The 55,421-nt window shown below is 40.3% G+C and overlaps 1 protein-coding gene across 5 annotated transcripts; it reads right to left on the bottom strand.

The window, feature by feature from the left end:
* Nucleotides 1–675: 675 nt before the first annotated feature.
* Nucleotides 676–54,956, bottom strand: RBM27 (RNA binding motif protein 27). Of its 5 annotated transcripts, XR_006292629.1 has the most exons (23): nucleotides 54,716–54,956; nucleotides 50,895–51,013; nucleotides 48,666–48,790; nucleotides 46,183–46,274; nucleotides 45,495–45,688; nucleotides 44,421–44,681; nucleotides 43,520–43,771; nucleotides 40,744–40,878; nucleotides 37,144–37,293; nucleotides 35,259–35,406; nucleotides 34,771–34,921; nucleotides 33,138–33,413; nucleotides 32,861–33,001; nucleotides 31,569–31,691; nucleotides 29,602–29,676; nucleotides 29,317–29,481; nucleotides 28,108–28,212; nucleotides 27,805–27,996; nucleotides 21,169–21,255; nucleotides 20,580–20,690; nucleotides 14,374–19,371; nucleotides 11,163–11,255; nucleotides 676–2,697 (listed from the first exon to the last, which is right to left on the bottom strand). XR_006292629.1 is itself a non-coding variant. In XM_037907932.2 (21 exons), the coding sequence occupies exons 1-21, from the start codon at nucleotides 54,772–54,774 to the stop codon at nucleotides 19,285–19,287; spliced, it is 3,048 nt and encodes a 1,015-aa protein (XP_037763860.1). In that variant the 5' UTR covers nucleotides 54,775–54,956; the 3' UTR covers nucleotides 676–19,284. The 5 variants fall into 5 exon arrangements, 2 of the variants coding, with proteins under 2 accessions (XP_037763860.1, XP_037763861.1); XR_006292628.1 differs by having other exon boundaries at nucleotides 676–11,255; XR_006292630.1 differs by having other exon boundaries at nucleotides 676–11,255; nucleotides 14,469–19,371.
* Between the last annotated feature and the right edge of the window lie 465 nt (nucleotides 54,957–55,421).

Here is a 55,421-nt window from a genome sequence, read left to right as displayed (position 1 = left end):
TGTGCCCAGGGTAAAGCAATCTGTACTCAGTCTGTGTGTGTGTGTGTGTGTTTGGGGGGGTGGGGGGGGGGGAGAGAAGAGAGAGAGAGTAGAATCTATAATTCACTGCATCACCGCATTCACTGCCACTGATGAGTGCTTGTCTGTCTGTGACTCGCAGCAATGAAATGAATCGTCAGTTCCAAATTAGTGTTGCATGCCTTTTCAAGAATCTGTACCTTGTACAAAGAGGCAAATACTGTATGTTTGTAAATATACTTAAGAGAACACCATTATTCACCAAAATTGCATTAAGATTTGGTAAGGAGAAGTTTCTCTCTGTTAGGTCAATCCTCCTGCACTCCTGTTAAAACTTCCGTTACACAATACACAAATAAAGCCAAAAAAGCCTTCAAGACCTATAACATTCAGCTTAGTATAGAAATACGATCTATGTAATAATATGAAAACAAGTTCTATCCCCCTTTAATAAAATGGATTTCAATGTTTGAGACATGTTCAGTTAAAAAGTGTTCCTCAATTTTTTCTGATCTACAGATAAGCCAAAGTCACTTTAAAATGTGAAACTGAAGAGTGGATGAAATTGTTGTTTGACATATTTTTGGCCACAAGAGACCACACAGAAGTACATTATATTGAGCTGACTCCAAATAATTTTCACATGAATTACTAAAGTGCCAGAAATGTATAATTTATTAACATTTAAATAAATCACATGGAGTAGAAGCGCTTTAAGGTTATCAGTGTGAGATGCACAGAATACCAAATTATAATTACCAAAAAAGGTTATCAAGTACAATAGACCCAACTGTGTCATAATTTTACACGAACAAGGCAAGACAAACATTGACTAGAAAAGAGGGGATCTGTCTTTTAAACACACTGAATAATGATTAATACAGTACTGGTTTAAAAAAAATGCACTAGTTAAAAAACTAATGCCAGAACTGGTCCAGTTCATTTGGATCCATTGCTCTTCCTGACACTTTCACTGGCAGTAACTTTCCCTAGGGTCTACACCACATTATTTTTCCTCTTATGCACGAACATATGTGCAGCTTCCACAGACAGCATGTTTTCTATCAATTGGCAACCAACCAGTTTACAGTGCACAGCTAAAACAACCTATTTAGGGGGAACTTCTAACAGATCATGAGTATTCAGTGTATTGCTTCATCTGTGGCGTTTCAATCTCGTATACAATAAATAAAGCTCGCAATGAATGGGCCACCACAAATTGTGTTAGGGTCATTCCATTTCGACAAGGTTCCTATTACTCACTTTCAATATAGTCAGATACTCAGAATGAAGACATCTCTGCAATTATTTCCATCAGCTACTGATTAAGCATATGTACAATGTAAATAAAGCACATAACACAGTTATTTTCTTTATAAGATCAAAATCTAAAAGCTACCTTAAAAAAAAAAAAGTACTTTCTCCAGAAGCCACAAAGAAACTGAGAAATGGTAAAGAAAAGGGGTACCTGGAAGGCAGGAGTATAGGATGAAGGATAGTGAAGAGAAACCTTAAAGGACTTTAGATAAATCTTGATGGAATGTTTGATTCCATGGTGGTAAAACAGGCCTAAGAAAATAAATGTCAATCATTAAAGTGCAGTTTTCAAAATGTTGACATTTAAAAAAGTTTGAGATATGTAAAGTTGTTACAGAGGAAACATTAACAATCTCCTCCTGGAAGACTACGTCTCAAAAGTAAGTAGGACTTAATTCAAATATCTTTTAAAGAGGTAAAATGGATTTTTATTAATGTAACAATTTCATCCCTTTATGGCAACAGGATTTGTGCTATATGAACGCTGTTACAGATTAGCTGAAGACAATGTTCTGTAAAAAACATTCCCCCATGTATATGTATTTCATGTATTTTACACACAAACATACAGCCTAGATGTGGTCACGACCACCATGGAATAAGCAACGTTCATTTTTTGCCATTTTTGATCTTCTCACCTGCTGTATGCCCTACGAATCTAGCTTCACTAGGATGGTTTATATCACTCTAATCCTGTCATTTCTTTCCCCAATCATGTTTTAACACAAAAATCACATAACCACGTTTTTCCTTCATATCTACCTAACATACATTTGATACAGGTAACTCCATGGTTTTAATCACCATACACACAATTTAAAAGATACTACTCCCATTCCACCACTGATTTAGCTGCTTCTGCAGGGTTGCTACCCAGTGGGAAGAGTTCATTTGGTGGTGGTTGGGTGAATATCTGTGAAAACACCCGTCTTGCAAGTCCGGCTTATCCTGATGTCCTGAGGAAGGAAGCTCAATGGATATGGCCTTCGGCAACAGAGGTGTGCCCCCAAAGTTGCACTGCCGGCTGTTAGCTTGAGCATTGCTACTGACTGAAGCTGTTGAAGCAAGCCTCTGGAAGAGAGGCAGACCAACAGTCATGCCTGCAGTCCAAAGGTCTAGATGAAATGTCATAACGTTGAATTGGATCCAATAGGACAGGGAAACAGTGCAGATCAGGAAGAATTAGTTTGATGTGCTCATGTGTCTTGCTTTAGACTACAGGCTGCCACGGCACCTAAGCAAAGCTTCCGTGACCCGCACCTCTCTTTCTAGAAAGTGTGCATGCCCAGCCTGAAGTTGACTGAAGAAAGCACAGATCATCCCCGCTGGCTCCACACCTAGCAAAGGGTGCTGCCTCACAACCTGGATCAGGCAAGAGCAGGGACTGAAAGTTACAGTGAGATTGGTCTGTTACGGCCAGTCCTAAACTGGTGCTGGTAAAAACACTGCTACTTTTCCAGAGCACTGCAAGCTTTACACAGTTCAGTATCTCTTGAGGTGTCAGCATTAAACACAAATGTTTCACATTACAGGTGTTCTAGGAATCCTGGCTGTTCAGAACTATAAAAGAAAATCCTGTTTTGCCCTGACCTAATAGGTTTGTCCCAATTCTAGACTATATAGGAACTAATTAGTACTAATTTTTCCATCCTGTAGTGAGTATAACACTTCAGTTACTGTATTATACAGAAGAGAACAATCACAGTTTACAGGGGAGTGATAGAGCAATAGAAACAAAACAAAATTAAAACATGGCTACTCCAAAATGTCTATATCACACCATATTTTTATGTATTGCATTTTTATTGGCATTTTGAGATGATCTGCAGAACATACAAATGGCAAAGCCATGAGTAATTGTTATCTCAAACTCTTTCCAGTTAGCTGCATATCACACATCCATCCATCTGGTATGTAATGCTAAAGCCTTTTTTGGTCATGACATTACTGAATTAAAGTGAAAAATCCAAAAGTTTAACATAGGATCGAAAGTATAATAAAAATGAATGTACCATTGTTGGAAGAATGAGGGTCAAAATGTCTTGTACATTGACAAGATGATCCAATTTATGCAAGCAATCACAAACTAAAAATACTACATCAGCTCTTTCTATCCATACAATTTTACAAGACTTGAAAACTGCAAAAAACACAGCTAAATAAGTTTATAAACTTTCATTTTAAGCTAAGGCTAAAAGAAAAGGCATCAAACTCATGAAAATATTGAAAAAAACATACTGAGGCACCATAGAAAAACTGAAAGATCATCATAATCCAGTTTGCTACTGAAAAGGCACATTTAAGATTAAATTGAAAATAAAATAAGCAGCCAAAGTGCTTCATATTTCCTGGATGAACATTGCTAGGGTCACAGAAGATATTGCTTTAAAATATGTTTATCTACAGATTAGCATAATCCTGTTCTATACGGTTTCCAATAAACTTTTCTGTGCTGCTCCTCCCAAGGGATACAATATACTCAAATACAACTTGCAGATGGGGACAGATGAAGCTAGGACAATGACACTTGACAGACACAAATAAAATGGCCTGCTGACAGTGTTACTATACTTACCTATACATAAGCCTGCAAAATAAGCCAAATGGAGGGAAAAGTCAAATGCAGCTATGCTCATTTTCTAAGACATGCTCATGCAGTGTTGTGTGATGGGTCAATACATTAACATAAGACACACATTATAAGGGAGACATTTACACAGTCTGATTTAATACCATTATGACGCTGTCAGACAAGTTGCCAGCTCATGCCAAGGCCCCTAGGCCTCAACTGGACACTGACCAATACATAGCTGGAAACCAGTATGGCTCACCTGTGTGTTAATATGGTTAAAATAGATGTTAAGTTTATACAAATGTGTTTAGGTTTTATGAAATGCTTACAGGATGCTGCATGTAGTAATCTCACTTACAACTCTGTACCCTATGTGATAAGGTAATACTGAGCGTTTGCATTGCCTGGTCCATGCTGCAAAGTTAGGTCAATGTAAAGCAGCTTACGTTGACCTAATTATGTTTTGTCTACACTTCAGCCTTGCTCCTCTCAATGTAAGGGCCCTACTACACCGACATAACTGCACCTCCACGAGAGGTGTAGCACGTACGTTGGTGTAATTAGGGTGACGCAGTGTCCATGTAGACATGGGTTACTTACATCGGCTGTTGGCTGAAATTCTTACCAATTTTATAGCTCCCCTGTGCTGTGTAGCAGGGGGCTCACAGTTGGAGCCATGAAATTGACAAGAAGGCTGGTAGGCTCCCTACTATGAAATTGAGCCAGGCACCAGGCTGACAGCTGCCCTCTCTCCCCACAGCTGTCAGCTTGGTACGGGGCTCATAGCTGGAGCCCTCACCCCCCACCCCGGGAGTGACAGCCCCAGCTGCAAGCCCTGTGCTGGGCTCAATTTCACAGGAGGAGCCTACCAGCCTTTCTTGTCAATTTCACAGCTTCAGTTGTGAGCCCCTGGCTCTGAGACTGACAGCAGCCCTGAAATGGACAAGGAAGGCTGGGTGGCTCTATGCTATGCATCCCAAGTGGGGCTCAAACTGATAGGTGTTCCAAGGGGTACATCAACTCATCTAGATATTTGCCTAGTTTTACAATAGGCTACATAAAGAGCACTAGCGAAGTCAGTACAAACTAAAATTTCATACAGACAACGACTTGTTTATATTGCTCTATATACCATAATCAGCAGTTCACAAACTGTGGGTTGAGACCCTAAAGTGGGTTGTGAGTTTATTTTAATGGGGGTGCCAGGGCCAGTGTTAGACTCTCTGTGGCCCAGGACAGAAACTGAAGCTCGAGCGCCACTGGGGATGCATAGCATAGAGCCACCTGGGGCTGAAGCCGAAGCCAAAGTCCGAGACCTGCTTCACGGAGCTGAAGCCTGAGTAGCGTAGCTTTGCGGAGCCTACGGCAATTGCCCTGCTTGCAAACCTGTAAAGCTGGCCCTGAGTACACAGATAATACACTAACTTTAGGAATGATGTTTTGGCTTTTGGGTCAACATATCTTTGTGACATCTCATTTTCTAAGACTGCCATCAAGACGAAGAGTAGGAATAGACTCAATGTGGAGAAAAATTGTGCTGCTCAATGTGCTGCTGTTGCTTCACTGCTTCCCAGAATGACAAGGCTCACAAGTGAAAAACAGGCTCAAGTATCACACTGAAAAGTAAGTACAATATTTACATTCCAATTCATTTATTTTATAATTATATGGTAAAAATGAGAAAGTAAACAATTTTTCAGTAATAGTGTGCTGTGACACTTGTATTTTTATGTCTGATGGTGTAAGCTAGTAGTTTTTAAGGGGGGTGAAACTTGGGAGGTGCTAGGCAAATCAGACTCCTGAAAAGGGTACTGCTGTACCCCTTTCAGGAGTCTGATTTGCGTAGAACCACTGCCCTAACTCACCAAACAGGAAAGAGGCATTAACTAATGTAAAATGCTGGCTTGCTACAGAAGATGTTACCTCCTGTCAACAAAAAGGCCCATTGAAACCAAATAAGCCATTCTGAAACATCAAAGAACAAAGGCTTTGTTAACTGTTCTTCCCCACCCATGATGAGTAGATGCTTGAACTCTGGAGGAAGGGAATAAAAATTCCTGACAAGAAGGAACTACCTCTATGCTGCTTTGACTTTGGGAGGGAAAGATTTTTAAGCACAAGCAAGGGATCCCTAGCTGCTTAGTCTGGATTAACCCTAGGACATATAAAGCTTGCATATCACCGCTTCTATCATCTTTTGAAACCTAAGTAACTCATTTGTATGTTTATCTGCTTTAGCCTTGTAAATAACTCGTTTCCTTTTCTTAGTTAATACATCTTTAATTTATTATAGGATTGACTACAAGCATCGTCTATGGTGTAAAACCTAAATTGCAACTGACCTGGAGTAAGTGACTGCTCCTTTGAGATTGGAAATAACCTGAATATTATTGTGATTTTTTCATGTAAGGGGCCATCAACCACAAAGGCAAGCTTGCCTCAGTGGCAAGATAGACTGGAGCACCCAAGGAGACTGTCCATGACTCCATGGTCATGCTGTTATAATGCCTGATGAATTTACACTTGATACTTGGTTGGTGAAATCTAAGTACAGAACTCACAACCAGTTTGGAGTTTGTGCCCTGCTTCTTAACAGTCTGCCCTGAGGTTGGTACTCATGCTCTTGAGTCGCTCCAGACAACCTGACAATCACAGCTGATAAACAATCCAATTCCTGAGGAGGCCTCCCAGATAATCCATAGTACCTTATTTAATAAGGTAACACACAACTAAATCACTCAGCATGACAGCATGGCTTTTTCAGTCTGAGTGTTGTGAATAGGTGTTAAGGAATCATGACTGCTCTGCCCCTCCTTTCTTGCTAATGGGGAAAAGGGGCTCCAGCTAGTTCCTGATAAAAGTCAAGCACCACTGTTCCTTTCCTAACCTGTACACTTGGTCAACTCTGATGGGCATTTTGAGAGCCACAATCCAAACAGCCATTTCAGACGAGAGAGATGAGCCCCTGTGCACAATGAGAATAGTGCTTGCCTCCCTTATTACAAGATTTGCTACAGTGTGTAAAATGCTTTGGAGATGGAGAGTTCTATATAAATGTAAAAAGTGGTACTAATAAATGCAAAGCTTGATTGCAGGTTAGAAGTTTAACCAGAAGTCAGGAAATGAAAACATGATGAACTCGCTCACATTGATGACCTCATTTTTCATTGCCTGATCGGTATGCTTAAATTCATATTGCCACAGTAAAGATTTTTACCTTTAACTTCCTTTCAGAAAAAAGGACCCGCCTTTGCTTAATAACGTTAGCATTCAAACACATGTAGGCTTTAAAGGTCACGCTTCCTTGATATGAAGAGGGAAGGACAGGAAATTTCCCTATTACTGTTATTTGTGTTCAGGTTTAGGTGCTATCAATCGCCTTTTGCTGGAGACAGGTTTTCTGCAAGGACTTGTCTACATAAAGTTTCGTATTTGAAAAAGATTTTGATTAATCGATTTGTGGTTGGCATCATGTCAGCTAACTTGATTCTTCACAGTGGTGTTCAAACATGGCAATGTTTACAAGCCCCAAAACTGATCTGGCGTATTGGGCTCTGGCACATTGGTTTACTTTTGCAAAAGGAAGTGTTAAAATTCTAAATTTTTTTTTAATTACAATGCAGCAAAAATTGCTGAGAAACTTTTAAAGTCACAAGAGACACAATTTTCACATGATCCCTGAAAAGGTTTTTTCCAAAGAAGTTTGTGTTGGTTATTTCAACAAAACATTTAATGCCAGATTTTTAAAAGTGCTTAGTGTTGGCCTATCACTGCTTCAGCTGAAGTAAATGGGAGTTTTACCATTGATTTTCACGGAAGTAAAATTAGGATAACGCTAAGCGCTTTTGAAAACTCATACTCTTAGCATTTCCTTTGTTCAAACTGTCCAAGAAAGCAGCTTGAGTGCAGAAGCCTCTATGTCTGTCAGGTTGGGCAGGGAACTGAGGTTTATTATGCTTTGCTAAAATCTCATTTCTATTGAGACTGTTCAAAAAAGTTTGTTTTTTATGGGAATTCACACCCCTTCCTCTGAAGCATGTAGTACTAGCCACTGTTGAAGACAGGATACTGACTAGATGAATTATTGATCTGACCTGGCAAATATTTTGCACTGATATTCATTTCTCATCTATTTTACCCCCAAATAAACATCCTCAAAGGACTAGCCACACATCAAGTATGGTGGGGTGTTACCAGAAACATTTTCTAGATGCAGAGATAGGCGACTCCAGTAGGTTTTTATGATGAATATTCACTATCTTTTATTCTCCAACATCCCTTCCACCAGTATTTCACCTTGTATTATTAGCGTGTCCTATTAAAATTGATGGAAAAGCCTGCAAGCACCCTATCTGTTGGGCCCTGATGGCTATTTTCTTGGACTCTTAATACTTAGGGTGACCATATGTCCCGTTTTGGCAAGGACAATCACTTTTTTAAGCCCTGTCCCGGATGGCCTGACTTTTTTGGCAAATGGGACAATTGCCCACTTTTGTGTAAAAAAAAATAAAATAAATAAAATAAAAATCCAACACCGGTGTGTGGAGGAACATGCTGGGAGGGGCGGGGGGCGCTGCGCAAGCAGCGAAGCCAGCCCTGAGTGGAGGGAGGCAGGGCTCGGGTGGGGGGCAGGCAGGGCTCAAGCAAGCAGCGACGTCACTCCAGCCTCGCAAAGGGTGTAGTGAGGGCTCTGGACACCAACCCCGCATGGGAAGGTGGCTCAGGTGAGTGGCTCAAGCCAGCCCTGTGCAGTGGGGGAGGGCTCGGGCTACACCCATGATGGGGGAGCAAGGGAGAGGGCTTGGGCTAGCCCCATGCGGTGCCCCAGTTTCCCTTTGGGAAATATAGTCACCCTAAATACCTGAAGCTAGAAATCTTTCCTCTGGAAATCAAAGCTATTCAAACTTGCCTTTTCCCTTACAAAAAAGAAAGAGTTAGAGGTACTGGAGTGTGAATGTTTAGACTGGTATCCAGCTTAAAATGCCAATTTATTTCTTAACAATGAACTGCCATGGATAAAGGTCAGTACAAACCTATGGAGCAGGAATTTCTTTACTGAGGCTACATCTACACTTCGGACCTTACAGCGGCACAGCAGTACCACTGCAGCTGTGCCGCTGTAAGGTCTCCTGTGTAGCCACTCTATGGTGGTGGGAGAGAGCTCTCCTGCAGGCATAATTAAACCACCCCTAATGAGCAGCGGTAGCTATGTCAGCAGGAGAGCATCTCCCACTGACACAGCGCTGTCCACACCAGCACTTTTGTCTGTCGGGGGCTGTGCGCTTTTTCATACCCCTGAGCGACAGAAGTTTTACCGACAAAAGTGCTCATTTAAACAAAGCCTTAATTACAATGAAGAGTTGAGATGTTGGCTGCCACAGAGAGGCAATTTGTATAACTTTGACTCTGGAAATGACAAGCTTTAGGTGTAGAGTGCTTTATCCTGAATGACAAACTTATCACACTCTAACTTCAAAATGGATGTCGGGGGACTTAACGTTCTAGACTAACATTCTCAGATAGGCACTAAGAACCAGATTTTGTAAGTAAGTACGTGCTCAGTGTGATCTTCAAAAGCACCTACATGTCTGATTCTCCACCTATTTACATCTTTAGGCACCTAAACACCTTTAAAATACTGGCAGCAAATACACAAGTATTCTTCTGACAAGCTTAAGCAACTTGTGATGCCACAGATGTGTGAAAGTGGGTTTAAGAGCAGACAGTCATAGTCAGAGTTCGCAGTGCAAGTGTAAGATCTCTGTATTCTTGTGCCCTCTACAGGATAAACTTCCGACAGCCTGAATTTTTCACCAATTCTTATTTCAACCACAAGGTTTTCAGCGGACAAAACTTAATTAAATGGAAACATGAGAAATAAAGCACTACTACAAGTTACAGATGCCAATGTAATTGTAACCAAAAAAATGCATCAAAACGTAACAAGTTTCAGAAGATCAGGTAATAACCGCCCACTTGCCAAGAGGTTTGAGCACTTTGCCTTATGTCTTATAGTGTCCAGTAATGAATTTAAGCTCCCAGGCTCACCTTTTGAAGGTGTTGTGCAGGTTTCTGTTGAGGTCTTATGGTCTCAGTAGAGACACTGGATTTATGGCTTGTTACTCCAATCTGTAAGCCACTAACCCTCCTTTTTTTCCTCTGACTGCAGAGGCGTTAACAGACCATTTCACCTTGAATGGTCTCTTAAGCAGTAGTGTGGACAAGCCCTAGGTCGATGTAACTTATGTCGCTCAGGGGTGTGAAAAAGCCACCCCCCTGAGCGACGCAAGTTACATCGACTTCAAGCAGTGTCTACACTGTGCTATGTCGGTGGGAGACGCTCTCCCGCCAGCATAGCTTCCACCTCTCGTTGAGCTGGAGTAATTATGCTGACAGGAGAGCGCTCTCCCGTCGGCATCAGTGCAGCTGTGCTGATGTTGCGTGGTAGCATAGACTAGCCCTTAGAATATGGGTTAACTATTTATGCTAAACAAATTCTTCCACCTTGTATTTAGTTGTGATACTCTCCAGTTCCAAGATTTGAAGAAAAGCTCTGTATAGCTCAAAAGCTTGTCTCTCTCAACAACAGAAGTTGGTCCAGTAAAAGATATTGCTTCACCCACCTTAAACTTTACAGTTTAATAGTAACTATTTCAATTGTGGTAGCACCTAAAACTTGCTAAACACTTTCCAAATAAGCATACTACAATTATTTGAATAGTTAGCACAATTCATTTTCTATACAGATATTTTCTTTAAATAGAAATTTTTAAAGCTGGGAATGGGCAACAAAAATGGTCGTGTAGGAGAAGACAGACAAGAGAACCAAGATGTATTGTGAGAAAGCACTGACCTAGCAGCCAGAGACGACCCAGGCCTGCTGAGAGTGGGGGAGGAGGGGCAGAGTGAGGGCAGTTGGCTTCAGCAGTGTAGACAAGCAGCAAATTTGGGGGGCATGACACCCCACATGTGCCCCTCCCCGATGCGTCGCCTCTGCTAGCAACACTACTACAAAAGGCTCCTTCAGCAGATGTTGGTCTCAGTGAAATACCTTTTATCACTTGTTTTCTAGTTCAACCCTATGCTTTACTATGCTCATTTGAAAAAACTAAACTTGTCAGCCACCAACTTACTTTTTATCTTCAGTATTTAATCATTTTAATCTTTCATAAAATAGCTACAGATAAATGGTTACTATCAAAATACCAGGCTGTGCTACCCGCAAGACCACAATAGACGTCTAACAATTACTTACCACGTCCTACCTGTATCAAGTAGCCTAACTCCAAGACCTGGATTGGTTGGTTAACCTTCAGTGGACTGCAGAAATGTGTGTCAATGGCAGATCCTGTAGAAAGAAAAAGAAAAAAAAAAAAATCTACAATTAACCCGTTTGCATTTTGTCCCAAGTGAATTGTTCCACAGCTATAGCTTTACTGTGCAAACAGTAGTACGGCAATGTGTATGTAGGCTTTAGTGAGTTAAATACAACTGACATGCACTGTTCAGTTGGCTTCCACTCCCCACTCCGGCCCCCCATTATGAAAATCTTACAACTGACAAGACCTTCAGTTAGATCCCACTTTTATGTCAATTTGAAGGACAGGCTGAAATCCTCCTCCCTTATTTGATATACCGGGATGGGTTTTTAACTACAAAAGGAATTGTCATACCAGATCAGACCCATCATGCATTAAGTGCAACATCCTAGCTCAGACAGGGGCCAACACTAGATGCTTCAGAGGAAGGTGCAAAAAAACCCCCTTCCTAATAGCTAGTATTTCAAGATTGGTTTAAATTCTGAAGCATGAAGCTTAACATCTCTTACAAAATTTGATAGTGTTATCCATTAAAACTTTGGATATTCTTGTCCATTAATATCTAATCCCTTTTTGAATCTTGCTACATTTTTGTCAATGGCATCCTGTGGCAATGAGTTCCACAGTCTAATTATACATTGTGTGAAGAGTATTTCCTTCTACAGGTTTTGAATTTACCACATTTTAATTGCCCTGACAGTCTCTTTGCTTCTATGAAATAAAGCAGAAGCTCCTGATCTAGCATCTAATACCATTCTTTTTTATATATACCTCTACCCCGATATAACGCGACCTGATATAACATGAATTCGGATATAACGCAGTAAAGCGGTGCTCTGGGGGGTGGGGCTGCACGCTCCGGCAGATCAGCGCGTCAGCCTCCGACATGTGTCTCTGAGCGGTATGTTAAGGGTGCCGGGCTGGGGCTGAGGGGTTGGATAAGGGGCAGAGGGTCTTGGGGAGCGGTCAGGGGACGGGGGGGGTTGGATGGTTCGGAGGTTCTGGGGGCAGGGTGGTCAGGGGAAATTGGATAGGGCATGGGAGTCCCAGGGGGCCTGTCAAGGGGCTGGGGTCCTGGGGATGATTAGGGATGGGGGGGGTCAGGTCTTGGGAGGGTGGTTGGGGTGGGAGGGGTTGGATGGGTTGGATGGGTTAGAGTTCTGAGAGGTCAGGCGGGGGCAGGAAGTGACTAATAATAATGGAAATGCTTGAGGCCAAAAGCAAGTTCGATATAACTCGGTTTCACCTATAACACGGTAAGATTTTTTGACTCCCGAGGACCATGTTATATTGGGGTAGAGGTGTACTTCTCTCATGCCTCCTTTCATCTAGTCTTTTCCAAGGTAAATCCCAATCCTTTCAATCTCCTCATACAAGGGTTTTCTGAAGCAGCTAATCATTTTCATCTCCCTTCTCTGACCACCCCCTAAATTCTGAAATAGCCTTTTTAAGATTGATTCCAAGACCAGAAGGGACCATTGTTATCATGTTGGCTCACCTCTTATATAATACAGACCACAGAATAATTCCTAGAGCAGCTCTTTTAGAAAAGCATTCAATCATGATTTTAAAATGGTCAGTGATGGACAATCCACCATGACCCTTGGTAAACTGTTCCAATGATTAATCGCTCTCACTGTTAATGTACGCCTTATTTCCAATCTGAATTTGTCTAGTTTCAACTTCCAGCCATTTGACTGTGTTGTACCTTTCTCTGCCAGATTGAAGAGCCCATTATCAAATATTTGTTACCCATGTAGATAGTTACAGACTGCAATTAAAATCACCCCTTATCCTTCTCTTTGTTAAGCTAAATAGATTGACCTCCTTAAGTCTATCACTATAAGACTTTTTTAATCCTCTAATTATTGTTGTGGCTCTTCTCTGAACCCTCTCCAATTTTTCAACATACTTCTTGAATTGTGGACACCAGAACTGGACACAGTAGTCCAGCAGTGGTCACACCAGTGCCAAATACAGGAGGTAAAATAACCTCCCTACTCCTACTTGAGATTCCCAATTATGCATCCAAGGTCACATTTGGCTCTTTTGGCTACAGCTTTGCACTGGGAGCTCACGTTCAACTGGATTATCTCAGATGACCCCTCAAATCTTCTTAAGAGTCATTGCTTCCAAGGACAGAGTCACCCATTCTATAAATATGGCCTACATTCTTTGTTCCTAGATGAATGACCTTACATTTGGCTGTGTTAAAATGCATATTGTGTGCTTGCGCACAGATACCCAAGTCAGCCAGATTACTCTGTATCAATGCCCTGTCCACTTCATTATTTGCCACTCCTCAATTTTGTGAGCTTCAGTGATGATTTTATGTTTTCTTCCAGGTCATTGATAATGTTAAACATGGGGCCAAGAACAAATCCCTGTGGGACATGACATGAAACAACCTGCTTTACGATGATTCCTCATTTACAATTATATTTTGAGATCTAGCAGTTAGCCTACTGTTAATCCATTTAATATGTAGCATGTTGATTTTATATCCTAGGTTTTTTTAAATCAAAACATCATGCAGTACCAAGTCAAATGCCTTAAAGAAGTTGCAATATATTACAGCAGCCATTACTGTTAGCAACCAAACTTGTCATAAAAAAAAGGTGGGGCAACGAGTCCTATGATCTAGACAAGGCCTCACCCGTGAGTTATATGACGGCATAATATCCTCCCTGTTCTCCACCCCATTCTTTATCTATCCTAACATCTTGTTGGCTAGACAAATACAAGCCTACCCAACTGAGTGAATCAATACATTTCTAAAAAAATTTTTTTTAAAGGGTGGAGAAGACGACTTTAAGAACATAATTTTAGTTTAAGGAGCTTCACGTTATCACATCACATACCTGGGTCAACAATGTTTATATGGGTAACAAGTATCAAGAATCTGACAAGTATTTCTTAGTACACATTTCATTAATTACACAAGCTACAATCCGATCTTGTATATTTCAAAAGTAAAAAAAAGGAAAATCAGTTATTAGCAAGTTCTAGTTCCACCTCTGAAGAAATTCTATGCATAGAAATGCCAATCAACTCCACAGGAGTCCTGCATATAGGACAGGCATGTTGGTCTCCTAATTAGCAATGGTTGAAGTATAATGTAAAAATCTTTGAGTTAAATGCATTTACCTTCACATTTGTTCTGTTAATAGACTCCTTAATAAGTCGTTTTTACCATAAAGGTTTAAAGAACACTTTCCACCATAAGTGTAACTGCCACATACCAGTAAAAGGGCATTTCTAAAATTGGGCAAGACAGCTATATTCCCATACAAAAGATCTGCAAAAACATGAGAGAAAAAATAAGAGCTCTAAAATACACACAGGATGATTTCTATTACCTTTTCTTGCTTAAAAAACATGTTCAATTAGTAGGTTTTGGGCAACTATTTATTCCCTATTCCAAATCGCACACCCCAAACGTCCCCATTTCAAGGCCTCTTTCCTTCAAAAGCCCTTATCTCATAAGACAGATATTGAGAACTACTCCAAGACTTTATATTTTAGGCAAAGGAAACAAGCTCCAAAAATGAAAGACTTTTTAAAATTTCCCTTATGGTACTGCTTAAGGCCTCAATTTGGGTTGGGACCCATTGTGCAGAATACTGTAAAAATACAGAAAAGCCAATTCCTGCCTTGAAGCACTTACAATCTAATGACAGATGAAGGGTAGGGTAATAGGGATACAACACACCAGTGAATGAGCATGGTGAAGAAATGACACTATTGTTACATGTAGCGTGGCTTTTTTTTTTTTTTTTTAAATTGAGACTAGAAGTAAAAAAGGGGAAGAGAAAAAGTCACAGCTTGTCACCTGCCTGGCCATGTTCGGTAAGCAAGGTTTTGTAGGCATCGTGACAGAGCAAATTCTAAGGAGTAATTTGAAGAATAAGAAGGATGAGATTGGATAATTTCCCCACCCCCGCATGCATAAGGTACAACATGGGAGAAAATGCAGAGGCATTTAAGGAAGCCGATTGGTGGGCATTAAAGGCTAGGAACAGAGGCGGAGGTAGAAGTTCTGATTAACAGATTGGATCAATAGGGTGGGGCTACACTGTGTTTTTATTTATACCATATTTTTACTCTGATACCACTCCGCCTTAGAGATCATCAGGTGATATGCATATGCTCTAATGGGCTGTAGGGTGTGTAACTCACTCCTAGTCTAAAATAATTCTCCACTCATTCCTACTTTTAAATTGAACTTTAGGAAGGAAAGAGAAACTCTAAAGATTAATATAAATATATGACCAACAATGGTTCTCACTTTGTACTAGATCACTCTTAACTTGGTTTTACAATTGGCACACTGTAGTTTTATAGGCTTGCTATATTTTCAATGGTTTCAAAAGATCGATGGATTTGAATTCATTTTGTTCAGTGCACTGGCACAAGTGCATTAAAATAATTAGTTAACCCTTTAAATAAAAAGATGTGAAATGCTTTGCAGTTTTCTGCAAAACACAAATATACTCACAGTTTGCTGACCACATTACTTCATACTGGCTCTAACAGAACTGTAATGCTCTCCACAGAGAAACTATCTTCTCTCCAGCTGCTTCAGCTATATTCCTTAACTATAAGGCAAGCAAAAGCCTGCACATACATACAGAGACACACACGCACACACGTTTTTCAGAAGAAAAGTGATATAGCTCTTTTTGTGATGGTTGTAATTTTTTGGAATGGTTCTTCAGTTTTCCAATTTTTTAAGTTAGAGTTATTTGTAGCTTTTTCTTTTTTCTTTTTTTAAATCTTGAACCATTCCATATTATATCTTTATTGCAAAAAGTCAACATGCATCTTAGAAATTCAGATTGTAATCAATAAAACAAACATTACATATATGAATTTAAATGTATAAACAGTTAGAAATTCAACAATATCTCCTATTATACTATTACACAAGTTCACAATTTTGTAAAAACTATAGTACAAGTTTACTATACATCAAGAGGAACTTATATTCCTTTTCACATGATTTTGTTAAAAACTGCTGAAACGTTTTCATCATAAATGGGCAAGTGTTTTCAAATGAATCTTCACAGCTCATGGGCTTTGTTATGCTCAAGAACTTAATTTGATGATAAAGAAATGAAGAATAATTCTTCATTCCAAAGTTTAATGTTTAGCATATACAGTTGTATGGTCTGTAAACTAGGCTTTAGTTTGGTAACATTTTATTTTAAATTTCCTATATATAAGTTGCTTGGTATGCATATACAGATATAGTACTGAGTATGAATTAAGTCAACTGTACTTTTTGAAGGTGTACATTATAATTTCATAATAAAAATAAAATGTTACCATAAAAAAGTAAAATGTGCATTCTCAGTTACCTACTTAAAAATAAACAATTTAGTATTACCTACTAAGCCGTAAAATACAACACAGGGAGATCCTCTAGCTTTGGCAAAATGAAGGTCACTTTCAAACAGCTTTCCCACTCCTTAAATACCAGAATTTAATCAATTACTGTTATGCTGCCTATCATTTATACTCCCAAATAATATAATAGCATGTTTTTAATACACAAGCTAAGTTCAGAGGCACAACTCACTTTTGTGCTTCAATGCTTAAAAATCATGTTTGGGATGTCACTTGAGGATGTACGTAAGGCTACAATGTGCATACCAACAAAAATGTTATATAAATCTCTCCAAGGCCCATTAAATAAATCTTCCACCCTTGTCTCTCACCTATCTCACCTAACTAAAAAAGCCAATACATATGAGCAAGGGCAAAAGTGTCTCTCAACAAAGTGTGCCAATAAGATGTGTCCTTTTGGAGCTAAAACCATATGAAAAGGAAACCCCATTCTGTTTAACTGTGTCAAAGGCTACTGAAATTTCTCTTACAGCTTCATTCATTCACTGTAATCTTCAGTTTCCAAATACAAAAATACAACAATTCTTATTGAAATCTATACGCTGGTAGTTTTAGTACACAAAAAGAAAAATATTTACAAAATTATACAGTTTAAGAAAAAACTCTGTACAAAAAAAATATATAAATCCTTTGTTCCCTCTATCATTTTTTTAAACTGTCAGGACTCAAACATTTGCTGTAATGGATCTTTCAAAATATACACTGAGCCACAGACATTAAGAAAATATTAGAGATGGTGGGAGAAGAGCAAGGATTATTCTTCTAGGTTCAAAGTATTAATGTTTTTTCATCATTCCTTCATACATTTAATTTAAACTCAGCATTAGTAGGAATGCAGTATTTAACTACAAAATGGAAGTCTTAATATGAAGGGGGAAAATATTGAAGGACATATTCCCTCCAACTGATACTGAAACTTAAAACGATAAAGTTTTGGCTTCTTTTACATATTACCACAGCAAAAGGATACTCAAATGGAGAGGAAGAGTACACGGGGCAACCTGAAAGAACGTGACTTCAAGTAACTAGCTATGTTCAGCCTAAATTAAAATTTCTGGTACATGCTGTATTTATTTTGAATCAGGAACCAATTGCCAAATACTCTGGTGTGCTAAATATCTGAAAGCAATATATGATTTCTAAAGCCAAGAATGTATGCATTTGGTACATGTATATAACAAAGCTGTTTAGTATCCCAGCAGTTGGTAAGAGTACGTTTGCTCTGCTCCTTCAAACTGACATTCAGAATGCAAAGATACTATTTTACATGGGTACTTACATAACAGATAACTCCTACTGTACAAAGTGTACAGTACAGATGCATACAGAGTGACGGAAAAAGCCTACTGGATAATGTAGTTATGCTCACGAACAGCAAGACCCACATAACAGAATTATGAAGATCTATAGCTCTCAAGGGTCTAAACTTATTAACCCCATTTCTACCACAATCACCATCATTTCTTTTTTGGTGCTTTTTTTTGTTTTAAAGTGGTATAAAGACCAAGGCAATTGAAAATTTCATAGTGTCTGTCTTACCTGCTTTTAAACTAAACTGCACTTTAAGATATAAATACAAATAGTTTTCCTAAAGTGAGTTTTAAACACTAGTCTTAAGAATCGTATCACTTAAAGTGCTGGTTTAGTATAGTAGGATATTGACCTTCCATGGGCCAAAAAACGACAAAACTTGCTCTGAACACTGTATGGGTTTGGCCTGAATATTAATAAAAGTGACAGACCTGGTCACATTACAGAGGTGGGAGAAGAGGGTTCTCATGGTTGATTGTTTTAGAACTCTATACAGTTTAACAGAATTGACATTTATCAATACTGACAATGCAATAAATCAACAGCCTAGATTAAGCTTGAACCTTGTATCCAAACCGTACGAAGGAACTGACACTGACAGTGAAAGAATGGAAACAATATGCTAATGACCCAGATATCAGTGTCACTGCTAATGTTTCACAGTGAAACAGGATTTAAAGCAATTTACAGTGAACTAGTATCAGGCAGTATCATACTAATACCCTGTTAAAGTATGCAAGAGGAAACAGAAGACAAAACACTTGAATGAAGAAAAGTTGGGGTCTTCTACACTGAAGTTGTGTGTGGCTCAAGACAGGTCTTGAAGCAAAAAAATGAATTCAGACACAAATATTTCCTATAATAGTTGACTTCACATGTAATAAAATGCTACCCTTTTTGAGTTCGCAAACATGAAGCAACTGACATTTAATGGAAATGCGTCTGCAGCTCTCTCCTGCAACCTTATATTACTAAATAAAACCTGCAACATCTTTTCTTTTATATCTAATAAATCAAAGCATTAAAAAACAAGATAATACAGGTGACGTGAAAAAAGGGCTTGACAATATTGATAAGTTTCTTCTTTATAGGAGGACTACCACCACTGATGATCTTTTTAACTCTGTAAAAAGTCATTGGGCAAAGCTTTGGCTGATCTAGTAGCACAGCTAAGTATCTGACACGTTCATATCACAAACTTGTTCTCACTTGAAATCTACTGTGTGTTTTGAAAAGAAAGTAAAATAAAATTTTTTGGCTCATCAACTTTCTTAAATAAATTTTTAAAAGTTGTAGTTCAAACTATATTCCTAAAACTATACAATTCCAAATAAAGTTTTATCTTCTCCAAGAACGGGATTCGTCTTCATCTTCATCATCATCGTCATCATCTTCGTGCAAAAATAAATCTGAGGTTTCAGTCTCCTGGATAAAGACAAAATTGTAGTCTGGTTTTAGAGATGACACTTCTATATGCAAGAGGCAACATACTATATAAAGCAGCAGCATATTATTTTAGGGTTGGGTTTACACAATGGATTCTAGATACTATTTGAAAGGGTTCACCATACAATGTGCATACACAATGCGTTGGCTCTAAAAGAAGGAGCTGTGTCCCCTCCTCAATGGCACCAGCATGTTGAAAAAATAGTAGCATCTTTTTCATTTAAGTGAACTAAAAAATTCTTTACTAAGGGGAGAATAATTTGCAACATTCCTATTAAGTTCTGGTTAATATGTCAATACCCCTCCATGTCAAGGGACAGGAACAATTACCCAACTTAAACACTGCTTGGTTCAGGATGGCATGTGATCTGAGGAAGCAATATATAGTTTAAACTTATATACTTCGCACATTTTTGTTGCTCTAAAGGTGTTTTGCACCATCTGGCCAGGATTAATACAAAATTTATCAACTACTAATTTCACCTTCTTACTACATTGATTCTAGTAAATATGGGATTGTTAATGTTGAATTATAGTCTCTTGCAAATATCTAGTAGTTTACAAGTCAAAGGGATAATCTTATCTTGAGATGTGAATAATTATGTCTACCAAAATTTATAAAAGAATACTATCTTGCCCCCATCATAAAGGAGGAGAAATGGTAGGAAGGAAACAACCACCAATCCACAAATCAAATACTATGCTGCTTCTGAGCGGTCTTTATTAACTGTAGTTGGTTCTCAGAAATGAGTATTTTCCTTTGCAGACCAGGCTAAGGCAAGTTTGTTTACCCATCAATCATTTATAAGTGCCCAAATCAGGGGGGGGAAAAAAATAAAAAAAATCAGGTACTAGAAATGAAGCAATTTACCCTATATCAGAACTGCTGATGTGTACCTTTAACAATCAGCACACAGAGAACTCAAATGTTTGGTCCTGATAGTTTATACAGGTATGCATATTTTACTCAAAAATACACATTTCTCTCTTAAGGATGCACGTGCAGGTACAATATCCAAGTAAGGTTTCAACATTTCTGTCTTGTAAGAATTACTGTGAACTCTGCCACAATATCTTCGGATAACTTCCACAGCAAACAGAGAAAACATTCTACACAACCAAAAATCCCTACACTACTAGGAATTCTGTGAAAACAGATAAGCCACTATTCCAATGTACTACAGTACCTCTTCCTTGGACTCCTCTTCCTCAATTTCTGTGGACACAGAAGGTACCTTAGGTTTGTGCCATGATATCTGTAGTCTTCGGTCTTTGAATCTTGATCCCTGGTTAGCAGCCTAGGTTTTATTTTAGATGTGTTTTTAAAGGGAATTAAAAACATATGGTTCATAAGAGTAAAGAAACAAGGTAACCAATAGCGAGCTAGGTACTTTAATCAGAAGAGGTTATCCCCTTAAGAAGTGTCAGCGTACACCTCCCAAATCCATGCTACACAACTACCTCCCCCAACTCCCACAAGGGTATTTCTGAGCAGCAACTTCAACGCAGCTCCTAACTGGCTGAGTCACTGTATGCACATTAGCATTCTGGGAATCGCAACAGGGCTTAAAAATTGCTTGGTTGGAAGACTCCAGCATTGAAGCTCTGTCTATATTGAGTTCACCTACCATTTAACTAATGGCAACATATATCCTCACTGTCCATTCCAGACCGGTATGGAACAAAGCACCCCAAAGAAAGTTCAACTAGTACATTGTACGAAAGAGTAAGATTCTTACCCTAAAACCACAGGAAGAGTTCTCTTACTGAACTTACATTTTCAGCTTCTGAGCGGGACTTAAAAGTCAGAACGACACTTAAAGGAGAATCTTCTTCTTGGAGGTCTTCAATATCTCCAAATTTCTGTGAAACAGATGCACCACAAGAAAAAGCATCATTAAACAGGTGTGCTAGTTGGACAAACCATCATATCGTAACCTGGGCCTATTCAAAGCTGAAATTTAAATATGGCTTTTTTGGTGGAAGGAAGAGATAGTCTGAGGCTAGAAAGGTGTCACAGCTTGTACCATTCCAGCAGTGGTGTATAGCCTCAAGCCTGTCTCCCAAGAAACAGATTTAAATTACTTGCAATTAAAATTCACTGCTCAACTAGGAACACACACCCTCCCCCGACAAAAAAGGGCCTTAACTTATCAGAGTGTTAAGAATTCTCATTTCCCCCCCCCGTTAATCCTCTCCTCCACACACATACACACCCTTCCTCATCACATAACTTCTCTAGTCCCATGAAGTAGTTCCTTTTGGAGTTCATTAATTTGCAAAAGGGAAGCTGTTCAGCAAGAGAACCACAGCACTCTGCCAGAAAACAGAAGCTTGATCAATCCACTATCACTAGATCAATCAGATGTTTGCATTTTACAACTAACCAACTCCCTTTAATCCGAGTATTAGGGTGGCAATAACACTGGACCACAATACTGGAGAACCAGATTGGCTTTAGTGTTCCATCTCGCTGAAATGAAAGCAATTTACAAACTTTCATACTGTATTTGTCTTCAATACAAAAAGGATTGGTCAGGGAAAGCATTTCTTGAATCTTAGTCTAAGTAGGAGAATGAAAATTATTTTTGTCTACCTTCATTTTATGTAAAAAACTAGTAAGCTTCTTGGAAACAATTTATTAACTTAGGTAATAGAAATGATGGTATGCCAGATCTCTTACTGCACATTTAACAGCTGATGCTGCTGAACTAGCAGGGAATATTTTCACAAGAATGTAAGTCACTCAGAAAACTGGGAGAATTCCCAGAGGATGGGCACTATAGTGCATTACTTCATGTTCAGCTAAAAAACACTAGAGCAGGTCGAAAAAATTTCCAACAAAACATTTTTCATCAGAATTGACCAATCCATTGAAATCTACAGTGTTTGGCAGATATAATCCTTATATCTTATTTCAGGAGTCCAGGAGAACCCTCTCTGGTCACATGGCAGGCAGGCGAGTTGGCAGGACTGCCTCAGAGTCCTGAACCCTAGGGTTTGCAGCTCTGGTTTAACCCACCATATGGGGCACAGCCAGGATTCCATTCCCTTCTACAGAGAACTTTGAAATTTTTGGTTTTAGTTCCAGTGTGGAATGAAAACCAAATTTTTGAACGATGAAAATTCTCTGTGAAATGAACTCTCTTTCTCTACTCAACTCTAATAAATGGTTCTTAATATTACCCAGGTTTGCCATATGACCACTTTCTCTTTGCAAAAGTTTAGGTATTCTTTGCATTAACTTGGTAAGATTCAATGTCACGTTTCACAAACACGGCATTTGTTTCGATTGCTCCGATTATAATTTATGGATTACTCAGAAAGTTAATAGGCATCTCAACTAAGAATTGCCAGAAGATATTTAGGAAAAAGACATTTAGGAAAATTTATGAAAAACTTGATATTAATTTTAGTTGTGTCCCATACTGACACTGGATGCTGGGTTGTGAACTGTTACAAAAGGGACCTGAAAGCTGCAATATGAACTTCCTAAAAAGTTAAATTTGTGAAATTGCTGCTTTGCTTGGAAAAAAGACAGACAGTTACCTCTTCCATAACTGGTGTTCTTCGAGATGTGTTGCTTACGTCCATTCCATATTAGGTGTGCGTGCTCACCACATGCACCGGTACTGGAAGCTTTCCCCTCAGCAGTATCCGTAGGGGACCGGCTCTGGCACCCTCTATAGCGGAGCCTGTATGGCGTGGTATAAGGGGTGCCGCCGGTTCCCCCCACCCTGAGTTCCTTCTTACCCAAAACTCCGATAGTGGGGAAGGAGGGTGGGTCATGGAACGGATATGAACAACACATCTCGAAGAACACCAGTTACAGAAAAGGTAACTGTCTTTTCTCCCTTGAGTGATTGCTCAGGTCCATTCCACATTAGGTGACTCCCAAGCAGTACCATCGGAGGCGGGTAGGAGTTCACGGACATGTAGATAGCAACACAGCTCTGCTGAACCCAGCATGGCCTCTGGCCTGCTGAATGATGGCACAATGCGCTGTGAGCATGTGAACAGAGGACCACGCTGCGGTGTTACAGATGTCCTGGAGAGGGATGTGCAGCAGGAAGGCCGCCAAAGACACCTGAGCTGTAGTAGAGTGGGGTCTGACAATTGGTGGTGGTGAAACCCCGCCAGGTCGTAACAGGTCCTTATGCAAGAAGTGATTTAGTTGGAAATCCTCTGTGAGGACACCGGAAGGCCCTTCATCCTATCCACTGTAGTGATAAAGAGCTGAGTTGATTTATAGAAAGGCTTGGTGCGTTCTAGGTAAAAAGCTGTTGTAGGAGCAGCATGTATGCTCTGTACGATTATGCTACGTATAACCTGTATGCTCAAAAAGTCTGTTACACTTTCCCCCCCATTTTGTCTCCTCTCCCTCTTTGAATACCTGTGAAGTGGCTTTCCTCCTCCACCTCCCTCCTGGAATACTTGTGGGATGAATGGGTTGGTTGAACAGCTGGAAGATCAGAAGAGCTCCCAGGTAGACAAGGTGTCTGGGATTCTAATTAGGCAGCGCTCACACACCCTATGCATGGACACTACCCAAGGTGGAGTGTGACCAACCAGACCCGGCCTAAGTCATCTGTAGCTGCAGGCCGTGAGGAGCAGGTCCTTAAAAGGGGAAGGGGCCATGTGCTCAGGAGTGCACTCACAAGCGTGTACCTCCCGTAAAGGCCCTTTGCCCAGACCGCCTGGCCAGTGGTTCGCCACATTGCATTCTATCGTGCCTCGGGAAGACCTACCTTCATCGCACCATCCATTGCTGCGCTGTGGGACACTTACCTTGAAGAATCCTGACATCTCCAGTGCTGTGCCTGTCCTGTGAGTGCGAGTGCGACGACCCCCCCCCCTTCTTTTCAGCTTAGCTATCAGTGTAATAAACGCGCGGCTTTCTGCCAAACTTTCTCGGTCATTAGTCCTCCCTACGCTTACTAGCTGGCTCAATTTTGGGTAACAAAAGCCAAGGCCCTTCAGATGTCCAGCATGTGAAGACACCTCTCTTTGCTGGCGTTGTGCGGTTTGGGACAGAACACTGGGAGGAAGATGTCCTGGTTCACATGGAAGGTAGATACCACCTTCGGCATGAAGGCTGAGTGGGGCCACAGCTGAACCTTGTCTTCGTAGAAGACAGTGTACAGCATTCTGAGGTCAAGGCTTTAATCTCAGAGACTAGTCTCGCTGATGTCACCGCCACCAGGAAAGCGACCTTCCATGACAGGTGGGAAAGGGATCAGGAGCCCAGCGGCTCAAAGGGCGGGCCCGTGAGCCTAGAGAGGACCAAGTTAAGATCCCACTGCAGAACAGGGGTCCCTACCCGTGGGAAGTGTCAAGACCTCTCAAGAATCTGACTGTCATGTCATAAGAAAATACCGTCTGGCCCTGGATCGGCAGATGAAAAGCAGAGATGGCCGCGAGATGCACTCTAATGGAAAAGTGTGCCAGGCCCTGGTTTCTCAAATGAAGCAGGTAGTCTAAGACAGACTGTATGGAAGAACATGAGGGAGAGATGCCTTGCTCGGATGCCCAGTGGGAAAACCTCGTCCACTTGGCCAGGTAAATCAGTCTGGTTGAGGGCTTCCTACTCCCCAGGAGAACCTGTTAGACCTCCTCCGACCACGTCCACTCCTCCGGGTTCAGCCACGCAGCATCCATGCCGAGGGGTTGCTGGGAGGATCTTCCCAAATATGGTGATCCCCATCTTGGAGACCAATGACAGCAGGCTGGTGACTTCGGTCCCTTGATCAGTCCCAGGATCTGTACCAAACTCTTAGCGATGTGAGGGATTGGTCTTGGTGCTCCTGCGGGGGCGGGATGGGGCGGAAGCCTCAGTGAGTCTGTGCCAGGCTACCAACGAAATATGCCTCGAATCCCGCTGTCAGTGCCCAAGGTCCAGGGACCAAAGAGGGCTCCACTGAGCCTGCCTATTTAGCTCTGAGGTGTGACGGCTTCGGGTGGGCAAGCGGTGGCGGGATGTCCCATGTGATGGGGAACGGTGCTGCTGAGGTCCCAAGGCGGGTTTACCCTGAGACTGGGGTACCGCTGGAGCTGGTGTGGACAGAATTAGAAACGTCAGGATCTCCTGATCTGCCTGTAGGGCTTTGGGCGTCGATGGCACCTGAAGCTGACGGAGGCCTGTACTGCTATCCAGACTCACAGGGAAGGTATGGGATGGGCTGCACCACTCGACTTGAACTGGGCCCTGACTTCCCGAAAGGGGTGTTGAGCTGCCCGGTGCAGGTCTTGGCTTGCCCCGAGCCCTTTCCTTTCCTTGCAGGAAGTAGGAGATCTTCCCCTCACTGTCTTCTTCTGCTTCTTGGCCAGAGCTCTGGAGGGGGTTTGGTGCCAGCTCATGGACGGTGCTGGCAGAGCACTGTGCACCGACACCGCAGTGCTCGGTGCCGCCTCGGACCATTATTCCCGTGCCGCATTGAGTGCCGACTCCACCAGGAGTGTTTGCAGGCAGTTGTCCTGCTCCTTTTTCGACCTGGGTTTGAAGGACTTACGAAGACGACACTTGTCGCTTACGTGCCCTTTGGCCAAGCACCTTAGGCAGCTACTATGTGGATCGCTGATTGGCAAAGGCCATTTGCAACTATTGCAGGGCTTAAAGTCTAGGGACCGGGGCATGCCCCATCCCAAGGCTGAGTCCTGTTTGGGACTAATGAAAACTAAGAACTACTACTAAGGGTAACTAATTCAACTACTAACTATATACAACTATATTACAGGTTTTATAAAGTTCGCAAGAATGGAGAACAAAACACTGCCAGCCGAAGCAGCAGACGTTCCAGCACCATCCCTGGTGGCAAGAAGGAACTGAGGGTTGGGGAAACCAGTGGCGCCCCTTATACCGCGCCATATGGGCACCACTCCAGAGGGTGCCAGAGCCGGACCCCTATGGATACTGCTGCGGGAAAAACTTCCGGCACCGGTGCATGTGGCGAGCACACACCCCTAATATGGAATGGACATGAGCAAGCACTTGAAGCAGCAGTGCTTTACTTTTTAAGCTACATAGAGAGAAAGGGTTGGCTAGGAAATGCCTTTGGTGGGTAGATAAATACACATACACGTCTCCCACAGACTGTAAAAGGCTGTTAAGTATTTTTCATACTTCTAAAGTCCACATTTCAAAAGACTTTAAAGCAATGTAGACAGTAACATACATAAGATGACAGAACAAGGGAAAAAGATTCATTTCGCCACATGGTTTTCTGTTTTGTTTTTGGTCTACATACACACTTATGCTCCTGAAACATGAAAGCAATACCCATGGTAATATACTATTTTGAAGTAAACTGTGTGCTGAAGGTATGAAAGCACACACGTGTGAAGTGTAATATGCATTTGTTTTAATGCATGCATTTCACTATACCAAAGACGTTAACTTTAGTTCAGGAATCTTAATGGTCAGAAATGTACTGACTGCTACATCCACATTACACAATGGACAGATAGGGGAGCAGTGGCCTGCTCCCATATGCACATACCCACACTCCACAGACGAGCTAGCTAGGGATCTATTTACCACAAGATGTGAATTTCAAGTGTTTGAGTAGAGACAATAGGGGGGCTGGACAAATCTATGCACCTGGACATCCATAGAGACTGCAGTGCAGATATACCAGATATGGCAAGTATTATATTCGGGCTTGCAAGGATTACATTTTTAAAATCAGTAAATGTCAATTTCACCATACACACAAACTGATGAAAAAAATATTTTCCTCAACAAAAAAAATTTACAGATTGACAATTAAGAAAAATGCTGCTTGAGAACTTTTTAGAGTAAAAATCTAGTGATGTATACTTTTGAATTAGGCTTGTTCCAAATGGACTAGCAAATGAATAAAAGTAGGTATGATTTGTTGATTTAAGGACATTCACTTCGTATATTTTGACACGGGATGTTGACAATTTCAAAAATTTAAAGCTTTATAAACCATTAAAACAGAATGTCAACTTTTAGTGTCATTAACTGTCTGCCCCTCCATAATTTCCTGCAACTGTGAAAATTAAAAATTGATAAAAAGTGAACAAAAAACCCCAACTTAAAAGTAGATATCCACTGAAATTATAAAAAATAAAAATTTAATTTTGCCAAGCCTAGTTACATTTAGTAATCCAAATCCCAATTTTGGAAAGCAAAATTATATACTTAACTTGTTCTATGATTTTGGGATAGTGATACGACTTATCTGTATTATGGAAATATGAATAAAGACACTCACATCTTCAAGATGCAAGGGGGGGAGGGGGAGGCTTGGGAGAGGAGGCTTGTGCATGAAGTTACTTTAGTGTCTTCCAATGGAGGAACTCAAAGAAACACCAAGTCTTTAATCTGCAGTACAGAATCATGACTACATTTTTTTTCCAGTTTAAGTTAACTATCCAGAGCTGACTTACAGAGAAGTGTTGTAATAATTCATCTTTCTCCTCTTCTACGAAGCCACCGACGGTTAGAGCTTTGGGACGGTGATCTACCACCATATGATTCAATGTGCCTCTTCCTCTCCCACCACGACCTCGTCCTCTTCCTCTGCCCTGAGCAGATATCACCTTTCCTCGACCTACAGGCAAGATACCTAAACGGGCAGCCTGTTAAAAAGAAAGGCACACAGTGGGCAAAGCTATCTTCAGCTTTCAGGGGAGTTGAAAGCTTCATGTAACAGACATGAAGCACTGGGGCAGCACTCCTTACAAACTCACTTCAACCTGTAGTTGACTGAGTTTTTTCCTCAACTCTGTTGTATCTTCTCCAGAAGACAATCTTTTATGAAAGTCCAGTTCTGCATCTAAAAGCTCTTTTTGTGCCTTTAAAAAAAAAATAAAATAAAAAAATGGGGATATTAATACTTATCCTCTTAACACCTTATTCCATTTTGTTTAGCCACAAACTTTAGAAGAATCCCTCAGTATCCATATTCCTCCCTAAGCCCAGTGTTCATGCCCAGTAGAAGAAAATGTTCAACCCTGAAGAGAAAACATTTGAATTCCTGTGTTGAAATACATACGATGCCAAGCTGGTAAAGTTCCTTTGGACAAGCAAACTATGATTTCAGTGATCTCTTCTCAGTTGATCATTGAACTATATGGATCAAGAATAACTTTCAAAAAGCTATTTTCTATTGGAGTTGATGCATTTGCCCATGCTTATACTTATCAGTAGGTATTTCGTTATAAAGATCACAGTGAAGCAATTTTTGATGTTTTCACAGGTATGAAAGGATTTTATTTTATACTAAACACTGCAGGAGGACAATTTTACTCCTTGTGGGAGTGCCAGTTAGTAGTCATTTATATTCCCCCACTAATCTATCTTGGCATTTAAATGCTGGTAGAACTTGCTTTGTCCTTGCACCTAAGGCTTTTGCTTATACCTTTCCAATATGGAAAGTTCAAACAATTCTTAGCAATTAAAAACAGTATCCCTAATGCTTTTAAAATATCTGTATTACTGTAAACACTGTTACAAGTTACTGAATTAGAAAAGTAATCAATACCTTACTGTCTCATTCATGCAGTACAAATCAGCATGTACTGGGTAACGTGACATAGTTCACATACAGGACCCAAAGAACAGGATTGGCAAGAAAAACTAATGATTAAATTAGTCAGTTTGAGTTCTTCTCAGAACTAGTGTGATGCATTTTACTTCAGAAAGCTGACATTCAAGCAATGTCTGTAATCAACTTAAGGTCTGAGATATGCTCAGATTACTATAACAACTAGGTATACCAGTTCCCTGAGTACCAGTGTCCTACAGCGTATTAGCTTTCCGCTTTATTCTATCCCCATGCTTCATTGTCCACTCTGAAAGATGAAGTGAGAAAGTAAACCTGAAGACAGCTATTACCCACTTGCTAAAAATCATAGTAATGATTTATTTCAAAAGTATGTATGTATGTATGCACACACCTCTGTCTTGGACTTCAGTTTTGATGGCGTGGAGGCTACAGATGAAGTTTTCAATTCATCCTTTAATTGAGAGATTTTTCCTGTTAGTTCTTTCAAGGTCTTCATTATTTCTGCCCTCTCCTCTGGTTTCGTGGCCTTATTTTTCTCCAGCTTAGATATCAACATCTATGTATGTTAAAAAAAGACAACTGAGCAAGAAGATACAATTTAGACAGCAACCAAATGGAATAAATTTGGTGCCCACTGGAATCAGAATGCAACAGCTAGAATACATTCCAGACTTACCTTTTGGCATTCTATTTGTTTTTCTAACATCTCCTGCTTCTTTTTTCTCATATCTTGTTGAAGCTTCATTGCCTCCTAAGTGAGAAGGACATATTTTCAGCTATTGGGCATATACAAGTTTCTATGATTAGGAAGAACTAGATTAAACCAGAACTAGAACCACTTTTTCTTGGCTGAGATCTAGAGTAACATTCATTTAGTGCTAGATTTGTCCTGCAGTGACACACAATGCTACACTGGATGGGGGATGGATTCAGTAAGTCTTTCATTGATAAGTTTCTGATTATCCCATATATAGCCAAGAAAGGTCAATAGCAGCAGCTTTTCTAACACTCCTCCTGCCAACTGCTCAGCTGTTATACTTTTTCTTTAAGCTCTAACGAAGATTAAAAGTGTGTGTGCTGCACAAACATAAAGAGGCTCTGATCCTGATTTACTGTATCACAGTAACACCTAAATGCCCCAAGCTAATGCTGCAACATGCACACAAAAACAAGGGATAGCACAGAACACTTAAATGAAAACATGTGTCTCTCCCAATTCCCCTTCATCTTTTTACAAACAACTTTCTCGGTCAAGTAGGGTAATTTAAGTGCCTGAGAACTTTAGAGATAGAGGAAACATTCTCTGATACAGAACACATCAGCCTCACAACAAGAGCATTTCCAGTAAAGACAAAAGAGATAATACACTTAACACCATATGCTCTCTTTACTGCAAGGGGGAACAACTATTGAAAGCCATTTGGCCCACCTAGAAGAGGAAAGTGGCCAAAAGGGCTGCTCCTGACCCTGCTTAGCCACACTGCCTCTTTGCAAGATATCCAAACAGCCCACAGGCTGTACTAAAAAAAAAAAAAAAAAAAAAAAAGTGGGATCATTTTAAGAGTCAACTTGCCCCAGAACTGCTCACTGCTCTATATGAAAAGTTGGAGTTAAAGCTATGTGATGGGGTGTTAGGCTTGGAGGCCCCCTGCTGGAGGCCTCACAGTCCTACCACAATCTAGCCAAAAAAAGAATAGTAGAGGAGAGTCCTCCAAGCTACCTAGAGAGGCTGCAAGGATCAGCCAACCAGGGCCCAGCAGACTCCTATAAAAGGAGCTACAGAGCCAGAGTGAGTTCAGTCTGCTGGCAGGGTCTGGGGGAGCAAGGAAGGTGCTCCTGGCTGGCTGCAGGAGGTGCAAGGGCCAAAGTGAGCAGTTACTGGCAGGGACTCGTGGAACAGGAAAAGTGCTCCTGGCTGGCTGCTGGGACATGAGTAAGATAAGGGCCAGAGGGAAACACAGTAGTTAAAGTGACGTGGCACGCGGCTGCTACTTAGAGGGTCCTTGGGTTGGGACATGGAGTAGTGGGCGAGCCTGGGTCCCCCCCAAACAGCCACTGGGCAAGTGGCTAAGCCCTAAGCTGAAAGAGGCCCAGGGAAGGGCTGCATCTGGAACAGTGTTACCATCACCAGAAGGGGGGCTAAACTGAGACTGATTCTGCTGGAGAGCTGCAGTCAGTGAACCGAGTTCAAGAAAAGTGGCTGAGTTGGAGAGCTGGGGTCACTGCGGACTCAAGGGAAGGCAAAAGTCGCCAGGGAGGAAGCCCTGGTGGCACTGCTCCACTCCAGAGCAGGAACCTTTGCAAGGTAGTCCAACCCCAGTTGAGGGTACCATGATGGGCCCTGTTGGATGGGCTTAGGACTGAGCCAGAGAAGGCTTGAGGGCTTTGAGATAGGCTCTGAAAAACTGTACACCTCAGAAGGCGCGTGTGTGTTTTCACGTACAGACTGTGTGTGACTTGGCCAGAGAGCTCAGTCACTGGAGACCCACCTGACAAGCACAGTGCCTGACAGCGGGCACTGCGAGTGGAGAACGTGAGAAAAAACTGCAGGCACACTGCAGGGGGCATGCTGACATAAGAGGTCATTTCTTTACAAGGATCTTGACTTTTAGAATATCCATCAAACAACATATATACAAGTACCTGTTTCTTTTTAAGGGCCTCTTGAACATCATGGGATTTAGATCCTGTGCCAGGTTTCACAGAGGTCTTTAAGTTTGGGGAATTATACACCATTTTTGTATGGCTTGTAGAAGTAGAAAATGTCTGAAATAATAGAACACTAAAATGAACGAGGTTATTATACCAGAACACAGTTATAAGCACATGAACAAGCTTTAAGAGTAATGCACCCAGTTTGCAACCAAGATAACATGCTTTCTTTTTAGACATTCGGTATTTAGGTGATGCATGACAATTTAATATACAGAGACAAGGTGGGTGAGGTAATATCTTTTATTGGACAAGCTCAAAAACTTGTCTCTTATCAACACAAGTTGGTCCAATAAAAGATACTACTTCACCCACCTTGCCTCTTTAATATCCTGGGAGCAACAAACTACAACTACACTGCAAACTTAATATACATGCATGCATACAGGAATCAACAGCATAATTCTTCCCAGAAGAGTAACACCTGAATGCTTGTCAAAGGCATTTGACAAAAGAAAACCTCTCCCTTCCCTCATCCAAAGTTCTTATTTGGAGAATAATACAGGGAAAGATAAGAGCCAGAGAAGCCATAACAAGGTGATGCTGCCAGTTACACAAACCACAGCAGGATCAAATTTCTCTGCTAACCACTATGGAGACTAAGTGTATTACTTCTGCATTATATACAGGTTAGCATTCACATGCCAACAATATTATGCCTTCTGCTCAGAATTTTAGAAACATGATTCCCTTTAAAAGAACAATAGTTGTTCAGCCTAAACCTTGCACGATTCCTCCTTTCCCACTACAAGCATATCCTTTGGTTACCAGGGCTGTTTTGCACCACAGCATCAGTGCAACTCAATCCGCATTACCCTGAACTGTATGAAGATTGCTATAGAACCATATAAAAAAGTACCTACCCATGCAGATCAGTGCACATGAAATTTACAGGAATAAGAAGTGAAATCTTGTCACTAGGGATCTGACTGACTATACTGAGGGATCAGATTTGTTAGCTAAGCAATACCTTTTGACTATTTTTCTAATCATACCTATATTTTAAACCAAGATTCAAGAATTATTTCCCACAGACATTACTCCAATTTTGCAGATAGGATATTGGAGCTACAGAGATTAAATGACTTGCTGGAGGTCACACAGAACGTTAATGGAACAACCACAAACAGAACCCACAAGTCCTATTTAGTCATCCTCTCATCTAACCAATAGTGAAAGTATTAAATTTTGAGATTCACAGGCATAATCTTTGTCAAACATACCTGAGAATCCTCTGCAGTAGCGCTGGACTGATTTAACAAATGTGCTGCATCTGTCTGGTTTCCACCTGCTGCTCCAAGGCGACGTTTAACTGAAACCTTATTAAGGACATAGGCACCCGATGCCAGTGGTTTAGTTATCACCTGCGTACGAGTACATATAAAAAGGAAAGATTATATAGTTGCATTTTTAAAGCACTATCCACTTTGAAGCATCACTGATCTTCAATGCTCTGACCAGTCTGACAAAGCAGCCTCATTTTGCATGAAGGCAGTATACCTTTGACACATTGCTATGTACCGTTGCAGCTGGAGGTTGGGCAGTCAGCGTTTGTTGTTGAAGATGAAGCTGGTGATGCAGAGATTGTGGTGGTTGCTGCTGGTGATGGTGCAGGTGTTGCTGCAGCAGTGGTGGCTGCTGCTCATTTTCCCTATGCCACAGCACCCTTATAAATCGATTGTTTAAAACTGCCTCTGTGCTGGAAATGGCCTTTCTGGCCTCATCGTTAGTTAAATATTGAATTAGGGCAGCTTCAGGATCATTCTTGAAAGCAACCTAAAACAGAAGTTCAGCATATATAAACAATTGTCACTGATCCATATTTCACAGGAAACAGCACCTGAAACGTCACAAACATTTGTCAAATACAGTTTTACACCAGAAAGGAGGGTGTGGTATTTTTCAAGTATCGATTACACAAAGATGACACTGATCAAGTCAAAGTCAAATGTCCTCTCACGTACTTTACACAGCACAGACGATAGTGTATTTTACTACATACATAAAACCTACCATTGTGCTATCTGCTATCATCACTATTAAACATTCACTATGAAGTGAAACAGGAACAACCATTGCTGCTCCTATCACAGCTGCACTCTGCATCCCCAGTTCTTCCTTTTAAGCTCCTGTGGAAGGGCAGGGTTTGAATCCATACAAGACTAAATATCCACTGTATTAGGCATTTGGGTTACAGAAGCAAGGAGAATTCTGCCCAAAAGGCCAAACAGTCACTACAATGCAAGCCACAAAGGTTTACTCCATTTTTAGGAGAAATGCCTCCTAATTCCATGTGATACATTTGAGGGAAAAAAATGTTTTATTCAATGACCGCATCAAAGACCAATTTTATTTTTCAGTATGAAAAAGGTAATTACATTTTTTAAATACACTATTTTTTAGAGGAAGGTAGATTACTACCAATAGAGCAAGTCATTCTTAACAGAGATAGCTAGATATTTTTAGACTAAAAGTGTCTTTACTCATATCAAACTCAAAACGTAGGTAGATTTTCATAGGTCCCACTTTTTATTCAGTTTTCCTATCAAAGGCCTAAAGGAAGCCAGGCTACTCTCCCAGCCAAACAGTGGGAAACAGATGAATAAGATTTTAGCCATACAACTATAAATATTTTGTTTATATAGTGTTCTTCATTCCAGATAATCCCAAGCACCATCACCTGAATTGCAGTCACTTCTGTTGTGGAAAATGGCAGTAAATTGATATGCAGAGACTTTTGGTGAAAGACGCATGGATAAAGCCCTGACCTTATAAGAAATACTATGGGATCTTCAATTCCCATACAAAAAACAGGAAGGATTTTTGTTTACCAGGTCTCTTCCAAAAATCAAGTGTAGGGTGCTCAGTGAATGTTGGGCTTTCAGACCCAATGCTTAACCCCCTTGCTTCACCCCCAGCTTTGGGAGTTTAAAATGCATCTGTGCAACTAGAAGGTACTGTAATATTTTTAACAGAGTCGAGACAGTAATGCAGAGTGGACCAGGCACAAGAGGCTTCTGATTTAGTCCTTTGCCCTCCCCACTACCTATCCTGATTTCCCAAATGATACAGTATGTTTTTTTTGACAAACTTACTGGAGAGACACATCAGAAAAAAATAATCTTGATTTTACCTGAATGTTAACAATAGTTCCAAATTTGCTGAAGTGTTCATTGAGTTGTGTAATATTATTCAACTCAGGTGGGATTTTTCGAACTTCCAGCTTGGTGTTAGTATACTGATTCTTTTTCAGAAATCCTGGTTTATTCTGGTTATTGGCTTGCCTAGAAAAAGCAGGAGTGAGATAACATTTATGGGAAACATATTGCATACTAACTACTTAATAGCCTACTGTTCATTACTTAGGTTTATCCTTCTATAATAAGGGTAGATGACAAACTCAAGATTTAATGAGACTGTAGTATATGTAGCATTTAACATCTGTATTCTCAAATGGCAAGAGCCTGTTCACTAGGCCCCAGAGTCTTTTGAGAGCCTCTGGCTCAGACAATTATATTCAGAACACTGAAAGAAATCCATTTTACATTACTGATTAGTCAGCTGCATTTAGATAATCTCATCGTCCCTTATGGCCTTATACTCTGATTTGTTAGTTCTTACTTTCCCATCCAGGGTTTCTTTACAGATGGCCCTTCCATGCTACTTGGAGGTCTTTTCCTGTTGTCTGGCTCAAGCACCACTCTGGTTACATTGCTGCTGTTATTTGCAATGGAAATGGGAGTTTCAGTCTGGATGATAATGTTGGCCGCTGGAGGAAAAAGCAGCATATTATTTAAAGTGCTCTAACCGAGACATCCCCAAAATTAGCATTTAAAGTTTAAAAAGCAGGTTTTTGTTTAAAGAAAAGCACAAGTATACACACTACAGATGGGTATGTTCAGCTGTTAATACTAAAAATCAAAGGTTTTGACAAGCTGCTCAATCTTGTTTATGGAATTACTTCAGGGAATGGAAGTAAGTAGCTTAACAATAAGATAAAGTAGTGGAGGGTAAGAGTCTCTCTTAAAAATGACTTTGGACAAGCACCATATTAAAATTAGAGAAACACCCTCAAATTAAACTTCACACTTTAACTTCCGAAGCCTATTTAACTCACTTAAGAAAGTATGGTGCTTCAGCCTATATTTGTGGATATCTGTTCAGACCACAATTCACATTGTTTAGCATGACTTGATTTCTTGGGCTGAAGATCAAGACAGAGGTAAGAGGCTGCAGAAGTGCTGGGGAACTGCAGATCAGAACTGGATGCAATTAAGAGAACTAGGGAGGTTAGGAATATTTGCCTACTGCTTGCTTGCATCCTGCTTAGATGCGGCTATTGCCATTAGTCTTTCACTTCCCACATGCCAAATATTCATTCCCCCAAAAAGAAGCTTGTGGAACTGTACATCATTTTATATGGTTTGTATAAGTACCAGAGACTTCGGTAACACCTAGTTACACTGGTGAGAATGAAGGGCACAGGATGCACAGATTTTTTCATTTTAAATATATAAAAACAGCTTCCAAAGTAAGTGCACCTCTCTTAGCCTTGGAAAACTTGAATAGAAGGGATTGAAACAAATTTGCCTGTAGTGTTCTTGATTTTTCCCATTACTGAAATGCATTCTCAGAGAGCAGTCTCTTAGAGCTTGCGATGTGTTTATGGCATCACAATCCTATGCTATGGAAATGGCATATCAGATTCCACAATAATACTTCACTACTAGATCCCCTGCCCCACCCTCCTCCACCTCCGGGAGCTTCTTTAATGCTGTTCTGGGCCTCAGTTTTTTTTTTTTTTTAAAAAAGCCTTACATGTGTTACGTGCAAGCTGAAGTTTTTTACACATGAGAATTAACCCTTCATTTAGACTACTCCATCTCAACTGAATAAATGCAATAGTTCCACATGCAAAAAAGACATAAGATTTCCATGTATGATAGTCTATTTAAATTAAGATACCTTGTTTAAAATAAGCCAGATCCCCACGTGGCTAAGACCTGCCACAGCAGCTCCTTTGCCACCACCCTCACTTCAGCTGACACAGGGAGTATATGGAGAGAAGATGGTGTGGAAGGACATTCTTGTGCCCCGTTGCCAGAATGAACCTTTGTTACATTAAAGCAGTGTTCAGGCTGCTTATGTTATAATGGGTACGATTTTAGGATTAGGTAGCTTAAAAGCTTTTTGCACTAACAGCTTGTTGCGTGCATTTGAAAATTAGAGGGAAAGTGATTTGTATTATGCACTAGTCTGCATGCTAGCAAATCAGTTTTAAGTAATAAGTTGAGTTTTTTTAAAAACTTTTAGATGATCAAGTTAGCATTCAAAATTATCTTCTACTTTAATAAGAACTTTGACATTTAAAGTGTGTGAAAGTTATGCCCGAACATTAGTTCAAAGGCTCTATTAGTTTCAGCCTGGAACAAAGAAAAACCAAGTGATGACAGACTCAACTCTGCTCATAAGAACAGTTAGAGCAGTGTCAAGATACCTTTCTTACCTCTTGGATTTGTATCCATCTCCCCAGATGTTAGGCCAATCAGATTTGGACGCTGTGTCTGTGTTCTAGTAAAGAACTGTCGGTATTGAGATCTACCAGCACTGGTAATACTAGGTGCTTCTGGGTTATAACCATCTGGGTCATACGTATCTATCAAGAGACAGAAAAAAAATAGGAGGGATTTCTAAATAATTCCAAAATTCCAGGTTAGTTGCCTTGAGGAAGATGATTTGAATGTAACACGTCTGATGTACTACACTGAGCACATAGCCCTTGTCTCAAGGAAAAGAGATTGCAAAATAGCATTCAGCTATATCACCCTGAAGGTCATCTCCCTACCCACCATGACCTGCAAAACCATGCTGAGGTCCAAGAATTAGAGCCTGGTTTGGATGGGGAGAAGAGATGGGAGTAAAATAGGGCACAGAAAATACACAGAGCCTGCAATCTAAAACAATTGAGCAATATTACTGAACTCTGTAGTAAACCCGTGTTCTACTTAGTTTGTCACTGTTGCTAGTTTGAGGTGTGTTAATACTTCAACCTTTTTCATGCTGCTCCTCAATTCAAAAATGAAAAGATTTAAGCCATGTGGGTTATTTTTAATAAATAAGCCAGGCAATAGGGTTTCCTTATGGCACTCTGCACAACAGAGTTCAGCTATATCATCCTGAAAGTCCATCTCCCTACCCACCATGCCCTGCAAAATACATGGGTATCTCCTTTCCTTCCCCTCAGGCACTGGAATATAATTTAGATTTAGTGCAATCTCTTTTCCTTGAGAAAAGGGCTATGTGCTCAGTGTAGTACATAAGACATGTTCTACATTCAAATAATTCTAACACAGCTGAAATATCAGGCAATAATTTGATCAAAAATATTTACCCCCTAAATGAGCCAACAGAATTTAGCTATCTGACTCCAAGACCTGAAAGAAGAGGTTTGTGTAAGCTTGATAGCTTGTCTCTCTCACAAACAGAAGTTGGTCCAATACAAGATATTACCTCACCCACCTTGTCTCTCCAATTAGACATTAAGGATCATAGTAATCAAAAAGGATAAAGTAGGGCTGTTGATTAATCGCAGTTAACTCAAAAAAATCAATCAGGACTAATCCCAGTTTGAATTGCACTGTTATTTAATAAATTTCAATTGGTATTTTATTGTTTATGTTGGATATTTTTCTACATGTTCATATATATTTTATTCTGTTTTGTAATTGAAATCAAAGTGTATTTATTACAAATATTTGCACTGTAAAAATGATAAACAAAAGAAACGGTATTTTTCAACTCACCTCATACAAGTACTGTAGTGCCATCTCTGTTGTGAAAATGAAACTTACAAATGTAGATTTTTTTTGTTACATAACTGTACTCAAAAACAAAACAATGTAAAACTTCAGAGCCATGCGAAACATTCATATGCCCCTTCATGCTTCAGCCACCATTCCAGAGGACATGCTTCAGTGCTGATGACGTTTGTTAAAAAAATGATGCGTTAATTAAATTTGTGATTGAACTACTTGGGAGAGAATTGTATGTCCCCTGCTCTGTTTTACCCGCCTTCTGCCATATATTTCATGAAGTTACATATCAATCTTTAGGGCATCTGGCACATAAATATCTTGCAACACTGGCTACAACTGTGCCATGAGAACACCTGTTCTCACTTTCAGGGGACATTGTAAACCAGAAGCAGGCAGCATTATTTCCTGCAAATATAAACAAACTTGTTTGTCTGAGCGATTGTCTGAACAAGAAGTAGGACTGAGTGGACTTGCAGACTCTAAAATTTCAGTTTAATTTTTGAATGCAGGTTTTTTTTTTTTTTTTTTTTTTTTTTTTACATAATTCTACATTTGTAAGTTCAACTTTCATGATAAAGAGATTGCACTACAGTACTTATATTAGGTGAACTGAAAAATACTGTCTTGTTTTTTTACAGTGCAAATTCTTGTAATCAAAAATAAACATAAAGTGAGCACTGTACACTTTGTATTGTGTTATTGAAATCAATATATTTGAAAATGTAGAAAACATCCAAAAATATTTAAATAAATGGTATTTTATTATTGTTTAACAGGGCAATTTATCTTAGGGCTGATCGCAATTAAGATCCGAGAACACAAGAGGAGCTAGGTTGGAGAAACAGAGCAAGTGTGGGTCCTTTCAAATGCCACATCATGGATGTCTCATTCTGTCAAAAGCGTAAGGAAAAAATCCCACACAAAACCAGGAGTTGGAGGGTTTCCAGAAATTTTACCAAGTAAATACTGCATGGCCTGGAAACGGAATGACTGACTAGAGAGATTCATCTGACACCAAGTATCAAAAATCCACCAAACCAGCCTTCCACATTGTCAAGAGGCCATTGAAGTTTCCCCAATACATACTGTAAGTTTTAAAATGTATTCTTTCAGAAAAAGCAAGAGTGACAAATGCTTGATCTTGGATATTTTTTAAAAGCGGTTTAGATCTGGATTCTGCTGAGGACTTCTGTTAAGCATATGTAAATTGCCCTCTAGTTGCTCCTTTGTTGTATCCCATCTGATTTCAAGGGCACAGTCAGCGAGTATTCCGATGGCAACAGTGAGAATTTAAGAGAATTTATGTAGTGTCAAAGCATCAGTAACATCTGAAGAATTAAGACTGATCAATCAATCATGAAGAAAAACCCTGCAACTGAAGGACAATCATGTGGGGACAATATGGACTGGAAGTATTTGGAGATAAATGAACAACGATTTCAGCAAGGTAACTGAGTAAGCTAAAGCAACACTGCCCTTCAGAACAAGGAAAACAGAAATGCCAATCGACTCTTCATTACAGGCAACAAGTAGTGTAGCACTAAAGATATTGTTGGATTTAAGTTAACCATTTAAGGTTATCCAGTGACCAGACAGATGAAAGCAGTAACTGAATATATTATGTTTTATATAAAACTCTTCATTTTCCATAGTAAAGAGGGACACGTTCATCTTTTGGATAATTACAATGAAGTCACAACATAAACGAAGTCTTATGTTTCTAGCTTGCTTTTCTGGTTCCAACATACTTGGAGGTGCAGTCTATTTTGGTAGCTGCATATATTTATTTTAATAGAAAATTAAAAGATGTTACCATAATCAAGAATAGAAGCCTTAAAACTGGCCAAAAATAAAAATAAGGCTGAGAGAATGACAGAGGGAAAACACCCCCCGCTATTTAGAGGTTTAAGTGTGACACTAGATTACAAGTTGCAGTGTAAATACTGAGGTTTACGCCGATAGTTTCACATTACTAGCTGAGGGATCATCATTCAAATGGAATTTCATCCAGGCATCGTCTCCTTAAAGCAGTGTGACTGTGGCATAGGATCTCTGCATCCTCAGGGAATGTGGAGGATCCTGGGGTGAACTAGATTTATTAGTCTGGTCTAAAACTCTCTCTCCCCCAGCACACGGAGCACTAACCAAGGGAAAGCCACCAGACTGAATGTTTTTGGATTTGTATGCACTGCAAGAAAGTAAAAGTAATCACCATTTATATTATACAACATTAACAGAAGAAGTTTTAACTCTACTTTATCCCAGGCAGATTAAAAGAGACATTTGCTTACGTTCTGATACTGTATACAGTAGGTTCTGGGGTAAAGGAGGAGGTAGTCTTGCTCCCACTGGTGCAAGATTGGGCACGGCACTTGTCCGAGGCTGGTCACGGTTATTCATCAAACTTGACTGTGTTAAAGGTGGTCCTATAATGACATTAAATAGATCAGTGACTTCACAGCCCTACTGACACTGAACAAGTTTGGACTGAACTGTTTGTACTTTTATACTCAACCTTTACTACAACCAAGTTTCTTGAGATTGCAATATTTTCTAGTCTGAGAGCAATAAAAACTTTCTGTATATGAAACGCCATCTGGGTCATTTACTCAATGATATTTTATCAGAAAGAATAAAGCTTTAAACTAAAAGGCACTCTCTCTTCCCCTGGAGACAATAACTGTTATTGTTAGGGCTTACATTTGCTAGAACAGATCCTCCATCACTTCCACCAGGGGAATAAAATCTTGAGAGCAAGATCACAATAGCGCTGTTTAGCCAGCATCAGCTTTCTGGGTGGTGATGGGGAGGGGAGGGGCCGCAAAGCAGTGACCCTCCCCTGGAGCCACAAACACCAGAGGAGCAGACAGCTGGTGTGAGTTCACCATCTTGCTCACGGCAGTGGGGCTCAGACTTCCAGCTTCACCCCTGGAGTGGCGGGTGGCAGGTTCCCGCCATGCGGCAGTGGGCTCTGGCCATGGGCTCTGGCCATGGGCTCTGGCCCCCAGCACTTCGTGCACCACCCCCAGTCCTCGCTGGAGCCTCCGGCCACCCACCCATATACTACATCACCTCCAGCCCCTGCTGACTCCCTACCCACCTCCCCACCCAAGGCTTAATTTGTCTTCTGGCTTGCCAGCGCTGAGTAAGTCTGCTGTGAAAAGTGATATCTGTATGTTTGTTAATATCACTTTTCATGGCCTCCCAGCTAGCTTAACAACACAAAACAAAACAGACAAGTGTATGCAAAGCACCTTATTCTGTTTAGGTCCAGTAAAGGATAGAGACAACCATATGGTATTTTTATTATTGCGCTTGCAAAAAAACCCTTGCATAAATAAATTACTATGATTTGGACAGGTACATGTGCATATATATTACTTAAACTTTAGGAAAAACTATTTTAGGAAAAACTGTCATAGTGGCCACCAGCAAGAGTTGGTGGCCACACTCTGAGGCCACCAAAAATTTTGTTGTGAGAACCTGGGGTTTAGACTACAGGTCTAAAAGAACTGCAAGGATAAGAATTAACCCTTTTGTGGACAGAAGCATTTGTGTGTTCAAGCTCAGAGTTATTTTATTATGTTCTTTTCTACTTACTTAAGTCCAGTACAAAAACTGAGAACAGCTTTGATTTTTTTTATTCATATTTTAAGGGACCACAGAAAGTGGCTGAATCATGCAATGCATCCAATTAAGAAGGTTTCAACCATGATCAGACCGCACTATAGTCTGGTTTCTATTGAGCAAAAAAAAAAAAAAAAGTGGTAAGCAGCTCCAAGTAGTTTTTCTGCTGATCAGATGTACTCGTCGTAGGTGGTTAGAGGGGGGAGTATGTTTTTCCATATCCAGACAATTTTAATTTCCTTATATTTTTAATACAAATATAAAAGTTAAATGTATCCCCACAACAGTTCTTGAATCCTGAAGTCATTTCAGAAGTCTGAGTTTTGCACACAAGTTGGTCAACAGCACTATTTTTTTTTTTTTTGGGGGGGGGGGGGGGCTAGCAAACTCAATCCTCAAAAAAAGATTGAGGTTTATTCATTCATACAATTTTCTGAATATCACTTATCTGAAAAATTTACAGGAGGCCCAAATGCTGAATGCTTGGAGAGTTCTGATGGAGTATGACTATTCCTATTCCGACAGCAGCTGGCTGATTAGTCCACAGAATGTCACATGTACCGTGTTGATGTAATGAGTAAAATAGTGCTGGAACACAGCATCTATGTTTCCAGTATTCTGCAAAATTCTTCTCACAGGCACAATCTATGCCCCAACGTTTCTCAGAACCAGCAAAATACATTGGGACATAGTGGAGAAGTGGGTAGGGAAACTCAGCCACCACAGACAAGCCTAAAAACCATAATCAACCAGAAGTGTTCGATGTGCTAGAATGCATCCTCTTTATTTTGGACATTCTACAGCTAAGAGATGAAATTTTGAAAAATATTAAGATATGCTTTATTACCAAGTCTAGTAGGACAACTACAGAACTTGAAACCTCTGCCTGTAAGCTAGTTCAGTTTTGGTGACCGCATACATTTGCCTTAAGATAGTTATTTGAATATTATATGATTGGTAAGGAGTTTCAAACTAATGTGAGAATCTTTTGACTAGACTAACCTAAAAAGGTCATCTGTCAGCAATAATCAGCCCCATGTATATGAACTGCTGCATCTATTCCTTTGTATTAAACATGCTTTGAGTTGTGAGTATCTACTAATCAAAGGGATATATTATACTGAGTCTATAGTGTGACTTATTGGAGACTGAAGTGCTAAGTACATGAATCTAAATGCTCAATCCTACACTGATGAATGGGGAATGGTTAGATTCCCCACCGTGTCTCTAGTTTCCATATTAGTCATTTATAGTGCTGTGAACACTACATTTTTAAAACTGCCTTCCAAGTTTCATTTTAGTAATGTTTTGTACGGTACACAGATAGCTAAGAAGCTAGAACAATCTATTACTTTGGGTAAATATAAGTATTTCTTTTAACAGGAGCCAAGTAATTCATATTAGGACTACAAAATAACCTACTGCAATATTTTAACTTACTTGATACAGGAAGCACAACAGGAGGTGGTGGCCGAGGATGTATTTGTGGGCCTGGCATTCTCATATTGTGAGCTGGGCCTGGCATTGGAGGCATTAGCATTCCAGGAGGAGGGGGAGGAGGAGGCGGAGGGGGGAGTCCTGGGGGTGGTGGTGGAAAAGGAATCATGCTTGGCAATGAAACTTCATCTACTACTAAAGGGTCATTTCCATGATCAAATTGGCAAAGGTCGCCAAGTACACAAAATCCTCGCTCTGCAAAGACAGACAGACAATTTCATTACTATTTGTCAAGAACTTCAAAAGTGATGACTATAAGATTTAATCAACTATCACTATTTCTGTGATTTCTCACTAAAGAACAAATAGATGCATTTAAGAAGTCCAGCATTTTCTGATCTAACATTTCACACAATTAAATAAAACTTCAAACTAGAATTCAAGTTGGAATATTAGTTTAGCGTCAAAGAATCTGAACTGTTTCCACAACAGTGTACAAACTTCAACAGCAACATGGGGGATGGATAGGTAGGGAAGTCAGAGAGAAAAATCACCCGGTTTATGTCAAACCCTATAATCTTACTTCACCCAGTAGCAGCCCTCAGTATTTGCGAAGGCACACCTGTAGAATTATGAACTTAATACATTCCTGCCAGTGCCAAGAATTGTCAGATTTCAAGTAAATCACTTCCAGCAAGATTAAATCTTATCCAAGCAAATTGCAGGCTCATTAAAAATAATGCATCCTTACATTAAAAATAATCTACCTACCACTTAATCTTCATTTACTGCTTGCATTTAGTGAAGAATTTAGTAGATATATTCTTTTATTTTTAAATATATGAGAGGTAAGAAATAAGAGGCACTAGGGAAGAAGTTGGAGAGAAACTGATAGCTTTCTTACCATCATAATCTCGACATCGTCTTTTAGGTGGAGGGTTTCTGCCAAATGAATTGGGAACACTATGATTGTTATAATAATTTGACCAGCTCTCCGTTGTGTTCTCAGGATGGTGAGCAGGTGCAATCACAGTAACAGCACTGGGAATAGACTGCGCAGAGGAATACTGTTCAGTAGAATTACTGGATGACAAAGACACTGTGTTATATGAGCTCTCCATGTCATTCCTTTCACTCTTGAATTTTGCTCTCTCCTTGTGTTCAGCTTTAAAAAAAAAATTAGCAAAATAAACCAGGTAAGTTTTCATGCTTTTGTTAGGTATATCAAAGTCCTGGAGAAATGGAATGCATAGATGGTTAGTGGACATTACACAGTAATACAAACTCACTTATTCACCATGCAGAACATAGAATGTTTACACAGTTTGTGTAAAATTACTTTTCTTAAAATGCTAGCACTGTAGACCCAAGGCATCGAAGAAGTTTCCACCTCAGAAACTGATCATTGCTCTCACAAAGCTCACATTCATCCAACCATTCTCCTTTCTTGAAAATGAAAGCAACTTTTCCCTCCAATGTGGAGTGAATGACAAACACTCCTTAACATACCCTGAAATCCACAACATTTTATTCTGCCAATCGCTTCAGTTCCTGGATTCCCTATACAAGGCCAATGGAACACGGTGCCATGGTTCTATTTAAGTATTAAAAAACCCCCATCTCCTAAAATTGAAACAATTTTATAGGAATAAATCAACTTCTGCACAAAAAGATATCAGCATTTTGGAACAACAATATGTTTTATCAACAGACAGCACAATACCAGAAGCATACATCCCCTGGAATACACTTATGAATAAATTAAAATGGAGTTTAAAAAAAACCTAATTCCCTTGACTATGCTACACTACAGAACAGCGCCTTAATTATGTCAGCAGCATGTACTTCTCCAAGCCAGTTCCATAGTCAGAGTTCTTAAACAACTCACAGGCATCCAACTTTGGTTTGTTTAATACATTTTGCTTTAATCACTACAATGGGTCAGATGTTCTTCCAGTGCAACATTTTGGCTACTCACCAATATTTCTGTTCAGATCCCGGTCTTTGCTTCTACCCCCGCTGCGGCTACGACTTCGGCTTAACCCTCTGCTTTTACTACGACTTTTACTCCTGCCTCTTCGCCAGTCGTATTTGTCTCTATATAAATCATTCCGATCATAGTATCTGTCATAGTCTCTCCATTTGCCATCATCTCTCTTTTTCTCTCTGGTTCTGAAAGACATGTATGTATGAGCCACATACATTGAGAGAAACAAAGCCACGGAACAAGTTTGGAGTCACAAATGGTAAATGTTCTTCACTCCTCACTCTACTCAGACAGTGGCACCAACATGTGCTTCTATTGCCATGCTGTCTCACAAGAAAGAACAGGTTCCTGGAATGGCCAACATCATCAGCTGCTGTTAATACTGTGCATAAAAAACCCCCAATGTTCTTCCACTCTCTCTCCTTTCTGAAATGTGGGTGAATAGATGGAACTCTTAAATATCCCTAAGCACCTGCCCGTGGGACATTTTGCGGTGTTCTCAGGGGAGACTATGTTCTATCAAAGAGCTACTGGAGGTTGATGGCAGAAGGGGAGGGAGGAGCGCGTAGGCATTGTGGTAAAATTACTGGCTCAAGAGGAGAAAATCCAGAGTTAAAGACTCTGGCCAGCAAGGAAAGGGAAAGAGATTAACATCTTGTGATTAAACAGCAATACTAACCTTTGTTCATTAGAATCTAAACGGTTTCTCTGTGGGCTAGGATACTTCTTTTTCCTGCCATCTCGTTCTTCCTCAAACGATTCTTGAAATATCTATTTAACAAACACATCATTAAACACAAACAGCTTTAAAAAATACAAAGAAATAAACCTAGATTTAGTTCAAACCACAGCTAGCAGGTGTTTTAGCATGGGGTCCTGTTGTCTTAATGTTGTATGTAACAAAGCAGCAGGGTTGTAAATGTTCATGTCTTTCTTTTTAAAAGCTTTCAGTTTCCCTTTGTCAGTAAAGCTTTCCAAAATTAGAAGACTATTTTTGGGTTAAATTTATATTATACAGGAGGTGTTGAAGTTAAAGAAAAACAGTGTGTCATCCTCTAATTGGTTGCAGGGTTCCTTACTGTAAGCAAATAGGATCTTCTACATATGATTTCCCAAACAGGAACTTAAAACTATGCAGTTTTGCAGGCCTTCTTTCATATGTAGTTGCATCATTAATACGAATTCTGGATGTGGTAAATTATTCATATATTTGGATAGTACTGTACAGGTCATGCTTCTCACAAACATTAACAAAAGTCAAAAACAATTTCACTGGTGCTTTTACTCAGCTCCATCATAACTTTGTCTGTTTGAAAAAGATCCCTTGTAGTATTTCTAAGTTTATTGGCAGCCATTTTGTCCCAAACAGTGAATCACTTATAAATTATTAATAATTTTGATGGCAACAGCGGAGATAGCAATGACCTTTTATAAAACCTTCAAGATAACTATATTTTAGTTTAAGATTCTTCCTTTGTCTGCATTATTTTAGCTTGTGTCATTCCATTTACAGGAATCCCAAAACATCTCTAGATGTACAGCAAATAATGTTTCACAATGAGTTTAAAAGACATTCTGGTCTAGGATTGGCTGTATCATGTCCTGATCCCTTGCAATCCCACATAAGAAACCCAAATACTCAATTCTAGAAACAAGAGAACAATGGCAGTTTTAAGATCTGTTCTAACATGAACTATTACAGCTAAATACAAGTGTTATGGCATTAAAGGAAGTGATAGACTTATAAGGATGCAGTCTGATAAACTTTCACTCAGGATCAAATGGTATTTCAGAATTAGAATTTTGGTTTTAAGAGATGGTCCTTAGATACAATGAAGGGCAATCTAGAAATAGCTAGATTGAACAGTGTAGATTTACATCTACACTAAGTTACACTTTTAGCAGAGAAATGTCTCCCTTTCCAAAACCCAACATTACATGACTATTCTTTGGAGGCCCGACTGACAGTTCGCAATGCGTGATCAGTTACTGCCTCCATGACCTTTGGCTAATTGCTTACATTGCAGACGGGACTATGAAAGTATAGCAAGATATTTCCAATACCTGTATGTAGACTCTCAGACAACAGCAGATATATGAAAAATCCATTTAGAGGCATTTGTTTTAAGCCTTGTTTCCCAATTGTTCACTTATCAAGGAGAGATTTTAGAAGGGAAACTTCTAGTTGTTCTAAGAGTACATGATATACATGCACATGAAGCAGGAGAAGGGGGTCAGAATATCATATATCCCATTTGACCTTATCTAAATATAGCCAGCTCTTTTCTGTAATAACTACATCACTTAAATCAGGCTTGTGAATCTCACTGAACCATGATGACAGTACATCCAGAGAACAGAGAATTATTTCTATTGCATTCTCTACCAAAAACTCCAATCAGGATCAGAGCACCACTATGCTAGGTGTTTTACAAACTTGTAGGAAGAGGTTCCCTGTCCTGGGGAATACACAACCTAAAAAGATAAATATAATAAAAAAAAGGTAGTGGAAAGGGGTACAATATACAAATGAAGTGCACAAGGCTGATGATGGGCACACACCTTGGCGCCTCCATTTTATTTTTATTATTCTGAGCAACAATGAATAGGAGTATAAAAAGCAGCTGCTGTGGAAAGAAAGCTGTATTATATCCAGGATAATTCCTTTAAAAAAAAAAAAAAAAGCTTGCTAACATGTTTCATTGGTAACAACTTTTCTAAAAACACAACAACTCCATTTGTTATGCATTTAATACTGCATACACAATAGCTACACCTAGAGTAGTGGTCTTTTGGAAATCTACATGCATCTTTTGAGGTAGCTATCAAGGCCTTTACATCATTCCCCATTCCTTAAATCTGTCCATTGTAGTGTCATTCCTCACTGCCAAGGAGGGCTGAATGAGAGTTCGGAATGCTACTCCCACATTGATCAAAGGGAGGTGTCTGCAAAAAGAGACAAAATGCTCCCTTACCCAATGGACAGAGCACACCACCTTTACAGCATTCCTGCAAGCTCAGAGATGGTAGCACAGACCATTAGCCACAAAAGAGCCTGTTCAGATCATGTTTTGTTTTTATAAAAACTTCCTACAAAAGTGGATGGTGGAGGGACTGGTGTGAGAAGCTCACAGCAGCAGCTGGATGGGAAATTAACATTACCTCCTCTTTGATTTCTTCTTTTTCCTGACCTGCAGGCTTCGGTTCTAGTTTTGCTGGTTCAAGGGAAGGAAGGTAGTTCTTTGTGTACAGACTTTCAAATAGTTTATCTACAAAACCTGAAGTTTCTGAGGAAAAAGATACACACAAAACTTGATTATACATCTTGACTTAAGTCTATTGTCAGGACTATGTTGGTAAGACAATTCCCCAAAATCCAACCACAAAATATCATTCCTTTAAAAAAATCCTTATCTTAAATTTGTGTGAATTTTAGTGGTGTTAGGTACTGGAATAACAGCCCTAAAAAATGATGTTCTCTATACAGCTATAGACATAGGTACACAATAGGAAGCAGCATGGACAACGCCACATAGTCCTGCTAATACATCTCAGTATGTGGTGAAGGGACCGCTTTTAGGACTGAATACACAATTATCTCAATTGCTCATTCAATTTTCCGTCTCTGTAATAAGACTGCCGACTGCAGCAATTTTTGTGACTTAGACACTCATCCACAGGAAACAAGACAAAATTTCACACTGGATCCCAAAAGGCCATTGAGAAGTACTAAGTTACAGTCTCTATTAAATTGGTCTGCACTTGAACCAGTGGCCTAGAAATGAGAGGCTCCGTATCTCCATTTCCATGCCCTAGACAATGCAGTCCATTAAAAACAGGCTTTAAAAAAAAAAAAAAAAGCAAAAATACAATCCACCAATCTACATTTATTAGCAAGTGGTGTGTGATATATTAACTTTTCACATTGTGTGCACAAGTGATAACCCTTATAGGATCATTCAACTTCAAATGCTGAATTCACTGAGATATCTAGCAGGCCTAGCTTGAGAGTCAGTTTTCTTTAACCTAGTTAATTAAAACACTTATAGTAAACAAAGTCCATGCCTACACGGAGAGTTTTAGGCAATTTGTGGTCTAGATACAGTACAGCTTTCAGAGTGGAAGCAACAGTGTAGACACACTGACATTTTTATCATCACATCATTGAAAGATGCTCAAAGCAAGTCTAGATGATGACAAAAATAATAGTGTGCTGTCTATGCTGCAGCTTTCACCATTGTTAACACAGGAGGAGCTGTGCTTGTTCTCAACTTGATTAAAATTCAAAGCATAGACAAGAGATAAGGGTTTTAATGGCATTTCAATTCTGGCTTCATGAATAGGAAGGGCTTCTCACAAAAAATCAGAAATGGAGGAGGGAGATCAAACAGCTCTTCCGTTTTCAATAAAAAGGAGGTTCTTACAAAATGACTTTTCTATAAGAGCCCCTTTTTAGTCAAAATTCAAAGGCTGTTTGAATTTCACCTCCTACCACACTCAACCCTAATTATTTTACAGACATTTGTAAGTGGGCATTTGTACTTTAAAGGACAATATCAGTCTTGGTATAACTCTGCTGAAGTCAATGGAGTTGCACCTGGGATAAATTTGTCCCAGAATATCAAGTCTCTGATCTGACATTACAAAGATGGCATGGGTTCACTACCAGCAATAAGGAGGAGGATTTAGTTAGGCACAGGAGTGAAGTGGCACCTTTGAGTCCTGAAGTTTCGATCTATTATAATAAAATGGCTCCATCCTGTTGAGGAACTGGTGAGAAACAGACACCCGAGAAATACCTCAAATCCTCCAAACATGGGTTGTGAAAGTTAGTCATCTTCATTACTCATGTTTAAGAGCAAACACATCCCACCAGACCCACTAATTTGGCCACTAAGGGTCAGATTTCCAAGTTCTCAGCACCCATATTTGAGGCCAGATTTTCAATTGGAACTGAGCTTCCATTTTGGCATCTAAGTAAGGGCCAGATTTTCAGAAGTACTCTATACTTGATAGCTCCTGTTGTGAAATTTATGGCCCAATTTTGTTTTGCAAACCTGGCCACTAGCGTTTAAGGAAATTAAGTGTTAATTTTTGCTTAACAGGCTTTAACTCAATTGAAATTGTTTAAAAAACAGATCTTGGAACCTTTGATCTTTCATTTCCCTGCTAAATCTCATTATGAATGCAACATACTTGTACATGGGAAGAGATGAGTAGGCCCCAACATGACAAAACTTTATACAATCCTTTCTAAACTTTAACTATTATGCTGCAGAACAACCACCTTCCAACTGTAAACCACTAATCACAATTTAATAATTGCATTTAAATTTTATAAATTATGTTGAATATTAAACTACGTAATTACAAAGAAAGCAGAAAAAGTACCTTTCTGCAAAAAGACGTCTAGCTGATCGGCACAGAAAGCCTTCAGCTCTTTCTCTGGTTTGTCTTTCTTGACTAATGCCACGACGTAGTTAGCTAAGGCTGAAGGGTCTGCATCACATCTGAAGAGAAGAGGAAAAAAATTTTCAACATACAAATTGATTTTGTTAAACAATGTTGAAAAATCACTAGACATTACATTCTGGACAATCATGGTAGTTATAGAGGCATCATCAAGACAGTCTTCTGGCAATGCAGGTTGTTGGACCTTTAGGATAATGTCGTGCAATCCAGTAACACCACAGTTGCACCTAGCTCCAGTGCCACAGAGCAGCTTCTGCCACTGTTGCACACCAGTGAGATGTTTCGATTTTATTTTGTGCTCCACTAACAATGTCAGAAAAAGCTTCCATGTCTTGTGCTTATTCTTTGGCTTTGCTTGTGAAAACCACCACAATACAATTCTTAGGTCAATCAAGCAGATGCTATCCTTTCCGGCCAACTCCCCCTTACCACAGCACATCCAAAACAACTATGCCCCACCATTAATGAGAGAAACTTACAGAAAAATGACCTGGAAGACTGTTCCACAGTGGAAATGTTGTATGATGTCTTAACAACCAGAATAGATTAACCAAGCACATCTCACCAGGAAGAGATCTGAAAAATGTGTATTACGTACACAGTTTCATCACAAAGGAGCACAAGTGAAAAGAATGAAGCCAACATGCAAACCTTCTTTCTTTTCTTCCACAGTGAAATCTCTACCTTGAGAGTACTATCTAAAAGTGCCTTTATTATCACAAACTAATTATATTACACTCTCAGCCCAACAGCCCTTATTTGGCTATGTGAAGACCACTAGAAACACATCCTCCCTTTGTACTACAATGTTCTGGTACCACTGGTTAAACCGAAGGTTGCTTTATCTTACACTGTTCAGCCATCAGAAAACGTTCAAAAATGAGAACCTACTTGCCAATAGCAAAGCATTATACAACGCAACAAATGTAACAGCTAGGTGAATAGATGCAGAGGACCGCAAAATGCCAGGGGTATGTATTTGTATATATTCTAAGTTCACTATTTTAGAATTTTTTTTTTTTTTTAAATGACCTTTGACTGTCAACATTTGCTTGCTTTTGGAATTGTCAATATAAAGCACACTAGAAATAGCAAACAGTTTAGAGGCCTCAAAAGTTCTTTTGCTTGTAACAAATTATTTGTTGAAAAATGCAAAACTTCACAATTAAATATTCAATCACCTCTACACCCTATTAATTCGCTCACTTATTTCCAGTGTTTGACAGTTGCAGGAAAAAACATTTTATGTTTCAAAAGGACGTATAGAAATACAGTAATGAAAAGGGTTAATCCAAAAAAAAAAAAAAAAAAAAAAAGTGGAAGGTTTTAAGGCTTGTAAAAATGGGGTTGATATGTTCCATGCCAGTCCCCATGTACAATTTAATGAGAAAAAAAAAAAAAAAAAAAGCTTCAAAGCTTCAGGAGTTGCAAAAAAAAAAAAAAAAAAAAAAAAAGGGAGAGCTTCCATCTCTTCCAAACATGTTTTTTTGTTTTAAATTTTATCCCTCCCTCTTTAGCATCCCAATTTCTCTCAGGATGACCCACTGTGATATTCTAGCACTTGCTTATTACATAACAGAAATTTGCATAAAGTGTTTATTATACCCCGGAAAGGATCTGTGCTTCATAGTCACTCCGCATTGATCTCAAATGTACAACCAGCACCACAAAGAAATTCTAACACTGTTTGCCAAGAACTCTGGTCTCCAACTGAAATTCATTCAGAGTATAGCTTTGCTACCAGAAGTCTGAAAGTGCTCAGGTTAGAAAGATGATCAGAATCAATAATAAGACACATGATCTAATAGAGATGGTAGCCAGTAATATGCTAGATAAACATCTGAAGGCTTTTTGTTGTTTATAAAGACATAATTCTGTAATTCTCAATTTAAGTTATTTTATCAAAATTAATGCAAGTGAAAAGCGAAAGTATTCAGAAGAAAAGAACCACACTGTAATCACAAACATTATACTTTAAATTTTCAAACATCCATTGGTAATAGGAAATGGGGAAAAGTTTCAGCCAGTCTCTATTTCTTTGCTGTTATAGGTTTAGGACAGACCCCTAATATCATTATGGCAAAGTGGAGAGTAATAGCAATGTTTACGTCTTTTAATAACTACATACGAGTTAGTAAAGTCTGTAACAACTCTTCGTGTAAATATGTAACGAAACGAGTCTGCAACAGTTTTTATAACGTATCTGTATACAGACAATTATTCTACAAAACTGTGCTATTTAACATATTGTAGCTAGAGTCGTCGTAGGGCCTACCCAAATTTTCAAATGGACAAACACAAATACAGAATATATTCAGTGATAAAAAGTAGATTACGAATAGCTTATAAATTCCACAACTGTGAATTCACATAGGCCTCTATTTTCCTCTGTATAAAAACTGAAAATTCAGATAGTTCCATCCCCCAACAAGCCCGTCCCACAGCTTTCATTACAGGAAAGCCCTGTTATTGGGAAACATTTTATGAAGGGAGTGTGCATTTATACATATTTTACAAATATTTACCCAGTACATCAGGGACTCTTTTAGAACTACATCTCTTTGTAATTACAGAAAAATGGCACATTATCAAAATCCTTCAGAAGTTTGCCTGGGAAGTTTTCTGAAGATCCTCAAGAGTGGATTTTGAGTGTAAACTTTTGCCACCTTTCCAATGTGACTGAAGATTTATTTTATGAACTATTTTACATTGTGTGTTTGTGAGGCAGGGGAGGAGGAATTGAACTCATGTTGCACAGCTGAAGATTAAATGCATACTGAAACCAAAAACTCCCAAGCTGTCAAAATATGGTGCAAGTACCACATATTCTGTCCGCAAAGCCCTGTGCAAGCATTAAATAATTCATCTTTCACACTCCTGTGAAGTAGGAAAACAATTATTATCCCCATTTTACAAGAGGGCCAGGGAGATTTATTTAACTTCCCCAAGGCCAAAGAGGGCATCAGTAGCAAAGCTATGATTAGAACACAGAAGGTCCCTGGATCCCAGTCCTGCGCTCAGACCACTGACAAAGGACAGTCTCTAGGAGAAGCTCTGCTTACGGAAAAGTATGAGCCAGCATAGGAGCGTGACGATACAGAAGCTACCGCATGAACTTGCATCCGATTAAGTGAGTTGTAGCTCATGAAAGCTTATGCTCAAATACACTGGTTGGTCTCTAAGGTGCCACAAGTACTCCTTTTCTTTTTGCGAATACAGACTAACACGGCTGTTACTCTGAAACCCGCATGAACTTCTTAGCTACTAGGCCCTGCCACTCGCCCAGTACGTGGACATTCACGCCTCTGCCCCCTTGGCCTCCCCCACAGCCCGCATGCCAGGGGCACAGCCCAGGGCACCTTTCGGACAGCGGGAATAAGGACCTGGGCTGCAGAGGCCTGGTGTGCCAGGGAACTCGCCGGCCGAGCCCATAAGTTTATTTGCGAGCCCGATTGGGGGCCAGTGGTGGATTATCAGTTTTAGAGACACCAGGCCACACATTTCACACACACACACACACCCTCCGAGTTTCCCGCCCCCCATGAACCCTCTCCTCCCCCACGGAACCCCCCCCCCCCATTGTCTCCAGTGCCAGCAACAAGGCAGCCCCCACCCTCCCATCTCCACACAACCCGCCTCGCACCCTGCGGCCTCCGGCCCACGCACGCGCCCAGCGCCCGCCGCCAGCGCCCACCGCTCCCTGCCCTCCCGGGCCGCCGCCGCCCCCTCCCCTCACTCACATCGGCTCCAGTAACTTGGCCAGCCAGGTCTTGAGGGCGTCCACGTTCTCAATGATCATGGTGCCCCCCGCTGCTCCGCCCGGCGCCTCCGCTACACCATGGCCCCAGGCCCCCAGCGCCGGTTCGGACCCCGCCTCCCCCAGGGCAGTTACTCGCCAGCAGCCCCCGCCCGGGCCTAGTACAGGAACTAACCACTCGCACACAACGTAACCTGCTGGTTGCCGGCGGGGGCGGGACCTCGCTCACGGCCACCAATCACATGACCGGGCGTGCGCGAAGCCAGCCAATCGTAGCCGCGCAAAGCCGCTCGGCCCGGGGGTCAGTAGGCAGGCAGCAGGTTAGGTCGAGCTAGCACGTGAACTCTTGGTGCAACACGGTAGGGGGGGCGCTCTTAAAGGGCCAGGCACTTCTATTTCCCACTCACCCCCGTCCCAAATGGGTGAGCCACAGCCATAGTGCCCCCACCCAGCCCTGCCCCCTGGGGCGAGCCCCCCCTTCCTAGCCGAGCACCCCGGCCCACTGAGGGACAAACCTCCCCACTCCTCAAACCCCTGCCTGTGGGGTGGGCGTCCCACCTTCCAGCCAACCCCACACTGGGGAGCACCCTATGGGAAAAGCATTCCACATTCCTCCCAGCCCCCCGCCCCCCATTGGAGTGAGAGCTCCCTATTGTCACTGCCAGAGCCCTTGGGACTGAGCACCTTAC

The sequence above is a fragment of the Chelonia mydas genome, chromosome 8 (assembly GCF_015237465.2).
Source record: "Chelonia mydas isolate rCheMyd1 chromosome 8, rCheMyd1.pri.v2, whole genome shotgun sequence".
Taxonomy (NCBI): domain Eukaryota; kingdom Metazoa; phylum Chordata; order Testudines; family Cheloniidae; genus Chelonia; species Chelonia mydas.
Note: the sequence above shows the minus strand (reverse complement) of the source record. Positions and strands in the feature narration are given on the sequence as shown.

Excerpts from the sequence above, each read along its gene's own strand:
- RBM27 (XM_037907932.2), bottom strand. The coding sequence starts at position 54,774 with ATGATCATTGAGAACGTGGACGCCCTCAAGACCTGGCTGGCCAAGTTA. Across the intron at positions 51,014-54,715 it reads GCCAAGTTACTGGAGCCGAT|ATGTGATGCAGACCCTTCAG; the intron begins GTGAGTGAGGGG and ends TCTTCTCTTCAG. Across the intron at positions 31,692-32,860 it reads CTACTGCAGAGGATTCTCAG|ACATTTTCTACTTCTACAAG; the intron begins GTATGTTTGACA and ends CTATTATTTCAG.